This window comes from Adiantum capillus-veneris, chromosome 26, assembly GCF_014529385.1.
Source record: "Adiantum capillus-veneris isolate H3 chromosome 26, ASM1452938v2, whole genome shotgun sequence".
In the NCBI taxonomy this organism is placed as follows: Eukaryota; Viridiplantae; Streptophyta; class Polypodiopsida; order Polypodiales; family Pteridaceae; genus Adiantum; species Adiantum capillus-veneris.
This window is the reverse complement of record NC_140956.1, coordinates 60,001,909-60,073,997: the sequence shown is the minus strand read 5'-3', so window position 1 is coordinate 60,073,997 and position 72,089 is coordinate 60,001,909. Positions and strand designations below refer to the sequence as shown.

Below are 72,089 nucleotides of genomic sequence, written 5' to 3'. Positions count from 1 at the left end.
GTACAAAATCACGATCCATCCCCAAAAATGTGCAAAAAACTGTAACATAACTATTCAAAAGGGTAGCTCTATGGCATAGAAACACTCTTCCAAGGTTAAAACATAAAAAATAACCATTTTAACACTAAAATCCACGCATTTAGCTCACAGACAAGTTGTCACCAACCGCAATAAAACTGAGAATGATTACACTAAGATTCAAGAGCAAGAAACAAGGAACACGATGCACTAATCGAAATTGACTTTTGATTACGAGACAAAGTGAAAGAAAGATTGAAGGTTTTCCAACTTAAACATCACTCCTTCCAAGGAAAATTTTGAGGATGAAAATTCTCCTTAAGGGGGAAGGAATGTGACATACCCTATAGTTGGGTGGACATGCATGCACAAAAATTGAGTTAGGTGCCATGACTGCGAGAACTACCTCTAAGCATGGATAAGGGCCAAGTGTCAAATAACCAAGGGAATTTTCCATGCACGATGGGGATGCATCGTAAGCCATGAGAGGGAGCGGAGGACGCTTCGTGTGTGTGTGTGTGTGTGTGTGTGTGTGTGTGTGTGTGTGTGTGTGTGTGTGTGTGTGTGTGTGTGTGTTTTGTTTAATTATAAATGGTATAAATATATAGTAAGTGTGTTTTGAACTAATCTTTGATATTAGCATTGTATATATGGTAATGCAACATTACCAATATCACAATCGCTATAAGGTACATCTGCTATCAATCCATCTTTCATTGATGATAAAATTTTATCGCATTGTCTCGCTCCACTTTCTTTGTCCTTCTCGAGCACTAGAGTTGTTAAAAGCCTCAAACCATTTAATTTTTCTTTGTTGTAGTTGTCTAATTTCCCATGTTGTTGCTAAAGACACTAATACTTTTTTTGCTGCATGTGGTGAAGGAGTGAGTAGGGAAGAGAAGAAACCTCTCTCTCTCTCTCAAACACAACGCATAGTAAACATGAGATTAGATTAATTCAAAAGTGTGTCTTAGGGGTTACAATAATTGGCTTATATACAATTCCTCCTTAAAGGCTCGTTCTCACAAAGAATATTGCCCGCTTAAACCATTACAAAATGTCATGTCGTTTCTAAAAAATAAGTGATACAAAAAAGCTAGGAAAGGCTTCTTTTGTGTTCAGCTGTCAACAGCTACTTTGCCATGGGAAAGTTTGACATTCTTAAAACCTTGTCTAAGATATAATAGTCTTCTACCCACGTGATAGGTGTGACCTATGTTTAGGGAAATTAAAGTCTCTATTTGTGGTTCAGACTCCCAATTTTCATTTAGAAACGCACTTCAGACACAAAAGCTTGATCTTCAAAAACTCTAGCACGAGAAATATTTGTAACTCTAGACTTCAAGAACATGCTCATACAGATCATAAAAATGTCTAAAATAAGCTTCATCAATCAATTAGCAACAAACATCACTTCAAAAAAAATCAAAGTTTACTTCAAACTGAAGTAAAATCTATCATGTTAAGTTCTGCTCTATTTTGTTGTTCAATCAATTTTTGTTGTATTTTGTCTATTTCATTGTCTAGTCAAGCGCTATTGTAGTTCTGCTAGTTTTGTGGTGTGCCTATGTGTGCTCACTTATAGCTCAACCAGCGGTGGCAAGTTATTGTTGTGGCTACATCTCCACCCTCATGTCCGCCTATGGCTCTTGCCGCACTTGTTTTTCCCAATGCAACACCCCCCCCCCCCCAAATTGTTTGTCGCATTCCCGAATTTTGTGTAAGTTTAGATGCACAATTATTGTTATCTTCATAAGCGTGTTTTCTCTCCCTCTAGCCTATTGACGATAATAATTGCTTTCTTGAAAGTGATTATTATTGCCCCCCTTATACTTTGGTGCTTAAGAAGGTATACAAATAAAAAATAAAAAGAGAAAAGAAGAAGGAAAAGGAAGAAGAAGAGGTTGAACATAGTGCCCCTCCCACGCTAAGGGTCCTATTCCTTTGCTCTTCTCGGTGTGGAGCTAGTCACCTTGCCCATGGTCGAGACGACATCAAAGAATTTTCGCAATTGCTTGCGGCAAGGCAAATGTTGAAGGGAGGGGAAGATGTTTAGATGGAAAAAGGGGATGGATCGAACTCATCTAGTCTAGATGTAAAACCATGAGATTCGACCCAGGTTGTTAACAAGGCCCCATTGATTGAGAAAAGCCTCTCTAATAATGGAAAAGGAAAAAAGGTCGACCACGTGTCTGCGACCTAATGCTTTAAGTTTGAAGTGAAGATCGTCATACTTGGAGTACCTCCGGGCACAATTTTTACAAATGGTAGCAAAGAGGCGGCTGATACCTCAGCACTAAGACCATGCATATCTTTCCCAAGCATATTGAAGGGTCGGTTCTTTGAGAACTGGGCCAAGGTCATTGTTGCTGTGACATCAAGTGATGGGAGCAATGAAAAGTTGAGGAATGAAAAGTCTCAACTTGAACAAGCTGAAAGAGGTTAAAAAATAGATGGCGCTAGGCCCAAACGGTAACAAAAGGACTAGCTCTTAGGATAAAACCAACGGGATATCTGAAAAAGGGCTAACCTTTAGTGCATTAAAGAAATCTCTTCCACAGCAGGTGGAGGTTACAAAAGCTATCATTGTAGCAATTCCTCCAGCATTTATTAAGAAGCAGCTTGCCATGCAAGCTAAGCTTATGCTTCTTTTTTTTGCTTCAATGGGAGAGACCCTAATAGGTACAAACTAATTCAATGGATTCAGAGTCCACAACTTCTTGGGCGAGGCGGTGTAATTGAAAGTACTACTTACCTCGCCAATGGTTTTTGCTTGGTTATATTCAACAAGGGCACTAATGTCTCAAGGATCCTTGAAAAAGGTCCCCTCATCTTTAACAAAACAGCAGTCTATGTGGTATCATGGGAACCAACATTTGACTTGGCAGAGTCTCTTCAGGAGTAGCATCTGTTAGGAAATAGGACGTAGCTAAGTAGATATTTGGATAGTTTACTTAATGGAGAGAGATAATTTTCACACACAAGAGATTATAGAGTAGAGAGAGAGAGAGAGAGAGAGAGTACACACGATATACGTAGTTCACCCAATGTGGGCTACGTCCACAAGAAAGCAACCACTCAATGGCTTTAGTACTTCAAAACAAGAAGTAGATTACAAAGGGGTTATATCATTTTGGAGCTCCCGCCTTGCTTCACTCTCACCACCTCACATCAACTTCACAATGCAGCACAATGCTTCACAATCCATTTTTGTGTATAGAAGAGGCCTACTTTTATAGGCCAAAAGGGCTGCCCTCTCTCATGAGAGGCATCCATGTGTAGCCTCCCTTGTGTAGACAAGTCCAAATCTCCTCATAATGGGAGCCTTACAAATGTGCATTTTTAATACAAAAAATTACAAGGGGTAAATTAGGCTCCATACTTAACAATCTCCCACTTGGAGATTGACCTCCAAACCAAACCTGTGACTGCTTTCCATCCTGACTTCTTATCCTTGAATGCCAATTGAAGATGAGAAAAAGCTCAACTTCTTCTTGTTGACCACCTTCGTAAACAGGTCTGCAAGATTTTGACTTGTATGCACCTTTCCTCGCTTTAGTTGTCCCTCTTCCAAAAGAGTGCATATGAAGTGATATCTCACCTCAATGTGCTTTGTCCTTGAATCAAAGGCTAAGTTCTTTGCAAGATGGATAGCGCTTTAGCTATAACTCTACAAGACACAATTGTCTTGTTTGAATCCAAGCTCTTCTAAGAATCTGTGAAGCCACATACTTTCTTTGTTTGCCTATGTCATTGCTACATACTCTGCTTCCGTGGTAGAAAGTGAGACCACTTTTTGCAGCTTTGAAGCCCAACTTACTGTTGTGTCTCCAACCGTGAAGACATAGCCAGTAGTGCTCCTTTGAGTATCTTTGTCAACTGCCATATCTGCATCAGCATACCCTTGAAGAAAAATATCAGTTCCTCCAAAATACAAAGCATTTGTTGTTGTCCCTTTCAGATACCTAAGTATCCACTTCACAGCTTGTGAGTTCTCTTTACCTGGGTTGTCCATGAACCTACTTACAACTCCCACTGCATGTGCAATGTTTGGCCTTGTCCAGACCATAGCATACATAAGAGAACCTACCGCTGCAACATATGGAACTTTAGACATATAGACTATCTCCACTTGTGTCTTTGGACACATATCCTTGGTTAGTTTAAAGTGACCAGCCAAAGGTGTAGAAATTGTTTTTGCATTTTGCATTGCAAACCTTTCTAGTACCTTCTTGATGCAATCCTCTTGAGATAGCTTTATTGTCTTCTTCGTCTTGTACCGTGATATCTTCATACCAAGTATCCTCTTTGCAACACCTAATTTTTTTATTGAAAGAAATTTAGATAACTCCTCTTTTAGGTCTTTGATGTCCTGCATGTTAGCACCACTTGCAATCAACATGTCATCAACATACAACATTAAAATGATGAACTTGTATAGACATGGTGATATGAGTTGCATCTTGTGAATCCATGATCCAACATCCATCAATCCAACTTCAAGTACCACTGTCTTGATGCTTGCTTTAAACCATATAATCTTTTCCTTAATCTGCAAACCATTTTCTCCTTACCTTTTACTTCATACCCCTTTGGCTGAAGCATGTAAATTTCCTCCTCTAAGTCACCATCAGGGAATGCCGTATTTACATCCATTTGCTCAAGATATAAATCATGAGTAGCCACAAGGCTTAAGAAAAGCCTAACTGAGTTCATTTTTACAACAGGAGAAAATATCTCACTGAATTCGATACCTTTCTTTTGAGAAAACCCTTTTACCACAAGCCTAGACTTGTACCTTTTCTTCCCACCTTCTTCTTCCTTCAATTTATACACCCATTTGTTCTGTAGTGCCTGCTTATCTTAGGCAACTCAACCAACTCCCATGTTTGGTTGCGATGTAGAGAGTCAATCTCCACTTGCATGCTCTTCATCCATTCTTCTTTGGATTTGTGATGCATAGCTTCTTTGTATGATTCTAGCTCTCCAGAATCTGAGATCAAGAGATGGTTGAAGGAAGGAACAAAACTCTCTAGAGGTCTACTTGCTCTTGTGGATCTTCGGGGAATAGATTGAGGCTCCTCATTTGGTTGGCGTTGTTGCACGTTGTCACTATTTGCACTCCTTGAGTCTTCACCGTCCTCAAGCTCCATATACTCATCACCTATTTCTTTTGTTTGTTTTCTTTCCAAGTAATCTTTGTATATATTTTGTTCGTTGAAAATTACATCCCTACTTCTAAATATTTTACCATCTTTAGGATTCCATAGGCAATTTCCAAAGTCACCTTCTCCATAGCCATGAAGAAACACTTTTTGGACTTTGCATCCAGCTTTGATCTTAAGATTCTATCTATGTGCAAGAAAGCCTCACACCCAAACACTTTTAGAGATGCATAATTCATTGGTTTACCTGTCCATGCCTCTTTTGGAACTCCCCCATCCAATGACGTTGAGGGTGACCGGTTGATTAAGTACACAGATGTACTTACAGCTTCCACCCAAAGCTCAAGCGGTAGGCCTGCATGTAGCCGCATGCTTCGTGCTTGCTCCATGATTGTCCTGTTCATCCTTTCCAAAATCCCATTTTGTTGAGGTGTCCTTGGGGTTGTCTTTTGCCTTTGAATGCCATTGCTAGTAGAAAAGCTTTCAAAAGCTTGGCTACAATATTCGCCTCCATTGTCGGATTTGAGGCATTAACCTTGGTACCTCCTTTATTCTCCATAAAGGTTTTGCACCTTTGAAATATGGAAAACACACCGGATTTATTCTTCATGACATAAACCCATGTTTTTCTTGTTGCATCATCTATGAATGTTACATAGTACAATGAACCACCAAGGGATGGTGTACTGGCAGGACCCCAAACATCAAAATGAACCAATTCAAGTTTTTAATTTATTCTTTCATTTCCTGCTTTTAGGAATTTAACCCTCTTTTGTTTACCATAAACACAATCTCCACAGAACTCGAAGTCCACTTCTTTCAAACCTAGTAGAAGCTTCTTTGATTGAAGGATTTGCATTCCTTTGGCATTCATATGCCCAAGCCAATAGTGCCACACCGCACTGTTGACTTCTGTAGCTATTGCACAAGTTGAAGATTGCATTATGACAGTACACAAGTAAAGTGTACCGACCTTTTCTCCCTTGGCAACCACCAAAGATCCCTTTGATATCTTCCATCGTTTGTTTCCGAATGCAGTGTTGTGACCTTCATTGTCCAATTGTCTTGTAGAGATCAAATTTTTGCGAAGAGAAGGGACATGCCTGACATATTTAAGCTTCCATTCGTTTTCGTTATTAGTTTTGACACAAACTTTACCTTTGCCGACAATTTCACAAGCTTCAGCATCTTCAATTATACATACCCAAAATTACCTTTGGTGTAATCTTGGAAATGTTTCTTGTGTGGTGTCACATGGAATGAAGCCCCAAAATCTACTATCTAGGAATCAGACACATTGTCTAATGAGATAATTAGAGCATCTTGCTCTACTTTACCTGCCACATTGGCCTCCGATGTTGGCTTGGTGTCTTGAGACTCCGACTCCTTCTTCTTATTGGACCAGAAATCCTTCTTAATGTGACCCTTCTCACCGCAATTCCAACATTCAAGAACTGACTTTGTGTGTGACTTGCTCCGCCTTGAGCAATCACGAACCTTTTGGTTTTTGAACCTGTCTTTAGGCCTTTCTCTTGTTTCCACTAACACTGCAGCACTTGATGATTCACCTGTGCTTCTCCTTCAAATTTCTTCACTTAGGAGAACACCCACAACATCATCAAACTTAAGAGTATTTGTGCCAGAGATGGAATTACTTACAGTCATCACAAGGCTATCCCAACTATCCGATAGAGACAATAGTATAAGGAGAGCTCGCACTTTGTCATCGAAATTGATTTCACCAATTGAAGTTTACTTATATTGGTGTTTTGCAATTGAACCATTCTACCATCTTTAGATTGAGCAAGCACTTCGTGAGAAATACCTTATACATGCCGATGGTTTCTCATAGAGGCCGTCAAGTGACTTCATCAAGTCCTCCGTGGTCTTTATCTCCAAAACGTTGAAGGCCATTATTGACGCCAAGCTTAGCCGGATTTCCAATGCCTTGTGGTCAAGGACAGTCCATGCTTCATTTGCCATTGTTGTGGGCTTATTTACAAGACCGCCTAGTGACAAATAAAGGTCCTTCTGGGAGAGATAGTTTTCAATCTATATCTTCCAATGTTGGTAGTTTTTGCCATTGAAATTCTCGATTTTGAGCTTCCCTTCCTCTGCCATTGCTCCCACTCAATTCAAGGAATCATTTTCCTTGAGATACTTTAGCTACGAGCAAACCTTGCTCTAATATGAGTTGTTAGGTAGTTTACTCAATGCTAGGTAGATGGCTAGGTAGTTTACTTAATGGAGAGAGATAATTTTTACACACAAGAGATTATAGAGTAGAGAGAGAGAGAGAGAGAGTACACACGATGTACGTGGTTCACCCAATGTGGGCTACGTCCACGAAAAAGCAGCCACTCAATGATTTTAGTACTTCAAAACCAGAAGTAAATTACATAGGGATTATACCCTTTTGGAGCTCCCACCTTGCTTCACTCTCACCACCTCACACCAACTTCACAATGCAGCACAATGCTTCACAATCCATTTTTGTGTGTAGAAGAGGCCTCCTTTTATAGTCCATAAGGGCTTCCAGTCGTGTGTAGTCGCCCTTGTGTAGACAAGTCCAAATCTCCTCATAATGGGGGCCTTACAAATGTGCATATTTAATACAGAAAATTACAAGGGGTAACTTTTTGTATCCTGTCTGGGTCAACTTTTTTGTCTTGCCTAGTTGGCTCTAGGATAACATCAAGATGCTCCCCAATCAACTGGGAACTTCGTTGTTTGTTATGAACAAGAGGGGTCTAGGCAAGACCTCCCATCGGGTGTGTGTAGGGTAGAGTATGTCTATATCTCCACCTAAAAGCATGGTGATCAATGTGGGAACTAGACTCATAGCAATCCCTCTCAACTTTGGGAGCTATTTTGGAGCTTTCTGTGAGTGTAACAAATTTAAGCACTTTGCCAAGGATTATCCCATGAAAGCTAGAGTAAGTACCAATCTTAAAGGACAAGATCCTATTACAAGGGATGGCAATCAAGTCCTTCCTAGAGGTGCAAATTTGGAAGAGAGTGAGAATCAGATGAAGATTAATGAAGAGAAAAGAGTAGGGAGGAAAAAGAGGCTATGTCTTGTGACAAAGAAGACACGATCATGAGGTGAAGAATGTGGAAAAGCAAAACGTTACATTGCAAGTCCCTAAATGCCCAAGCAATGAGATTGATTTTATCTTTCCTTCTTGTATACCTAAACTTCTAGCATTAATAGCCACATTGGTCATGCAAGTCCTAGGGATGAAGAGAGTCAAGAGGGTGAAGGTTGTGGCAAGGGAAGCCATGCCACCAGGGGCTGCTAATGCCTTGAAAGGGAAAAGCACCCATCCTCCCCCTACTCCATGAAAAGGAGGGATTCTTGACATCCCTCTCCACAATTTATTTGAAATACTACAAGAAAAGAAGTTCATTGACCTTGAAGAGCCTCTGGATTCTCCTAAGACTAGTGAGGCGGGGACAAGATAGCCTTCAAATCTTGAGGAATTCGTCCCCCTCTCCCCATGAACCCCACACTTCAAATGCTGTCCTGGAATGTGAAGGGCATAAAAACAAAAGAGAAGCAAGGAAAACTCTGGCAACGTATGAAGAGGAGAATTGATGTTAATTGTTGATGTCTACAGGAACATAACCTTGATGAATCAGTTTCAAGAAAGCAATTGCTTAGTGAACTGTTGTTCTTTTATGACACCACTTTTGATGGTTTTAGTGGAGTGATGATAGGAGTCCACAAGGATTTAGAGCCAAAACTAGTGTATCAACACCCGTTCGGGAGAGCTTTAGTGGTGTCTATTAAGATTAATAACAAATTGCTCACTATTGTCAACATTTATGCTTCTAATGATTCCAAAGGCATGTCGTTGTTATGGAATGACCTCTCACAAATTCAAATAGAAGAGGAACTTTTCTTGATGGGAGACTTTAATATGGTGTGTTCCAGACAAGATAGGCATGGCACTTCAAACACTTTTGCTTGGGGTGAATATAAGAAATGGGCCACCCTAGAAGATAAATGAGCCTTGGTTGATGCCTAGAAGTTTTTCCCTTGGAAGGATGACACGCGGTTCAACTACCATAGTCTCCAATCCCTCCAATCTATCTCAAGATTGGATAGGCTATATTTCTCTCACAATAGAATTGGGTTCCTTCTTCATTGCTTATGCAAGTCCTTGTGAATGAAAGTCTCTCAGATCACTTTCCTCCTTGGTACCTTGGATTTTTCTTCAAAAGAATTACAACAGCCACAAAGTGCCAAGAAATTACTCATCACCTACCCAAATCTGTTAAAAGATGCTCACTTCAAGGCACTGGTGCTTGGGCCGTGAAAGAACTGAACCAAGACATCATCAAGGAAAGGTCAGATTCATGGAAAAGATTAGAGAAAAAACTCAAAAGAGAGTGGGACCAATCCTCAAAAAGGCTAACAACCATGCAAATTGATTTTGCAAATCTAGATATGAGGAGTTAAGCCTAAAGAAAATGCAAGGCAAGGGCTCTAACCTAGATCACATGGAATGGCTAAAAAGCAAGCAGTCCTTGCATGAAAGGGAACTCAAGGAGACTAACCTCCTTAGGAATGAGGCCAAGGTGAGGACCATTAAGACTGAGGAGGCCAACAAAGACACTCTACCCATAACGGATCAAGGTAAGAAAACGACATGCTACCATCTCTTCCTTAATTGACAACCAGGGAGTCTAGCTCAACAACCTAGATCATATGGGCAGAGTAACGATGGATCATCTCAACCAAATCATTGGAAAGGAAGATTCTCCCTCTCCCATAATTAGAGAAGCTAGAGCTAAAATGTTTACATCCACCCCGACACTAGTGGACTCAGATCAGGTGAACTACTTGGAGAGGCCCTTTACCCTGTATGAGTGTTGTTGAATGACACTCAAAAAGATGGGCAAAGAAAAATTGCCAAGATGGAATCACAACCGATATTTGTCAAGAGTTTTGGGAATTTATGGGCACATCCTTCTTGCACATGGTCAAGGGAGATTTTACTAAAGGCACGCTTGAATCAGGTGTGAAGAAAGGAATAATCAAGCTCATCCCCAAACAGTTAGTACACTCTCAACTCAAACACTAGAGACCAATCACAATGATGACAGTGGTATACAAGGTGTTGGCTAAGCTTATTGCTAAAAGAATGTCCCTTGTGTTAGTGGAGTTCATCTCTCCCAACCAACATGGATTTATCAAAGGTAGATCAATTTATGCTAACATCTTGGCGGTCATGATAGGTATGGAATATGCTAAATTCAAGAAACAGGAATGTATCCTACTGCAATTGGACCTTGATAAAGCCTATGATAGGATAACATGGTCATTTGTGCAAGAAATGCTGTAGACTTTGGGTTCGGTCCACGCACATGTCAAGCCGTAAGCACTATTAGGGAATGAAGCTCCTCAGAATTGCTATTCAACTCAAGAATAGTTGGTTGCTTTGATGTCAAGAGGTCCATTCTTGAAGGTTGCCCACTAGCGTCACTTTTGTTTGGTGCTTGCACCCATCCTTTAATTGCTATGTTGGAACATGCAGCATCAAGAGGAGAGATAAAAGGGATTCAAATCTAGAATGATAAGCATTAAGGTGTTCAATGATGACTCTTTACTCTGTTTTGAAGAGATTTGGGCATGTGTGGCAAGGGAATGGTAATGGAAGCCCGCATGAGGTCTAAAGTCGGCTTATGGTCCAACCTCAGCTTACACAATAGACTTCCCCCCTCTTGCAATGTGAGGTCTCAATTAGGGGGGTTTACTAAGAAATTTATTGAAAAATGTTGTAAGCCGCTGATGTGCTCATTTGGATGGAAGAGACCAAGTACCAGAAGGGTACGGCTAGACATTGGTCTCCTTGGGGCCCTATTGTGGAAGACTTGGGCCTTGATAACCATTGGATTGAAATAGCCGGGAGTCTTAATAAGAAGGGATTTGTCACCTTGGATTCTTTTTGGTATTATCAAAAAGGGGATTGTCAATCCTTGGAGTAGCTTAAGCTATGCTACAATCTCTCACTCCAAGAAGAGATCCTCGTTCAAAGACTTCTTGGAAAAATCTCACACCTAACCCTTCCTCCCTGCTCCACACCGCTGGATTAGAAATCTTAGAAGTGGCCTAGAGAAAGACTGTTTTGCACGCCCAAAACTAAATTGATTTATGAAAATCTTTGCTCTTCAAAGGCTTGGATTGAACACCTAAAATAAAATTTGGTCTAAAAAGTGAACTGCAAGCAAATGGTTTCAAGTAGTGGGAAACATATGGAAAGCTAAATGCAAAGAATGAGACAAAGTCTTTCTTTGGAAGGTTCTTTTTGGATTCATGCCAATTGGAGATAAGGAAAAAGCAAGAGGGCTAGCCGAAGGTACTTGTGTCAAATGAAAAGACTCGAATAAAACCCTCATGCATCTGTTATGGGGATGTCTCAAAATCAAAAACTTCACGGGCATTGTCTGCAGATGGGTGTTCATACATCTAGAAACTCCCTTCTTCAAACATGACCTTGCTATGGTCTCTAAATGCATTGACAATGTGGATCTATTGACTGACATATGCATATTAAGAGTGACAGTATTGAGGGTAGTATGGCAGTCCAAAAATGCGTTACTCTTTCAAAAGAAATGTGAGCCTCTGAACACAAATTCTATTATGGAGTCATGCTAGTGAAATCTCCTTTGCACAAGGAATAAAAAATGCAAGCCTTGCAAGTAAGAGTAGTCAAGGAGGTGTGTATCATGCGATGTATTTTTTTATGGAGTTCTTTGTGCAAAGGATATGATGGGGCTATTTGTAATTTTTGTGATTAATGCATTCAAGCTCAACTGAGCACTTCTAAAAAAAGATCAATTTAAGCTTAAAAGAAAGTAAATGAGCTCAAATTACGATGTTTGCATCTAAACATACAATACCACAACATTCGGTAATAGTTTTTGTTTCTCTTTTATGGTAGAAGATACAAACTTGTCTTAATGTGATGTTGACCAGCATAGCTTTGTCTTTGTAGTCTTTCAAGCATCAAAGGCACACCAAGAGCATTGAAAGTGGTTGCAAAGCTTAGGAGCCTCTAAGTGTGGCCAAATTTTTTGCATTCAATGTTGATTGCGGAAATGAACTAGACGTGGAGCAAATAAAGCACCTTGGGGGATCACTTACAAAAAATCAGTTATATTATGTGCATTCAAAGAGTATTAAAAAAATCTCTATATTTACACACTCTAAGTTATAAAACAATATCTATTAATTTTGGTTTGATCTAATAAAAAAACCGTTATGATGAACTCACGTGCTATATTAACATACCTATGGGTGACCCCTTGTCCCCCCGAGTAAATCACAATGTCTAAATCGACTTAATAGGTTTGTTTATTTCTAAAATCAAGATTTATTAGAAGGTATAAATGGAGATGCCTTCAATTTTACAACTTATTATGAGCAAAAACTCTCACTTAGAAATATAGTCCCCAACAATATTTTCCAAGCCTGATATGCTATTAAAACTTATTTACATCAAAGACGACTCTCAATTCAGACATTTGTGTGTTAAGAATTCAAAGAGGAAAAACATGGATGCACCAAGATAGGAGAATTGTCTTTATGTTCAATGGACATTGTGTCGGTGTGAGAAACATGCATTTGTCTGACCATTTTGGCAGCTGTACGAAAAGCAATGTGACTAAGACTAGTTACACACTACCGTGTGTGCCCTCTATTTCCAACATTAGCATCTCTGACACAAGAACATTTAGAAATTTTCTCATGTAAGAATGTTGGGAACAAGGCTATGGAGGCTGTTGGCGAGACGCCATGGCGTGCATCAGAGAGAGAAAGAGAGAGAGATTGATAGAACAAAAGACACGGTATATTGAATTGTGTGTAAAAATAACCAAATGACCTTACATATAAAGGAGGAGTTGCCATGCAACACTCAACTCTAACTAAGGCTAACCTACATGCTATAGGGGACAATGCCCACGGGTTGACAACTGATCACCACCGAACTTGGGCTTGCATACCCAACAACCCCCCCCCCCCCCCCCCCCCCCCCCCTCTTCCTCAAGCCCAAACCACTGACAATGGACTCGAGACAGACAGACCATGGTAGAGTCCAATCACCTGAAACCATGAGTAGAAGCCCCCCCCTTGACAATAACATAGGTGTAAGTGTGTGTACTTCCCTCAAACAACCATCAGTGTGAGACATACCAGAACCAACCAAACAACAAAGGGTGGTATTACCATTATATTTTTATGGCAGTGTCTATAACCCATACAATTATTGAGAAATAACTGACATAAAGGAAAGATAAAGACAGACTAAAGAAAAACAAACTACAGGACATCACTTTCTACGAAAAGCATTGGTGTTGCATCATCTTCATCACCTTCAACCATATTGATCTGCCGCTTATTCTTCTTAAAGCATTTGTCCGAAGGATGATTGGTCTTTCCACAATGGGTGCTTGGTTTGATGGTTTCTGCATCCACATATCGCACAAGGTCTAGTGCTGGTAGTAGGCCTGGTTGAATTGGCAGTTGAAGTGCAACCACGAGCTACATATGCAGTTGGTACAAAAGAGCTGATTCGTGGTACTCGTTTCTCTTCTTCCTGCAGTGAGTTAACAATACCATCCAAAGAAGGCAGAGGATCCTTCTCCTTTAAAATAGTGACAATTTGATGAAATTCTGTCGGGAGGCTATTCAGAAAAATGGCTATCAGATCTTCAACATAAACTAGCTGTGTTTTAATGCTCTTCAATCTATTAGCTAAAGCTGCAATGTTTTCATCTTCACGCATGCGAAGCCTGAGAATATAATTCCATTTTTAAACTCTTTTTTGAATACTTAGCTTTGGCACCAAACAACTTTTCTAACTCTATCCAGGCAGCACTTGAAGAATCAACATCATCCAAATAATGAATAAAGTCCTCTTCTAAGGAAGTTAGAATGATACCAAAAGCTTGTTCGTCTTTCCTCTGTTGCTTGGCAGAGAGGGCTCGAGTTACTGCAGTTGTAGTGCCTGTTTCGTCGGTTGCGAGAGTCTTGACCACGTTCAATAGGTTTTTCCGCATCAGATAACCTTTAACTTTGATTTGCCAAGTATGAAAACCGGAACCATTGAACTTGTCGAACTTTGATGCCATAATGGAATCTTACGGTTGCTCGTTTAGGACTGTCGCGATTTCGACCAAAAACCTTGAAAGCCTGTCACCGTTGACCGTTTTGAAAAAACTTTGTTTAAGTTCTCAATTGTCAACAAGGTCTCCAAAAAACTACGGTTTGATATGCAGGTAGCTTGCAGCTTGCCTACCACCGTTTGTACCTTGTTTATCTACTATGAGTACCGAGCATCGAGCATCGACAAGCACCTCGGGGTGTGAAGTCCCTTTTGCTTAAAGCCCCTTGTGTTAAATAAGATGGACACTTGAAATTAAGTGTGAAATCAAGCAAAGTAGAGCGCTGCCGATGGTGTGGATGACAGAGTTGCTTGCAGCAGGCTGTAATGAAGCGAGTTGGTTGACAAGCATATGACAAAAATTGATTCTCATGCTAGGGCGATTTTGTTGATGCCATCTTTGCGCATTTTGATGCAGGTCAACAGCGTTGCCTCCTCCCTCTGTAAGGGGCTACTCTCGCGAGCCGAGTTGAGCCAAGACTGAGAGCCTAATGCTCTGATACCATGTGTTGGGAACAGGGCTATGGAGGTTGTGGGCGAGAAGCCATGGCGTGCATCAGAGAGACAAAGAGAGAGAGAGATTGACATATCAAAAGACAATCTATATTGAATTGTGTGTAAAAATAACCAAATGACTTGCATATAAAGGAGGAGTTGCCATGCAACACTCAACTCTAACTGAGGCTAACCTGCATGCTATAGGGGACACTGCCCACGGGTTGACAACTGATAACCACCGAACTCGGGCTTGAATACCCAACAAAGAAAACAGAGTCTTTTTCAATGTTTTTTGTACAATGCATAACATCATGAGCTTTTTCTCGAGAGGCACCGCATACCTAGCTAGGTACGATTGGGGGCAGGGTACCACCGGCCCCCCAACCTGGGTCGGCCGTCCCCCCATGCCCCCAATCGTACCTAGCTCGGTATGCGATGCCTCCCTCACAGAAGGTCGTGATGTTGAGGTAAGTCACAATGTGGGAATTATTCTGAGAATTTATCCAAAACTTATTGTGTATGCACATGTGTCAATCTTCAAACAAGTGTTGAAGGCTGCGCAAGTAACGGATTTCCATACTCAGTATGAAGGATTTGGATTGACCTAGAAGGAACAACCTTGACCCAGTTACAACCATTAAATAGCTGAGATTTTCCCAACATAGAACAACTTCTACAAGAATTTGAAGAGGAATTCTCAAAGAGAGGGATTAAGCATAATACGGTCTCCTAAAACCTATGCATTTAGATAAAAGGAGAAAGAAAAGGTGAAAGAAGCCTCATTTTGATTCAAGCAGTACATTGAAAGATGTCCCACCTAAGAGATACCTCAGGATGAGAGACTGTCAGTCCTTTTCATAGAAGGATTGCGGAATAAGACTTTTAAAAAAGATCTACACTGGAGGGCATCTGTTACCTTTGAGCAAGTCTCTAGAGAGGCATTGTATCTAGTAGACAGTTGTAAAGCATATGGAGAGGTGACTGAGGATACTAACCAAGGGACAAGTAGCACCTCGTCGACCACTAGTGAATCCACATTGAAACTAGGTGGGCAGAACCCAACTATGTCGGACGTTGATCAAACGATCGAGGAAGTGATCAGAAGGATGAACCAAGGTAACAAGCCGAACCCGAACACACAACATCAGCCCACACGAAAATGTGACATTGTGGAGGAAACCATCCGACTCAATGGTGCAACATGCAGCCAAGGCCATGAGAAAATGTATCGCGTGTATTGAAGTGGTGTGCTATCAAAAAAAGAGGACAAACCATGAGACCCATGAACGTTTCTACAACAAAAACTATGTTAGGGAAAGACCATATGGGCCACCTGGAGCACAACATTTGCCACCACCTCCAAGATATTAAGTAGGACAAAACAACGCAGTCCAAGGGGAGGAAAACAACGTAGTACAAAGGGGGAAAACCTCAACCTATGTTGGGACAACGACCTCCTTTACCCCAAGAAAACAGAGCCATGGTGAGAATTTCACAACCCTTAGAGGCACCTGTGGATCAGAGAATGATGCCAGTAGTTTCATACTTAGAGATTCAGACAGCACTTATGAGAGAGGGTTAAACAGTAGTGCTTATGCTTCTGAAGGACAAATTCCATGGATAGATTTTGAGGGAATGGCAAAACCATCGTACATAACACAACCAACAAAAAACCATTACTTGGTCGATGAAAATATGCTCATATTCATGGAAAAGCTAAACTACAGACCTAGGGGATATCCTCCTAGAACAAGACAACCGATGGGAGCTCCACAAGATTTCCCATCACCAATAGGACCATGCTATATGTGGAGGTGATCATTGGGCAAGAAGTTGTCCACACAAACGAGAGCGCGTTAAAATCTTTGGGTACTGTGAGGGATGTACAAATGACCACCTAATTCCACACTGTCCAAAAAAACCTTGTAACAAAGGGAAAGCTACCATAAACAAAATCCGAGTTGTATCAATCTCAAGTGGATCAGAAATGGAACCAACGATTCCAATGAATGCTTTAATGAGAGTACAAGCCCAGGAAGCCACAAGAAATATGCTTATGAGAGACAAAAACACCCCACCCAATCAAACTGAAATAGAGAGTTTGTTGGTTAGGACCCCCAAACATCTTGTAAAGCGAAAAGGGACAATGTGAAAGCCAAAAGGATAAAGGAAAATTTGGCCTTAGAAACCAAATTGCAGTAAACCAAAGAACAATTGAGATTGGAAAGGGACCATAAGGAAAAAGCTATTGCAGCAAAACCATCAAAAATACCATCAGGAGGTTTGGTCTTAGTGGACAAAGTCTTTGAGACTTTAGATGCAATTTTGAAGGCTTATGAAGCTAAGCTAAAACCCAATCAAGCCCAAGAACACAGATGGTTAACGTTGCCGTGACGCCTCGTGTTCATTGGGAGAAAAACACAAAACGAAAAGGATTTTTTAGGTTTTTTTATGAAATGATTATCGTTTTTTAGTGCAGTGTTCTAGAGTACCGTAGATGGAATATAAGTATGTCAAAAGTAGTGAACTATATGGTTTGAGGACTTTATTGCTCAGGATGGTGTTATTTGGAGCTCAATGATCACCAATAAGGCAAGGCAATTGTATTTGATAATGCATTGGCTATATGTTCAAGAGTGAGAAAGCTTACAGGGAGATGCTTGGCAATGAAATAAATTTGGTCACCAATGCTCTGGTAGATATGTATGTCAAGGGTTCTACTTAGCAATGCTTGATCTTTATACAAGCCAAAGGTGGAGAGCTCACAAAAGCACAAAAACTTCTTGAGGAGCTTCATATTTAGGATGTTGTTTCTTGGAGCACATCAATTGTGGTATATGCTTATTAGATTGGAGGGAAGGTCTTTCTCAAATAAAGTTTTCTATGCTTGTTGAGTCTTAAAGTTTACTGCTTGTGAGATTGTACATCCATGGTTGATATGTACGACCACTACGGTGAACTTTGAAAGGCCGAATAGGTGCTTGGGTCATTTATTGTAGGGGACGATGGTTTTTTTTTTTGGGATAGCATGGATGCAAATGCTTGCTTATTATTATTAGAACACAGAAGTTATTTTGAGAATTAAAAGAAAACAATGAGCTCCCTAATAACTCGGGTGACTTAAAAAAGCATCAAGAAGTTGTCATCTAAAGACCAGCACGAGGACGATGGGAGTTGGCAGGTTTTTCAAACAAGCTTTTGGTCGTCGAGCAGGAGGAGGAGAATTGCATGCCTCTTTGCATCGTAGGAAAGTTGCAGACATAGCCCAACTAGATACTATCAATTTGACGAGTGGTGGTTGACGAGCACCCACAAAAGTGCTGGTTGCTTTGGTGGCGAGTAGGTAGTCAACAAGGCCGAGAAGCGGCATAATAGAGAAGGGGGTTTACAACGAGCAGAGGGGGCACACACGGTGTAGTGCTGCAGAGGTGAAAAGCACAGTGCAACACTAGCAACATGATAAGGAGGACGTCTACAGTCGGAAGGGCAACCTTGCCTTCAACAACTGTAGAGGAGTGCAGAGAGGGTTGTAGTGGAGGGGAAGTAAGCCGTGAAGGAGAAAAAAGGTGGCCTACTGTATAAGGTTGGAGGAGCATCCAATAATGCTTAAGAACAGTCTCGCTTGAACGCTTCCAAAACTCAAGGCCAATGAACTAAGAAGCCCCAATGGAAGTAGTGTGTGTTGGCGTTCATAGGATGCATGGTGCATGACAGTGGAGCAGCATCCAGGCGATAGAAGCCAAGTCTAGGGGAGTCGGTTGCAGTTGGAAGGGAAGGCCGAGGGGGTTGGGCACCCTAAGGCAACAGCTTCCAGACTTTCAGAGATTGATCGGAATGCACTACAGTAGAGATCCATCTCAAGCCATCTAAAAGGATTGTCTGCCGCTTCCAAAGCTGCTATCAAAGAGAGTTATCTTGAAGCTTATGACTGAGCAGGTGCACATGCTAGAGCGAGTTTTACCAGGAGAAACACAAAGGGCAAGGTGAGCACCGAGCTGCCATGTCATTCATTGATGCTTCCACAGCGATTTCGATGTCTTTGACTGAAGGATAGTAGTGAAAGTCAAAAGAAGTAAAGGAAAAGCAAAAGAAAAGTACTTTACGATAGGATTTTTAGAGGTTCTTTTGAGTTCAAGAAAGACTGAAGCAACGAAGGTGAAGCTTGTGCTCATGAAAGTGGTCGGGAAGAGCTAGGGAAGGGAATTGAGGCCATAAAGCTTTGGCGTTCGCACTTTCACTCTTGATCTCTGCAGACTTTAGAGCACATGTTGCCTATTGCTATCAAGTTTCTTTTGTATTCAGATTTTGAATTCAATAACTATATCAATTTAAGGTTTCCATAGTGTCTTGTATACCATATTCTCTTGTGTTGTGCATATCTCTCTAACCATTTTCCACAGCGAGCAGCCCGGTGCTGACTCGGCTCAACTTGCGAAAATAAAATCCCTCGACAATGTATCCTCATCCAGGGTAAGAGAAAGCAAGGTTGTAGATGTGCAAGGAGCTCATTCAGGCAGCCCAAGCTCTTATGGAAACACATGTCCCGGATGCTCCAAAAGTTGAGGTGTTAATCTGCAAAAGAATCCAGGAAATGGAGAATCAAAGCCTTGAATACAGAGACCAAAAAGAGTCGGTAGTTGAGGCACCATCAGATATGAGGGAAGTAGCCAATACAATAGATGGGTTGGGTTCACAAGCAGTTATGCCAATTTTGGAAGTAGAAGAATCATGGCCACATGATCTTTGGGAGGATATTGAAAACAAAAAAGATAAAATTGCAACCATTGAGTCTACCCCTATCCATCTAGACCAAGAATTCTACCTGACAATTATATAGTGATGCAAGGACAGAGATGTCAGAAGATAGCAAACCTCAATCTTTAAAAACTTTACCTTCGTTCATCGATAACCATGAAACAAAATCAAAAATTAAAAACTACCTTCGCAATGGAAATTTGATCCTAAGATGATGGACACTAAGACTCTTCATGACCTAATATCATCTCCTATCCCCATTACACGCTAACTATATCCGAGTTACTGCAAAAAAGACATCATCTGTGGAAAGAAGTGGGAAAAAAAAAGGAAAAAATAGGGTTGATGATTCCAACCAATCATTCCTTCAAAAACATCAAACAACCAAACGCCAGAATAGACTAAAGTAGAGCCTGTACCAGTAAATAAGGTGGGAGACTACTACGAGGGAGAAGAAGGAAACACTACCTTACCTGTGAAATACAAAGGAGTAAAGACTGTTGCAATATTAGACAGGGGGGCCGGAATTGCCATAGCAACCAAGGGAATATGAAAAAAAGGGGAAAGTCTTCTCTAAGGAAAACTCGAATGAAATTTCAATTAGCGGATGGATACATGGAAAGACCTATCGACATATTAGAACAAATCATTGTATCCTCTTGTGGCATTGCATATGAACACACCTTTGCTATAATGAGTTTAGACAAGAGGAACAATTTTGATATCATATTGGGAAGACCACTCATGCGTCAGCTCAAAATGGTACAGGACTTGGGCGACTATATCTACTTAAGACATAAGGATGTCACTATCTACGAAGATCAATGTCAAAGATCATAGTTATAGAGATGTCAAGAGAGCCCCTTAGGAAGAGTTAAACTCCACAACTGAATAAGAAGGGGAGATACATGCATGGATGCAAAGCAAAGTGCATATTTGGATGTGCGGAGCTTCGGAGTGTGGAAGTGAGTGCATTCTCGATCGACCAGTAAGGGATGAGACGTATGTACTAGAGCATTTTTTGGAAAAGATGTTTGAACCCTTTGGATGGCAGCAAATACTGGTCACCCTTGATGTGTGTGTGATGACACTAACCAGATTCTGTGATGAAGAAGGGTATGATATAATTCCATTCCAGATGACGAGTGTTATCTTGAATTTGGAATCAAAATCAGAAGAACCTGACATGGAGAGAGTTACAGATTGCAGATGCATAATGGATGAAATCTTCATAAGAGACCTTAGTGAACGATGAGGAAGTATTCCAAGACTCTAGAGATAGATCTTTAGAGGATGACGTGGAGGACGAGCGCTCTAGTACCTTCGATAAGGACATCACATTCAGGAATAGATAAGCTGTTTTTTATGATTTTCCCAAGCAAAAACCACAAAGACAATGAAGATACCAAGAAAGACGTGTGGAATAGATGAGATTAAAAAAAAAAAAAAAACCCATACCTCCCTTAAAAAACAAAACGCAGTATCTAAGGCTGGTTGACGCAACTGATTGCCTTAAACACAAGATCTTGAAAAGGTTCATAAAACCCATCTCAACAGAAAAAGGAAATCCAAAAAAGAAAAGAAAACCAAAGTCACAAGTCAAAAACATCTCTGAAAAATCAATAAAATTATAAAAAACAAAGCGAATTGAAACGAACTTTGAAGGAAGTTTCGACATTGGAGTAGAAAACTGAGGATGAATCCAACAATGATAAGTTTGACGCACCTTCCCACTACAAAAGATACACTATCCAAGATAGAAAAATTGTAGTTCAAGATCCAAACCAAGACCCAAAGGAACGTGGAACCTCATACGATGGGCCAAAAAGAGCGAAGTGTATAGACCTAGTGGAACCAGGAGAGGAACCTAAGCTGGCATACATTGCCATCGACCTCACGAGAGAAGAAGAGCATCTATTTATAGCAACACTTCAACAATATAAATATGTGTTTGCATGGTCGTACAGGGGATCTAAAGGGAATAGATCCAAAAATCTATCAACACATGATACTCCTTAAGAGTGATTCCAAACCTCACAGACAACATCCTTATACATACAACGAGACATTTGCCAATAAGATTAAGGAGGAGATAGACAAACTCAAGGACGCTAAATTTATATATGAGATTGAACACACCGATTCGGTGTCCCCGATATTGTGGTAGTACCCAAAAAGAATGGAAAATTATGGGTTTGTGTGAATCTCAAACTAGTAAATGTTGCTACCATCAGAGACAACTATCCCCTACTAATAATAGATCTTGTGATCGAGAGAGTTGCAGGAAAAGAAGCTTATAGTTTTTCAGATGGATTCTCATGCTACAACCAGTTGATCATAAAACCAGAGGATCAACATAAGACGGCTTTTGCAACAGAATGGGGCATATTTGCATATAGGGTGATGCCTTTTGGCATGACCAATGCACCTGCCACCTTTTTGAGACTAATGAGTCATGCACTCAAGGAGTATCTTAGATAATTTTTGGAAATATATATGGATTATCTATGCGTGCATTCTCAGTTGAGAAGTGGATGATCTATGCATACATTCTCAATTGAGGAGTGAGCACATAACACACTTGAGAAAGTCTTTGAGAAGTACAAATTTTACTGTATTTGCTTGAAACCTAAAAAATGTGTCTTCATGGTAAGGCAAGGTAAAATATTGGGACACATCGTGTCCAAAAATGGGATTTCCATTGATCAAGATAAGATACAAGTGATTGTTGCACTTTCAAGACCAACCAAAATAAAGGAGGTACAAGCATTTATGGACCATTGCGGGTATTATAGGCGTTTCATATACATGTATGTTGTTATAGCTAAGCGTTTGTATGCTCTTATTGCCAAGTTTGAGTGGACGAAAGAATGTGAGAAGGATTTTCACAAATTGAAGCAAGGATCATTTTTTGCTCCAAGTTTGCAAGCCACTGATGGGAACAAGATCTTCCATGTCCATGTGGATGCATCAACCTATGCCATAGGATGCATATTAGCTCAACCTAGAGATAAAAAAATGGATTTTCCCATTTGTTACTCTAGTAGGAAGCTAAACAGTGCAGAGAAGAATTACCACTACAAAAAGAGAAGGCCTAGGGATGATCTATGCCATCAAAAGGTTTAGACACTACCTTCTCAAGAACAAGTTTGGTTTTTTTATCGACCACCAAGCACTATTATACGTGGTAAACAAATCTTGCAATACGGGAAGGATTGCTCGATGGTTTATCATATTGCTTGAGTTTGATTTCATTGTGGTCGTCAAGAAAGGTACAACACACAAAAGAGAAACATCTTTTGGGATTGTTCCATGGAGAAGCACCCAAGGGTATTGATGATGACCTTCCGAATTCTTATCTGTTCAATGTTGAAATGGTTCCAAGGTGGAGTGAAGAGGTCATTCCTTTACTCTCCATAGAATCATTACAGGTAGAAGAGGAGATCCATATCCCGAGCAAACAAAACCAAGCGAGTCATTTTTTTGAGCGAATCTAGTCAAAAACTTGATACACAATGCATAATACCTAATCTATCTAAGCTAATAAAATGAAATTTCCATGGTATAAGTCACCCCCTTTTGAACTAAACCAATTGTGCTGCCATTAGAAAAGTACAACCCATTTGGCACCAATACTACTTTGCTTTACTAGTTTGCTCCTAGTAAATCACACATGATTTCTTCTTCTTAGGCATCTTTTTCTTGGCAGTAGTATATTACTGCTAGAGAAGTCCAAATGCACTCTAGAATTTGACAAAAATCAATACATACATCTTTCCCATTGTCTACATTCAACATACCCTTACTTGGGGTATGCACTAGTCTGGCTCTCTAGTGAGACTCATTCAATGTCTTTCTTCTTCAAAATAAGGAAATTCCAAAACCACTCCCCAAAACAAATCACTACCACAAGCTACATACTTTATCCAAGCATGTCCATCAAAACTCTACTCCATTCAATACATAGTTGACTAGTTTTTTTTTTAGGAGGAAACACGTACGCAATGTAGCCATCTTATATAGTTGGCTTTTCCAAAACGTCTACAACCTTTTTTTTTTAAAAAGGGCAACATATAGGTTAATCTGCAATGGAAGAGCATCAATGATTTTAGGAACACTTTTGGTGCTCGCAAGGTTTGGTTGTATACTTCCATCTTCAAAAATGATCGATGATATCTTGGAACCAACCAAAGATGTAGCTTGATTCTCAGTGGCCTCAGCCTTGTAGTACTATGACACCTCATGATCTAGCAAATAAAACAACTTATTTGCTTCATTGCAGCCACATTCAAGCTTTAGTTGCTCCTTAAGCAATGCTAATGGCTACAATGCAAAATTTAAATCTTCCATTTTAGAATAATTATCTTTGAGAGGTTACACTCTGATTGTCTGATATTGACCGTCAAACATAAGCAACAACCTTTTTCGCATGTGCAAGGCCAATGATGGTAATATGTCAAGCCATTCATTCACATGACCTTCTTGCAAAGAAAATAATATAGCAGTAAAATTTTGGGTGACCTTCTTGCAGCGAAAAAAAAATATGTGTACAAGGTTGATCTTTTTGCTAGAAGATTAGAATCTTTCTTGTGAAATTCAAAATAATAGTTAAGTTTGTGCCTAGTAACCCTATTGCACACCAATTTGAGGTAACCCTAGCATGGACCTTTTTTGGGGACAACATTTTGAGCTAATGTGAATCGTCAACTTTAGGGACAATTTTGTTGACGCTTTGCCTCTAGACTCCTTGACCGGCTATAGAAGGTCTGAGTCTAACTTGGCCAGTCCTTGTGAGTTGCATCTGATGCGGCTATAGTTTCGGCCCTCTTTGTGGCCCTTGTTTATTTTGTTTTCTAAAAGTAAGAGCCTCTGCCAAGAACTTAATAAAGCTCTAGTATTGCACCTACACTGCACTGTTCGAGAGGAATCATTTTCCCAAACATACAAAATTTTGTTCCTTGAATTTGCCAAGAGAAGATTTTATAACAATGGGTTATTTTTTTGCTTTTTTACACTATTTTTCTCTATTTTGAGGTGAAATTTTTTATTTTCCCCTTGCCATTTTTGAAATTCAAAACCCGCACAATAGTTTGGTTCAACTATTTTTTGGGGCTTCATTAAGAGGAATCACTTTTCATTCTACTTCAATTCTAAAGAAAACTTAGTCTTCAAGAGTTAAATGCAAAGGCCGAAGGCGGTAGTATCTGTTTCCAGATCAGCAGGGGGGACATATTTGAGTGTGTGAACCCTCTTTTTCTCTCCCTTTCTTGGCTCCCATGCAGCCAGAGAAAGGAGTCAATATGGACATCATGCGTCCGAGGTTGTGTGTGCAATACAAGGGGGGCAGGAGTATCACCAGACCCAACTGGAGCGGGGCATGGGCGGGGGGATGTGAAGTGCAGGGATTTGCTCCAGGGATCATGAACGCATGTGAGCGTCGTTTACTACAAAAGCAAATAAAATATAGATGAGGGTAGAATGGCTCTGTGTGTGTGTGTGGTAAAAGGGGAGGAAAGTAGTTGAACAAGTCATTCTAAGTACCCGACAATTTCTGGCCACTGAAATTGCTCCTGATACGTCGTGCTGAAAATGGTCTAGAAAACAGATTTAACCAGCACCTAGGGACTTTGTCGTGACACATATTTGAAATAGTGGTGTCAGTGTCAGTCCCAGAGACTCTAACTCGCTACATGTGGAATAGGTATGAACTAAGGATGTCTGGAAAAAGAACATCCTACAAGTACAAGATGTACTTGTGTGTGGAGGTAACTGCAAAACACTCCGTGAGAAGAGTGAGAGGGACCCTCATTCATTGCTCCACAGTGGCTAAACCGAACTCCTTGAGTTCCTAGACCATGTTGTATCCCATGTGACAACATGTGCCAAATCGAATCGTGGATTCATAACAACATAATGTACTTTGGACACTACGGCCCACAATACTAATTGTTTTGACATGCCCTTGGCATGTCCCTGGGGATTGAACTGAAAGTTTAGTTACCCGTATTTAAATGCACAGGATTATATCTCCTCCCTATGAAAAAAACCAAGCAACATTGCACTAGAAACCCTGGGTGTTGCCTTCGCAATCCAAATCCATTGGGTAGAATCTACGTAGTCAAACGCCTTGGTAAGACCCTTTGTAGAACCGCTCAACTAGCAGGTAATGGTAACCAACCTAGTTAACCGTGTACAGAATGATGAGAATCAACTTAAAAAGTTAAATTTTCCCACTATCACGTGGTAGATTGCGGAATTCTTTCCTTGAAAGTATAACGGGCATAGATCAAACTGTGATCCTCAATGCGTATGGGGTGATTTAATTAGTAAGCATCCGCTAGGTCTTACCCCAAAACTGTGATGCCATAGACACTCGTAGTGCTATAGAGAGAGCAAGAATTCCACACAAGTGAGATGCCTAACTTGTATCAATAGCTATGTTGTCTCAACTGTTTGCTGCCTCTAGACTCCATGGTATAGATCAATTGATGTAAGTGCAAGAGTATCAAAAACTCAACTTGAGCGTCGGACTAGAAACATATAGTGCAAAAATGACACCCTAATCCTCCAAAATGACAAGACTCTTGCTCGTCCATTAACGTTGATGTGTTTGATGTGTACTCCATTGGGAAAATATGTTCGATCCTAAGAACAATCACCCAAGGAATGGCAATAGTTGGGTCCTACCCAAAATCTGACAATGGCTCGTAGTCAGCCTGTTTGTGGCTCCTAGCTCTTACAACAATTAGTGTTCAATTGATAACCCAATGAAAACTAATGTGAATGGCATCTTGGTCAATTTCTACTGAGAGTTAGAGCACCTTGGCCCATGTTGACTCCCAAACATAACATGTATCAAAAACTTCTTAGAAGATTTTTATTATTCCCTTAAAGAGAGAGAGAAAGAGAACAAGAGCATGTTGGGTTGAGGAACTTTCCTTAAGGTTTTAGAGTGTGGACCCAAGCGATGTGCTCTTACGCATCTTATGTCTAAATTGCAGCTTATCGTGGAAGCATTCCACAGTTTGCCGGTATGACGCTCTCGTCGAGAGAGGTAACAGAAAAACAAAAACTCATTCCGACCCTCCTACCCTGCAGGGGTCGTGATTGTATGAGGACAACCTAGCCTTGGCACTTTTCCCGTAAAATAAGTCCTAGATTTAGGTTCCTTGTAGTGTTGTTATGTGTTGATAACAACCCACAATCATAGTAAACAATCCATTACTTAGTATGTCCTTGACAAAGTTGCGGGTGTGATAGCAGAAGCGTAATTCATGAGGCGGTAGAATTGAATCCTGCCTTGCATCCTGTATGGTAAGCCCTTGCCGAGAGTGATGGCCTCAACCATGAGAACCAAAACCATGAGTGCCTTGCACAGTTGAGACTGGTAGGGATTCTGTGAGCTGATATTCCCTATTGTGCCAATTCCCCAAAGCCTTGCTGCATATGAAATGGCCACAGCACTTTGCTTTGCACAATGCGAGTAATTGCAAAGTAAAGTTTAAACAGGAAAAAACAAGAAAAACTTAAATTTTGCTAACCTGGTCATTGTTGTAACCAGTTGGCCCGGTATTCCGTGGAAGAAAACTTGCTTAAAAATGGTGCATAGCCATATCTGTTGCACGAGTGGTGTCTGTCGTATGTACAGATACGTCCCTTATATCATATACGCCCGTCTTTTTCTCATGAAATAACCTGCTGGCATATTGTCAAGTCCGTCCCAAGTTTGTATGCTCATAGCACAAGCCAAACATGGAAGTCTTTGCATGATACTTTTCAGTAGACCCACTTTGGATGCTACCATGCTTCAGAGCTACAGATACTCTTGCTCATAGACAAATGTCATAGTAAAAGAAAGTCAACCGTGTCGAAAGTCACAAATAATTGACATGGTTGAATTGTACAATGTATTGAAAAGCAAAAAACAAAAATTCCTTGCAAAGTATGTACCTCATGCTTGCTAGGCTTGATTACGGAGACGAAGCCCAGCTCCAGTGATGTCGAGAAAACAAGCCCTAACAATTTGCGTGACAGCATCTTGAAACGGTCGTTAATGGTTGGTCTTGTCGAGCACCTGTTGCCTCCTTCATCCAAATTAGCAACAGACCGTGCCGATATCCATGAGATTCCCTAGCACCACCATGCCCTAACCTTTGGTAGGCATGGACAGAAGCCTTATTGTGAAACGAGATCATTTCTTACTCAAGACTTGCTTGATTTTGGCCGTCAAAACAATCGTTGGTCTTTGGACCACCAAAATTTGCTAAACACCACCCTCAACATGATCCAACCGTGCGGGGTTTTCATGCCTTGGATAAGCCATGCGTGCAAGCAAATTTGATAACAACTCATTTTGCACAAGCCTTGCTCGTGTCTTGATGCAACATGTTCTTGAGGAAAACAAAGTGGTATTGAAAGCATTTATTTACCTCCTATTGTTTACCTGCTAAATGTCCTCGAGCTATTTATCGGATCGGCTAATGTGCCTGAGTTTTCGAGCATCCTTCATACCGAACACCAATATGATGATAATGTCGATCTTTTGTGAATAGCAATTAAAGCCTTGAAAGATCATTCTCTTGCAGAGGACCATGACCGCATCAAGACTACTTTGAAGCGGTGATTGAAGCGTCCCTTGTACAGATGAAGCTGTATTATCAATGTTTTAGCCCACTTTGGGACTCTGAAAGCAAAAAGTAAGCCTCGTGGGTAATCTTCTTAGTGTCAACAATATGCATGCTTTGGCTTTGCAAATCACTTAGTTTGCAAAGATTTGAAAATCTTCGGCTGCCCATGCACTATTCCCGACCACCACCATGTTGTCAAAATTGTGTGGTTTTAGAAATTGCAAACAATTTTGCATGTCGTGTAGTTTTCATGCCTTGTCACCTCATGAGCCGGAGCTGAGGGTCTTAGTATGGAGCTTACTTGCATAGTCGCCCCTGCAAGCCGGAGTCGACTATGGAATTCGGCTCTTAGCCGAGGAGGTTACCCAAAATTGGGTGCCCCTTTCTTGTTGAGTCCTGACCTGCATGGCACGAGTATGGCATCTGATAAGATATGCATGCCTTGTGTTTGCCATGCATGCGAGAAAAGAGACCCTGCTCCCTATGGGAACCATACCCTGCTGAATTTGGTGAATGAAAAAATAAATAAAAATAAAAGCAAATTTTTAACCTACTTCAGTGATGGTAGAGCGGCTGCCTGCGCGCAGACCAAACCAGAGATGGAGCGCGAGCAGATGCTCCTTGCAAGTCGTTGTTGTGACGTGTTTTGCTCCCCATGCCGGTGCGCTCCCAGCGATCGCCTTCTGGCCTGATTTGGCGCAGGACGCTGCCAGCCCTTCCGTGAATTAGCGGCCCCTCCCACGCTGGCGTAGAAATGCTCTCTTCTCCTTGCAAGCAAGCGTTCCCGCAGCCTTTTCCTTTCGGCTCTGCAGGGGACAGTACCCACAGCCATGTCCCGTCCTTGCAAGAGGCCATGTTGAACCCGCCTTGCAAGAGGCCATGCCCGTGCTGCTCCAAGCCTGACAAGGGAGAGAGAGGTTGCCTTGTTCTGAGAGAGAGAGAGAGAGAGAGAGAGAGAGAGAGAGAGAGAGAGAGAGAGAGAGAGAGAGAGAGAGAGAGAGAGAGAGAGAGAGAGAGAGAGAGAGAGAGAGAGAGAGAGAGAGAGAGAGAGAGTAGACAAGAGACAAAAGAACTCATAATCGATCTCCTTCCCCCCTCCTCCATGGCTCCTCCTCCCTGATCTCTGATACCAGTGTAAGACAAGGGGAACTAGAACCTAGGAGTCCACCACCCAACCACCCACTATATAGGATTGACCACTGGCCCTTTGCCCTAGTTGGACTCCCTTTCCGCACTGTCTAGCCCGGCCTTGCCCTTGTCTAGTCCGGCCTTGCCGGTGTACTGACACTTTTCCTCCTACTTTTTTGCTATAGGATGATAAGTATCTTCAATCACTACAGCCTCAGCCACAGCCTGATCTCATACTTCCTCCTCCTTCATGCTTGCATTTGCAACTGTAGATGGCCCAGAAACCCGCCTCCAAGTGGAGTTGGGCAAAACTCCAACATCCATGGCATGACATACACAAAAAATGAAGCCCCCATACCATCCGAGTCCTTATCTAGCTGAACATATTAGCACCATGTTATATCTCAACAATCATATTGCGTATGCTCAAAACTTTGTCGTGGCCTCTTTTACTTTCATAGTTATCATTGGCATGTTTCTTACCCTCACCTAAAAACACGAATTCCTAATTTGGTGTAGCTATTGCATTCGAATCCACACAATGCGACACATTTCTAAGTTGCTTAGAATCTCAAAGCACTCCCTACTCAAGCTTTTCCCCCATCATATAAGGTAGCTCCTTCTTCTGCCTAGCTTGCCCCAACAACATTTCATCGACATTTTCCATACACAAAAGTTACTATGGTTGCACCCCCTTAATCATGTTTTTCCATGTTTGTTGCTTTAAGTTCCTCATACAATATGCGCACATATTATGCAATTATTAGGCACTAGAAAAACGATGACCCGCTACAAAACAATCGTGCTGAATATTTGATGGGAAGCCTGAGTGTGTGGTGTGTGTGGGTGTAGGTGCGAGCTTGAAGCATGTTACAAACATGTATAGGACTATGGCGCTGATGGTTTGATCTCCATTTTCATTACACTAAACTGGCGCTCCGAGTGTCTTTAGTTGCTCTATGCAACTCAACTTTCCTTAGTCTTCGAACATGTGCAATGCCCACCTATCGGCTCGCCAAGTGACATGTTTCAGGATTGGATAATTCAAACCCTATCCCCCCCTTCGAACCCTGAGAAGCAAGCTATGTTAAACTAAACGTTAGTTTTAAAGGATAGCTCAATGACATAGTCCACACTTGATGTAGTTTACACAAATAAAAGTGTTCACATTTGATAATACATTTCACATTTAGCTCACATTGAATTCAAGATTTACATGTAGTCCACATTTGTACATATTTGGCATATTTGTACTAAAAGTGGCATATTTGTACTAAAAGTAATAAGAAAGATACAACACTACCCATGCAAAGTTGCCTTGGCATGGGGACTTAAGGACTACACATACTTGGCTTTTATTGAGAGCCATCAACTCAAGTAGTCATAACCTTAAGAGATAGATGCGGTGGCCATCAACTCAAGTAGTCATAACATTAAGAGATAGATGCGGTGCTCGCTTCTTCTTCTTTTTAACCAAACCAATACTTTTAGACAAGTTAGAGACACCCACAAGATGGCTAAGGAGATCTATCTTTTGCCCAAGTGTGTTTTCAAAGGATGATGTCTTGCTTTTGGATTTCATTAGTCAAAACCTCCTGTGAAGGCCCTTCATGCTTACTCTTTTCCTCCTACTTTTTTGCTATAGGATGACAAGTATCTTCAATCACTACATCCTTAGCCACAGCTTGATCTCATACTTCCTCCTCAATCATGCTTGCATTTGCAAACATAGATGGCTTAGAAACCTGCCTCCAAGTGGAGTTGGGCAAAACTCCGACATCCATGGCATAACATACACAAAAAATGAAGCCCCCATACCATCCGAGTCCTTAATTGGTTGAACATATTAACACCATGTTATATCTCAGCAATCATATTGCGTATGCTCAAAGCTTTGTCGTGGCCTCTTTTACTTTCATACTTATCGTCGGCATGTTTCTTACCCCAACTAAAAACACGAATTCCTCATTTGGCATAGCTGTTGCATTTGAATCCACACAATGCGACACATCTGTAAGTTACTTAGAATCTAGAAGCACTCCCTACTCAAGCTTTGCTCCCATCATATAAAGTAACTCCTTCTTCGGCCTAGCTTGCCCCAACAACATTCCATCAACAATCTCCATACCCAAAAGTTATTATGGGTGCACCCCCTTAATCATGTTTCCCATGTTTGTTGCTTTAAGTTCCTCTTAAAATATGCGCGCATATTATGCAGCTGTTAGGCGCTAGAAAAAGGACAACTCGCTACAAAACAATCATGCCAAATATTAGATGGGAAGCCTGTGTGTGTGTGTGTGTGGGTGTAGGTGCAAGCTTGAAGCATGTTAAACCACATGTGTAGGACTGTGGTGCTGACGGTTTGATCTTTATTTGCATTACACTAAATTGGCACTCTGAATGTCTTTAGTTGCTCTATGCAACTCAACTTTCCTTACTGTCTTCGAACGTGTGCAATGCCCACCTATCGGCTCGCCAAGTGACATGCTTCAGGATTGGATAATTTGAACCCTATCCCCCCCTTCGAACCCTGAGAAGCAAGCTACGTCAAACTAAATGTTAGTTCTAAAGGATAGCTCAATGACATAGTCCACACTTGATGTAGTTTACACAAATAAAAGTGTTCCCATCTGATAATACATTTCACATTTAGCTCACATTGAATTCAAGATTTACGTGTAGTCCACATTTGCCATAGGATAGTTCTCAACAAATGGGGACACCCTAATTCATTGTGACCATTGATACCTCGTGGAAGGAGGGGTGGTACTTAGGTTTGGTTCAAACAGAGGAGCGACACACATTAACGTGACTTGTGGCTGTGGGCGACTCGCCAACCGCCTTGTTGCATTTCCTTTCACAACCTTCACCCCCGTTCAGCGCCAGCTAGGATAATTTTCAGTGACAGATAGGATTCGAGCTCAATCGCATCTATCATACTTAGGCACGTCACCTTAAACCAAGATGTCACGAATTGTGAACATAGCAAGACAAAATTGGAGCATTGTCCATTTCCTACGCCTCGTCTGAACCCGCCCTTACTAACGAGGAGGGCCACGTTCTCTGAGGCCAAGCCAGAAAAGCAGCTGCTCACGTGCTATTTCACTTGGTAAAACGTATTGGAAGGATGCTGGACGAGGCTTTGGGCTGGAACGTGACACTACCACTTAACAAGGTGCTGTTGGTAAAGGATGCTGTTTCTGCTCCTGCCTCGTTCCTTCTTCTCTATCTTCTTCGTAAGATCCTCGCTTCTCCCGAGTCCTTCGTCATCTTCGTTGGCCTCAAGGAGCCTTTCTCTCACTACACTAAAATTGCAAGGAAACAGGTGTCTTTCTCGTCTGCTTAAAGTTTTGAGCTGTCCTTTCTTTGCTTGGAGGGAATGTAAGTGTGTCCATACACACACACACACACACACACACACACACGCATATTGTGTGTGTGTGTATAATATATATATATATATATATATATATATATATATATATATATATATATATATGCGTGTGTGTGTGTGTGTAGAGAGAGAGAGAGAGAGAGAGAGAGAGAGAGAGAGAGAGAGAGAGAGAGAGAGAGAGAGAGAGAGACCTGGCCACATCCGAATTCTATTCAGTGAGGAGATCCAAGGCCCAATATTTGCACATTCCACTTGCAACCGGTGTAGATGGTGCCAAGGGGAAGAGACACAACGTAGACTCCTACTTTTTGGTAGAGGAGATTTCATCCCGGTGGTTATGGACATGGGAGGGGAGACAAATTTCTCAGCTATATAGTGACCCAGGGGAGTGCTAGTGGCCTTTTGTAGAGCATAGTCTGGATCTAGTGTCTTTTTTTTGCGTATACAGTTAGGATTGGATGCATTGCTCTAGTCAAACAGTAGAGAGAGTGGCCTATTTGTATGAGGAGATGGTTACATGCGGGCCTTCTTCATGCATTTCCAAGACATTACTGGTCACTGGTCAGCACTCTTGGGATTTGCATATAGCTAGACGGATCTCTTATTTCCTATGCTTGCTAGTGCAACACTTGGATGCATTTAAGGTAGACGCACCTTTTCCGGTGGTACGAGCCATGCAGGTGTCCATCCAGTAGTCTGTCATGAGGCAAGACCTTGGTTCCTAGGGTTTCGTGGGGTTAGAGTCTCTAGTATGTACAGCTGGTCCAATTTTTTTCCAGTAGGTGACCAATTTTAGTCTCTTTCTAATTTATCAATTATTTTATGAGTGAAGGCATATTTTTATGGGCAACTCCTTTTTTATGGTAGTGGGGTTTTTGGCATGGGTCGGGCAACTGTAGAGGTCCATATGTAGGGGCCCCTTGTCAAAATAGGTACCCGAGGATGCAATGGATACACGGACTGGCCTCCTATCCGGTGATACCTCAACTCCAATCTGGCTAGACTCTAAAAAGATCCTCTGACACTGGAGAACACCTGCAATGCCACATACATATACAAGGCACTGAGGTAGAAAGAGAATCGAGGGTCGATAGGTAGGGGCCGCTTGTCAAAATAGGTACCCGAGGATGTAATGGATACATGGACTGACCTCCTATCCGGTGGATACCGCAACTCCAATCTGGCTAGACTCTGAAAAGATCCTCTAACACTAGAGAACACCTGCAATGCCACATACATATACAAGGCATTGAGGTAGAAAGAGACAGAATGTCTAAGAATAAGAGATAGAGAAAGAGAGAGAGATCTAAGAAAGGCTATCCATGCTGATAACAAACTGGATATGCAAGTGGCCAAGGGTGGTCCGGAATAGATCTGACATGCCCTTGATGGATAGACCCTTGGTACACATAATTGCTACTGCGACCGCCTTCTGCTCTTGCACACGAGACCACTGACTTGGCCTTTACATGGGTATCAACTCTAACATGCTTTGTAAGCATAAGTGTGGTGCAACTCCTCCTGATAAGAGTGTCAATGTCACGTGCACATGGCTCTGTGTGCCACTTGGACATGCTTCATCGACTTCCATATCCAATTTTCCCCTTCTTCCTAGATAGGAGTGTCTAGAATCCCAGGAGGATTAGTACTGGCAATTTTGTGAGCCTGTTCGCAAGACCTGCATGTTCGGACGAATCCATTAGATTAGGTTTTCCAGTTCTGGGAACCTCTTGCATAAATGGTTTGTACATTTGTTTTGACATATGTTATTACACTATGGTGCATATAGTTCTAGGCTAGAGAATTCCAACGAGCCATTCCTTGCGTCAATCGGATCCCCGGGTGGGCAGATGTGCGACAATTTTACCTAGAAACCGACCCCCTAACCAAATTTATTAATAAAATCATTTTTATGATTTATTTGTTGGGTTTGGTGGATAGTTTACCCTACATAAGCCTAGAGAAGTTCATAACTCAAATTTCAACTCTATAAAGGGAGCCCTCAACCTAGCCTTTTTACACAGATTCCCAATGCCAGGTGGAGGAGCAGATCAGCCCTAGCGTTTTGTAAGTTGCAGCGGAAGTGAATGTTGAACTTTGCTCAAGATGAGTGCTTCAAACTGTGCTCAAGGGTTCCTTTTACTTACGGAAGGGAGAGCCTTCCGTTCCTTTAGTGAGAGAGTGCAATGGACACAAACAAAGTGGTGAACACTGTGAATGAAGGTGCTGAGATTGAGAGATGGAGATAGAAGAATACGACACCAGAATGTTGTCAAACCCTCCTCCCTCTATGGCGAGAGCGGTCTACTATTGATTGCACAAATCTCTACAATGCTTTGGACTTGCCGACGATGTCGACAACGATGAGGACGATGACGACACGGGCTGAAATCTGCAAACCTTTATTAGCTGAATTTTGACTCTATGTCGATGACGACGGCGATGATGACGATGCAACGACGACGCGCTAAAAATGCAGACGCTGAACTCTGTGTTTTCCGGGCTGAATTTGCAAACTATGCGGGATTTGACCGTGCGGCGAGGATCTGCTGCGGGAAGGTGATCTCTGCGAGGTTTGGGACTTCTTCTGCGATATCTGACTGCTGGAAACTGAAAACGCTGATGCTTCTTGGTGTTCCGTCGCAATAAATCTGCAAAACGCCGAGGCTGATATGCAAACAAAAAACGCTAGGGCTGAAAACTGTTCTGGTGCGGGGAATCTGCTAACGCTAGGGCTGTTCTGTGGTCTTGTTGTCACCAGGCTGCTGCAATGCAAAAACGTTGGGCTGATCTTGGTCTTGGTGCAAAAACACTAGGCTTTGCAGCTGGTGCAAAAACGCTAGGTCTGCTTGGGGGGGGGGGGGGTCTTGCCGAGAAGTTGCCTGTTGAACCGAAGTTCCTGCTGCCTCTTCTGCCCAAAAGTGATAGCGCTAGGTTTTTCTTATATAGTTCACTTGCTAATTGGGTAATCCAAAGATAATATCCATGGATATACTCTCCAATGGTGAATTTGGGATAGGCAATGGCTGGAGTAATCCAGGTTGCTTCCCTCTATCATACTTGGTCTTTTGGCATACTACACATTTTGAAACATACTCTTGTATGTCCACTTTCATGGTAGGCCAATAGAAGTACGTCTCTACTCCTCAGAGAGTAGGTTGAATACCTCTATGCCCCGCATATGGAGGAGCATGGGATTCATACATAACTTTCTCGGGTAACACATAGCCTATTGCCGTGGAGAAGATAACCATCCTGAAAGGTGAATGGTTCCTCTTTCTTCCCCAAAGCAAGGGCTGTTGCACTGTAAAAATGCTACTGATGGGTTCTAACCGTAATTTGATGATCATGCTGTGTGCAACTAGAGGATATGCATCTAATCTAAGTGTCTGGACATGCACGGTCTGCGAACAGACTCACAAAAGTGCCATAACACTTCCTAAGCTAACTGACTGAATTGAACTGAACTGAACTGAACTGAACCCATTTCATGAAGTAGCTTGTACACGTACACGTAGGGTTAGATGTGCACGTGATATCCCCTCCTTTTCAAAGTGAGGTACTGGTACCGAAATTTATGGCGTCGAGGGAGATCACCAACAACTTCTCGAATCTTGGAAAGGACTCTTCGCCGGCCCACTCTGATGCGTGGGTCATGCGATACTTGAACTTGATAAAGGTCTGCAACACTTGCTTCTTTGGGCCGCGCCGAAGACGACAAAGTCTTCTGAGGCTCCTTCAATGCTTCAACTTCGTCTAGAGTCATGCGTCTACCTTCTTCAAGAATCTCCGAGGCTGAAAATTCCTTAAACCACGTCCAACACAAAAACATGAACATACCCATTCCATGTAAAGTGACTGGAAAAATACTTTTCCTTCGAAAAATCTGTGCATGCAATGCAGATGAACAAAGTGACGGAGTGCCAAACCATTTATCAAACACACACAAACTATGGGGTTGAATCTTGACTTTTGATGTAAATCAATCAACTGTGGCAAAACACAATGGAAATGCCGATGGTTGATGCTCAATCCTTCTTGTGCTCTTTCTGATACTGTGTCATGCCAAGGAAGAGACATGGAATGTGAATTCCTTGAATGCAAACATTTCTTCTTTTCATGAATCATCCGCATACATCCGTGCTCATTCATGAGTGAATCGTGTTCAATGTACAATATGTCATGCCTAGAAAAAGGGATCACATAAGGACGGTGACTAAATACAGGAAAGCATCACGAATGAAACACTCGAACAATGCGTGCTGAATAATCATCCGTACACATAATACCTCCTGTGGGGGTTCTCTAGACCTAGGCTCAAGAGCCAAGATCGGTTCTTCGTGATCTATCGAATCTGCAATGAGGTTAGCTTTACTAGACAAAGTATCAACTAAACCATCATCCTTGTAAACAATCACATCTTGATCATGCAAATCATTATCATGCAATTCATCATGCTTATCATCATCATGCAATTCATCATGCTTGTCATTATTATCCAAATCATCATGCAAATCATGTGTGTCTTGCTTTGGAGAAGAAAAGACTGAGAGAGTCTCCTTCGCTTGATTCTCTTCAATCGGCGCCTGCACACTAGAAAAGAGTTGGAACAACTCTTGCATGTGTTGGGCACTCTATGCTTCACGCTTTCCGTGCTTGCGATCCAATTCTGCTATTCTTTCGTCGGCCGCTAAGCATGCTTGCTCGCGCTCACGCTTTATGGCTGCCATTCTTTCTTCATATTTGCGCTCTATGGTTGCTATTCTTTCTTCGCTTTCTAACTTCCTGTCCGTCATCATCTTGTCGAAAGCCTCCATAGGAGTTAGTGCAATCCTTGGCGTAGATGGGAAAGGGAGAGGGCCAAAAAAACCGCCTGGTGGGGAAAATTCTTCTTCGCCACCCTCATGCTCATCACCTCCATGCGAAATATCCATTCCGCTTCGGGTGATGACCATCCACTGAAGTCTTGGGTTCTTAAGTTTACGAGGAACTTGGGTTCTTGCGGGTCTTGGGTCTTGAGGTTCTTGAGGGACTTGAGGTTCTTCTTTAGCTTGCAATCTATGTTAGAGAAGGATCTTTTACCCGAGCTCTTCTCTTTTCCACGGGCGCACCCCTTGGCGGCCTTGCGCTCACACCAAGGTTGCTTTTTCCCACCTCGCATCGATTGGCCGGCCGCTAAGTGCACGGTCCGCTCTCAATGAGTGAATTTAGAAACAAGGGGAGGTTGGACAAGCCCTTCTTTCTTGGGTTTCTTGTCACTCTTCAAAAACACGATTAGGAATCGACACGCCCAAGAGGACTTGGGTTACGTGCGATCGCAACAAGCAAAAAAAAAAGAAGTGATTCTTGTGGTTCTTTCCGTGAGTGATACAGAACACTGCCAAAGCTCTGATACCAATGTAAGTTGCCGCTGAAGTGAATGTTGAACTTTGCTCAAGATGAGTGTTCCAAGCTGTGCTCAAGGGTTCCTTTTACTTATGGAAGGGAGAGCCTTCCGTTCTTTTAGTGAGAGAGTGCAATGGACACAAACAAAGTGGTGAACACTGTGAATGAAGGTGCTGAGATTGAGAGATAGAGATAGAAGAATACGAAACCAGAATGTTGTCAAACCCTCCCCCCTCTATGGCGAGAGCGGTCTGCTATTGATTGCACAAATCTTTACAATGCTTTGGACTTGCCGACGATGTCGACGACGAGACGGGCTGAAATCTGAAAACGCTAAGGGTTGAAATCTGCAAATCTTTATCTGCTGAATTCTGACTCTATGTCGATGACGACGGCGATGGCGACGATGCGCTGAAAAGTAGATGCTGAAATCTGCGTTTTTCGGGCTGAATCTGCAAACTATGCGGGATCTGGCTGTACGGCGAGGATCTGATGCGGGAAGGTGAGATCAGCGAGGTTTGGGACTTCTTCTGCGATGTCTGACTGCTGGAAACTGAAAACGCTGATGCTTCTTGGTGTTCCGTCGCGATAAATCTGCAAAACGATGAGGCTGATCCGCAAACTAAAAACGATAGGGCTGAAAATTGTTTTGTTGCGGGGAATCTGCTAACACTAGGGCTGTTCTGTGGTCTTGCTATCGCCAGGCTGCTGCAATGCAAAACACTGGGCTGATCTTGGTCTTGGTGCAAAAACGCTAGGCTTTGCAGCTCGTGCAAAAACGTTAGGTCTGTTGGGGGGTTCCTGTTGAGAAGTTGCCTGTTGAACCGAAGTTCCTGCTGCCTCTTCTGCCCAAAAGTGCTAGCGCTAGGTTTTTCTTATATAGTTCACTTGCTAATTTGCCCTACTCAGTTCCCAACAAGTCACTTAAAAATAATAAGTGAAAAATGTCAAAAATAGGGAAAATAGGTCTATACAGTATAAAAATGCTACTGATGGGTTCTGATTATAATTTGATGATCATGCTGTGTGCAACCAGAGGATATGCATCTAATCTAAGTGTCTGGACATGCACGGTCTACGAATAGACTCACAAAAGTGCTAGAACACTTCCTAAGCTAACTGATTGAACTGAATTGAACCCATGTCATGAAGTAGCTTGTCCACGTACACATAGGGTTAGATGTGCACGTGACAGATTTGCTCATAGATCAGTCAACGTTTTCTGTAGATCGCCATTGGCCCTAGCGCTACCTTCTCCCACCCCTAACGTTTTCAGTTTTCAGCCCTTCCCTTGTCGGATTGGCCTGGATCTCCGATCGCTAGCCATCCTCATTGTGGCCCGGTACCTCGACAACCCATTGAGCCATCCCTTGGCAATTCCCTCGCCGGCATTGAGTGCTCCATTGTCACGTGCGCATTGCAGTTGAGCCATGTGGGCAAGCTACTGCTACAGTCTAGCGTCAATCTTAGTTTAGCTTGGGACCTAGTATGACACTTTGTGACCCTCTAGTAGGACGTGCATGTTCAGGTTGGTCATAGTTGCATACCCTCTCTTGCACAGTTTAGTCAGCTAGCATATAGGCATGTAGGCATGTGAACAATTCCTTAAGGCACTTAATATCAAATAATAAGTGACTTTTTAAGCTTTATTTTCCAAGATCATGAGGGCTCATTTATGGCTGCTCGACCCAGTTTTGCTTGGCTATATAAGAGACCTGGGGGTTTACTTCTCAGGAGGAAAAGGACCCCTCAGTACCTGCAGTACCCGCAACACAAATATCCTCAGCAACCCAGCGTTTTCACCATACCTCAGCCAGTGTTTTCAGCATACTTCAGTCAGCGTTTCCAGCATCCTTGAGCCAGCGTTTTCAGCCCTTCCACAATCAGTGTTTTCAGCCATGAATCGCCAGCATCAGCCCAGGCAAGCAGAATTCAGCCAAAGTTGCAGATCTCAGGTAGAACCTCTAGCATTTTCCATTTTCAGCCTTAGCCTCGCCGTACCAAGCATCTCGAGCAAGCGATACCAAGCATCTCTAGTAAGTACCCAATCAGCATCTTAGCATTCATGACCATTGTAACAACATTTGTGCAAGTAAATAAAACAAGTACTTGCTCTGGCAACATTGCAAGGGGGCCCTTGAGGGTGGTTGGGACCCGACATGCAGTGTCGTCTCTCTTTTCTGTTTGTCTGCCTCTCTCTCCTTCATTGTGTTCAGTTCAATTTCTCTTTTCAAGTGAAGTAAAGTAACCTTGTGTTTGTGCGAGTACTAGATCTGAGCTAAATCCTTAAAACACTTCCGTTGCACTTGACATTGGTATCAAATCTCTGTGCATGCTTTGGCTTCGCGAACTCAAGGGAAGAACCAAGAACCCGAGCAGAACCAAGAACCCAAAGAACCTCATAGTTTTTTTTTTCTCAAAGAAGCTTTGTGTCCTTGCCCCGAACTTATTAGCCACTCCCACCCTTAGTCCATCGCGCATCGGGCGCACTCTCGTCTTATTCTTTCTGTTTGGACAAGCAGCGAAGTTGAGGTCACATATTGTCAAGTTAGCATCTTTGCTCTTCGTAGGTTTGTAGTAGTATTCATTTTTCGATTTCGTATTTAGCTTACTTGAGGATTTTGTTTTATCTAGTTTTGCTTCGTAGCAATTAAAGTGATTTAGTTTGCTTGTTTCTGTTTTTGTTTTTTTGTTTTTCTTTTCTTTTCTCGTGTCCCTTGCTTTTATAGTTTTATGAGTGCTTTATTCCCTCTTATAATTCGTGAGTTCAGACTATTCTGAACTTATGAAGGTATATATATGCCTTTGAACACAGATCCACATCGGATAAACAAAAGTCCAGATCATGAGTACCAAGATTTGCTTGCCTTGTATGTGGATATGGAAGGAGTCGGAGAAAGGACCCATAACCCTCTTCTGCATTCACATTCGCATGTAGCGTGCATCTACTTCCGTCGACATGGAACCATTGGAAATACCTCCCAGCACCCTTACCTTTCATCTTCACTCGCAATGTTTCCATGACAAGGCTATTCGAGTGGTAGTACTTGCTCGCAAGGTAGAGTCAGCATCAAGGCTGGTATTCGGCGACAGTAGTAAGGCTACCTAGTAACTTATATGGCACTAGTTTACATCGCAGTAGTACCTACATCTGCAGTATCCACAAGTTTGTAGGAGTTTTCTCGACTTATGCATCCACAAGCATCAGAAGCATTCGGGAGTACAGAAAGTATCCAGAGGTAGAAGTTGGGCAGTTGTGCCTCACCTTTAATAAGGGGGGATGCCACGTGCGCATTGCAATAGAGCCACGTGGACAAGCTTTTGCTACAGTCTAGCCTCAGTCTTAGTTTAACTTAGGACCCAGCCCAGCACTTTGTGAGCCTCTAGCTAGACATGTATGTTCAGGCAGGTCATAGTTGCATACCCTCTCTTGCACAGTATAGTCAATTCGGCATATAGGCATGCATGCATGTGAACAGTCCCTTAAGGCAGTAAGTGACATTTTAAGCTCTATTTTCCAAGATCACAGGGGCTCATTTATGGCTGCTCGACCCAGCTTTGCTTGGCTATACAAGAGACCTGGGGGTTCACTTCTCAGGAGGGAAAGGACTCCTCAGTATCCGTAGTACCCGCAACACAAGTATCCTCACCAACCCAGCGTTTTCAGCATACTTCAGCCAGCGTTTTCAGCATACTTCAGTCAGCGTTTCCAACATACTTCAGCCAGTGTTTTCAGCCATACCACAGTGAACGTTTTCAGCCATGAATGCCCAGCATCAGCCGAGCCTTTTGAGCACCATCATTGCAAGCAGAATTCAGCCTTATCGCTGGCAAAGTTGTAGGTCTCCGTTAGAACCTCTAGCGTTTTCCGTTTTCAGCCTTAGCCTTGCCGTACCAAGCATCTCTAGCAAGTACCCATAAGCATTCTAGTAGTACTAAGCATCTCTAGCTAGTACCCATCAACATCTCAACATTTAGGACCATTGTAATAGCATTTGTGCAAGTAAATAAAGCAAGTACTTGCTTTGGCAACAGAGCAAGGGGGCCCTTGAGGGTGGTAGGGACCTGACATGCAGTGTCGTCTCTCTTTTTTGTCTCTCTACCTCTCTCTCCTTCATTGTGCTTAGTTTAGTTTCTCTTTCAAGTGAAGTAAAGTAACCTTGTGTTTGTGTGGAGTACTAGACATAGTAACAGGGAATGGCCGTTTTCAGGTCTCCGTTCCCCGTTCCCATTCCAAGTTCCCGTTCCGAATCCCCGTTCCGTGTTTCAAACGTGAGTACCCGTAACAAGGAATGGCATTTTGTTCCGCGTTCCCGTTCCGTTTTCCCATCTCTCTCTCGTTCTCTCACTCTCTCTCGTGCTCACTCTCCTTGGTCTTGTTGGGTACGTAAAGGCCCTCTACTCTCTTTTTTATACACTAACTCACACCACTAACTCATAGGGTGGGAACACACCCTTGTACCTTTAAAACCATACATAATAATACACTTTGATTTTTTAAGTGTATCAACATTTGATACACGTAATCTCTGCTCTCTCTCTCTCTCTCTCTCTCTCTCTCACATGCTGCTGAAAACAGCCAGCGGTACCTGCTCTTTCTGCTTGCGCCACCAAAAAACTGGTATTAGAGCCTCCGGTTCGCGCACATGTACGCACCTGCAGCTGCAAGCAAGGCCAAAAGTTGCACAGCACCTGGTCTTTGCATCAAATCAGCCCAAGCCCTTTCACGCAAGTCGAGACAGAAATCAATTCATGCGTATTCTTCGACAACAGAAGATTGCGTCAAGAATTGCAGATTTTGTGCATAAACGCTTCACAGAAATTGGGGCTTTTCATGTGCAGGTGAAATTGCACTCGACTAAGTCAATTTCGTTGACATTTGTGCAAAATTGAACCAAGAAAATTTGGGGATTTTGCAAAACTTACTGAAATTTTTGCAGAAATTGCCCATAATTTGCTGAAGGGATCATATATTAATGCAATTGGGGCAACTTCGTCAGAGAAATTTTGGGGCTTTTGCTGAAATTGTGCATTTCGGAAAAATTGACGCGATAAATGTTAGGGATTTTTCTGAAATTTTTGACGTTTGCCAAAATTGATGCGTGTAATACACTTTGGGGGTACTACTGATGCAAAATTTTGTAAGGTAAATTTGGTTTTACCTCGTGCGCGTGAGATTGTGGAGAAATTGCAGAAATTGATTGTGGATTAGTGTATCAGAAACCGATACGCACTTTTATGTATACAGTACATGCGTCGGGTAACTCTCATCGAGTTATTATATTGCTGAATATTCATGTTGCAACTATTCTAGAGATCATTTGCAGATCTGGATTGTGCAAATGCATTTTTGGCGATATTGTTGAAGTAGGAGTCACTTGATGGCAATGTATGCAAGCTTTGAAGTTGAATTTTCAGTTTCTCTGCTGAAAATTATCACTTTTACTATTGTACATTTATTTGGACAGAGTGGTAGTGATCCTTGCTCTCTTAACTTGTTGGGAAATTTGATTGTCTAAGGCTGAATATTCAGCTAGTTATTTGCTGTCGTAAATTACAACATTTGTGCTTCAGTGCATTGCTAAAGTATGGCCGCTAATGCTTCCAGTAGCAGTGACACTAAATCTCTTCTTGAAATCAAGAGGTTTGATGGCACTGGCTTTGATATATGGAAAGACAGAATGGAAGACATTTTGTTTCTCAAGGATTGCGATGATGGGCTCTTGGAAACTAAGCCTGTAACCATACCAAATGAGGATTGGGCTAGACTCAATAAGAGAGCCATTGCGTACATTAAAATATCTGTGTCTGATGATGTACTTACAGACATTAAGCGTCTTGATATGGCTTTATGCTATATGGAATAAGCTAAAGGACACTTATGAAAATACAACTCCTGTGAATCAAGTGCATCTTATGTGTAAACTTGTGAACAGGAGTTAGATGAGTCTAAACGAGCATTTGAGCATTTGAGTGCTTTCACAGGTATCTTGAGTCAGTTGCAGGATTCAAGTCTGTGAGACTCTTCTATTAATGCAATCAGAGAGCACACTAATGTGTCCCAAGTTTCTCACGATCATGCCGATGCATCTCTCATGCATTGTTATGGTTATGTGAATGGTCAACGCATTGTGGTCTTCTTTGATTCTAGTAGTATGCATGATGTGATTAGCGACTCTCTCGTGAAGAGCGCACATCTAGAAGCTCGACCCAGATCCCATTCCGGCCTCTGGGTTTGCTCTTGGCATGCACTCTTCGTTTACGCATGAATGTCTTGATGTGACCGTGTCCATTCAAAATGTCCGTTTTCGTCGAAAGTTTTTGATTTTTCCTCTTTGAGGATACGATGTGATTTTTGGCATTAAGTGGTTTAAAGGTCATAATCCACAAGTTTGTTGGAAAGAAAACACACTCAAGTCTCGTAGTTGAAGGAACACCTCTCGTGGTTCTTCAATGTGACACTAAAATTCCATCTATGTCACTAATCTCACTCTCATGTTTTGGACGAGGATAAAACACGTAGTCTCATTCTAGAGAAGCATGATTTGTTGCATGACAAAGAACAAGAAAAGACACACGAAACGGAATACGAAAAAGAACATAAAAAAAACAAGAAAAGGAGACTCTCTCAGTCATTCCTTTTCCAAAGCACGACACACATGATTTGCATGATAAAGATGTGATTGTTCACAAGGATGATGGTTTAGATAATGGTTTCCCAGTGAAGCTAACCTCATTGCGGATATGATCAATCACAGAAGACCGATCTTGACTCTCGAGCCGAGGTCCATAGACCCCACTCAAGAAATATCGTGTGTTCTCATGATTAGTCAACACGCATTGCTCGAGTGTTTTCATTCGTGAGGTTCTTGTATTTTCATCACCGTCTTTACGGGTTCCCTTTTCACAGGTATGCTGTATTGTACGATGCACATGATTCACTCATGGATGAGCACGGATGTATGCGGATCACTGTCGACAAGAACAAAAGTTTGCATTCAAGGAATTCACATTGTTTTCCGATTGTCCATTTTGTCAATCGCTTTCCATGTCTCTTCCTTGGCATGACATAGTCTCAGAAAGAGCACCAGAAAGATTGTTCATCAAGCATCGACATTTCCGTTGTGATTTGCCACAGTTGATAGGTTTAGGTTGAAAAGTCAAGATTCGATCTCACTTTTTGCGTGTGTTTGGTGAACGGTTTGGCATTCCGTCACTTTGTTCATCTGCATTGCATACACTCTCATTTCATAAGAGAATAGTCTTTTTCTAGTTACTCTACATGGAATGGGTATGATTATGATCTTATGTTGGAAGTGGTTTCAGGAATTTTCCTCCTCGGAGATTCTTGAAGGTGGACCCACGACCATAGCCAAAGTTGGAGCATTGAACCTGCCACAAATCATTGTGTTGCTTTCGGCGCGGCCCAAAGAAGCAAGCATTGCAGACCTTTATGAAGTTCAAATATCGCACGACCCACGCATCAGAGTGGGCCGACGAAGAGTTCTTCGCAGGATTCCAGGAATTGTTGGCGCACTCCCTCAACGCCATATAGTTCGGTACCAGTACCTCACTTTGAAAAGGAGGGGATGTCACGTCCCATCTAACCCTATGTGCATATGGACAAGCTACTTCAGGTCCAGGGTTCAGATCAGCTTAGGAAGTGTTCTGGCACCTTTGTGAGCCTGTGCACAGGCCGTGCATGTCCAGGCACTTAGAGTAGTTGCATATCCTCTGGTCGCACAAAGCATGATCATCAGCATGATGGTCAGTACCCATCATGAGCATTTTACAGTGCATAGAACCCATTTTCCCTATTTGATCCATTTTTCACTTATTATTAATAAGTGACTTTGTTGGGAAACTGGGTAAAGTTGCAGTGCACCTTCTCAGCAAGACCGGCAGGAGACTCAGCGTTTTCAGCCACAAAGACTACCTGGCGTTTTTGGACATCCCAGATCAGCCAGCATTTTCAGATCCCAGCAGATAGCGCCAAAAGATTGCAGATCAGATAGTGTTTTCTATAGCAGGTCAGGACCAGCGTTTTTGCTACAGATCCGTGGCGTTTCCTAGATTGCAGACCTTGCTAGCGTTTGGGCGTCGGATCAGCCCTATCATCAGTGTTTTCAGTTTTCAGCACTTAGACACGGCAAGATCCAGCCCCCAGCCTCGCAGACCTCACCTACCCGCAGCAGATCCTTGCCGCAGCGTCAGATCAGCCAGCATTTTCAGTTTCAGCCCGCTGTCCGCAGATTTCAGCATTTGCATTTTCAGCGCATCGTTGTCGCGTCGTCACTATCGGCGTCCTCACCGACAGTGTCAGAATGCAGTAGTTAGCAGATTTCAGCCCTAGCGTTTTTCAGATTTCAGCCCGTCCTCGTCGTCGTCATCATCGTCGTCGACATCGTCAGCAAGTCCATTGCATCTAGACCATTGTACCAGATTGTGCAATCAATAGCATGGACCTCTCTCGTCATAGAGAGGGGGGCCCTTGGAGGAGGGTTTGAGAACCGTCTGGTGTCGTATTCTCTCTCTCTCTCTCAGTCTCAGTCTCAGCACCTTCGTTCACAGTGTCATTCACTTTGTTTGTGATCATTGCACTCTCTCACTAAAGGAACGGAAGGCTCTCCCTTCCGTAAGTAAAACGAACCCTTGAGCACAATTCGAAACACTCATCTTGAGCAAAGTTCAACGTTCACTTCCGGTGAGCCTTACAGGTAGCAGGTTGATGATTCAATTGCACTTTTGTACCAGATTGTGGATTGAGGATGACAGAGGGGGATCTCTTTCCTTCTTGAAGTAGAGGATGTTCCATGATTTTTCATTTTCTATCTAAGATGGAAGTTCCAGTTCCGGCTTTTGTTGACTCTTGTTCTTCCAATATGCAGTAGTTCAGGTGCATGCTCCAGTGCATGTGTTGGAGTTGGCTTTGACAGGCAGAGGGGGATACTTTTCTCTCCAGAACCACTTCTTGTGTGATCATCCGACTCTCTTGGATGAGGTTTAGAGGTGGAGCATGTTGTGCAGGACCCTTCAGCCAACAATGACAACAGTTCGAGGAGGTTTTATTGGAGTGTGGACCCTTCCTTTCTTCATGTTCTCTCCTTTCCCCGGTGGTAGTGTGGCCCTACAGATTTGGTCACTTCTTTGCCCTCTTCTGAGCTTGTCAGTACCAGTTGTGGGACAGCTTCCGATCTCTTGTGAGCTTGTTTAGGGACAGGTTTGCAACCTTCAGTGGGCGGTTCTTTTCTTGATGATCGACAACAGATTTGTCGAGATCCTTTCGATGATAGGTTTGCACGTAGTGTCGACAGTTGGTGGGGATATCTAGTTCCTACTCTTGCAGTCAGCAACATTTGGATGCTTCTTCCATACATCCTGTTGGAGAGCTCCAACCTTGGGGGCAACCCTTATTTAGGTGTGCAGATTTGGCCACATGTCACGGAACGAGCACCACGTGCCAACGGAAAAGAACAGATTGAACAACTTTAAGCACTTCAAATAACAACTGAATTGAAAGAGATGCATGACACGAGACGGGGAGTGGGGGAGTTCCACCCCGAGAGAGCGTTGGCCCCAAACATTGGCACCCCTCTCGGTATTTCTTTATGCTACTTGAACTCGGTACAATGCCAGTACTCATTTTACGCTTTGCACCTTCACAGAAGCTCTGAAATATACGGAAAAGCTTTTAAGAGACATTCAATACCAATAATTCAAAAACCGAATTTCTAGTTTTGCGTAGTGTTTTGCAAAAATTAACCACGACCCCAGTTTCGAAGATTGGCAAACGCAAAGAGGAAGTCAAGCCATCTTCCGAGGTCTCAAGGGCTTACCCCACGGCAAGGTAGGGGTCCTAATGGCTTGGCATGCACGACCATGCAAGGGCCTAGGCAACACAATGATTTCGAAAGCCATGAGTGCTTGAGCATATGCTAGGTGCACACAAAGGCTGCAAGGCCGAATCTACCCAAAGGTTTACAAGGCAGAGGGTATATACCGTTCTCACGCAAAGCCAAGGAGGAGAACTTGGGTCATTAGACTTTGTAGAAGTCAGGGCTTTGGGGGTTGCAAGTTTAATAGTTTTACAATATTTTTTATATTGTTTCTCAGTTTTTTCAGAAACACCACAAAGAGAGCAAGGCTGAGGTACTCAAATACTTTGTCGCAATGTTTTTGAGAATTGCAAGACACTATAAAGCAGTTTCCAAACCATTCATGATGAGATTTGCAACGGCAAGAGTCCGGGTGGAAGGCAAACTAACTTCAAGTATGTGCATGTAGATGCCATGTTAGTTGAGTTAGGATCTATGAAAAGGCACCAAGGGCCAAGGAGTTGGCATTATTTGATACAAGTTCACGTTTTACGTACGACAATATCAAATTGTACTTTAACGTATCAACACTAGTTATAGCTAGTGCAAGGCACTTAAGGGTATTGGATAAAATCATTAAGGCTGCCATTGTAGCCAAGGGATTTTTATGTTTTGTGAGTTGCATTGTCACGGGACACATCCAACCCTATGTGTCCGTGGACAAGCTACACCATAGCAGGGTTCCCGTCAGTTGAGTCAGTCTAGATTAGAAGTGATCTGGCACTTTTTGTGAGTCTATTTGTTGACCGTGCATGCCCAGTCACTTAGCATAGATGCATATCCTTTGGTTGCACACAACATGATCATCAGTATTCCCATCAGATTCCATCAGGGAAATTTTCCAGTGCATTTAGCCTATTTTCCCTATTTTTGACATTTTTCACTTATTATTTTTAAGTGACTTTCCAACAAAAGTAGGTAGGACATTTTTGCTAAGTTTGTATATAAGCAAACCCAAGTTAGCACTAAATGGCAGAAGAGGTAGCAGGAGCTCCCCGCTCAATAGGCATCTTCTTATCAAGAACCCCGCAGTACCCCTAGCCTTGGCGATTTCAGCCATAGCGTTTTTGGACATCTTCAATACCTCCCCTAACTTGGCATTTTCAGCATTGCTTGACCACCCCGATCACCTACAGCCTAGCGTTTCCAAAATCTCCCTCAAGCTGCAGTTCCTAGCGTTTTGGATCGCCATCAAAGGCTGCAGATTTCAGCGTTTTTGCTCAGCGTTTTCAGCTTAAAAAACGCAGCCATTCAGCGTTTTTACAGCAGGTACAACAGCGTTTGTTTTCAGCCCTAAAGCACTGCAGACGGCAGCGTTTTTGGTCAAGAAGTTTCAGCCCTAAAAACGCAGCCACACCTGCGTTTTCAGCCGCACAAAACAGCCCCCAAGTTCCCGCAGATTTCAGCCCTAGAGTTGTCGTCGTCATCCCCGTCGTCATCACCGACATAGTCCCAAGTTGCATCAATCCATTGCATCGTCATTGTACCACTTTGTGCAATCAATAGTAGACCACTCTCGCCGACGAGAGTGGGGCCTTCGGAGGAGGGTTTTACGTCTCTGGTCTCGTATCTCTCTTCTCTCTCTATCTCTCAGTCTCATACACTTGCACGCACAGTGTCCATTCACTTTGTTTGTGATCATAGCACTTTCCATTAAGAACGGAAGGCTCTTCCTTCCATAAGAACTAAAAGGAACCTTGAGCACAGTTCGGAGCACTCATTTTGAGCAAAGTGCAAACAATCATTCCGCTACACTTAACATTGGTATCAGAGCTTTGGTAGAGTTCTGTATCACTCAAGGAAAGAACCACAAGAACCACAATTTTTTTTTTGCTTGTTGAGGTCGCACGAACCCAAGTTCGCTTGGGCGTGTTGATTCCTAATCGTGTTGGTTGAAGAGTGACAGGAATCCCAGGAAAGAAGGGCTTGTCCAGCCTCCCCTTGTGTCTCTTTTCACTCATTGAGAGCGGACCATGCACTTAGCGGCCGGCCAATTGACGTGAGGTGGGAAAAAGCAACCTTGGTGTGAGCGCAAGGCCGCTAAGGGGTGCGCCCGCGGAAAAGAGTAGAACTCGGGTGCAGAGAAGATCCTTCTCAAACACGGTTTGCAAGCGAAAGAAAATCTCAAGAACCTCAAGAACCCAAGAACCTCAAGAACCTCAAGACCCTCAAGAACCCAAGTTCCTCGTGGACTTAAGGACCAAAGATCATAGTGCATGGTCGTCACCCGAAGCGGAATGGATACTTCGCATACAAGTGATGAGCATGAGAGAGGTGACAAAGAATTTTCCCCACCAGGAGACTTGTTCGACCCTCCCCCTTCGCCATCTACGCCACCAAGTGTACCAAACCCTATGGAGGCAATGGTTGAGCAGATGATGGCCATGATGGACAAACAAGAAGCAAACTGCCTTGCTAAGGACCGCGAGCAAGAAGCAAATCGCCTTGCTTTAGAACGTGAGCGCGACGCACGCAAAGAAAGAAAACAACAAAGAAAGGCGGAAGAGGCAGCGCGAAGCGCGGCCTTGGAGATCGAGCGAGAGGCTCAAAGAGAACTACGAACTCAAGAATTGGTTCAACAAGTACTTGCCTCGAAATCCGAACCACCCAAAGATCGTGGGAGTTCATCAAGTGGCGCAAGCCACGATGCAGATTCCAACCATCCAGTCACAGAGAAGTTGACCTTCAGTAAGTATGATGGTAAGATGGATGCTACGGTTATTCATTCTTGGTTGCATCAATTTAATGCTTATTTTGCGACAACTAAGTGAAGTGGTAGAGGGGCTAGCGATGGATGTAGCAGACCACACGAGCAGAGAGAGAGTGTGCGAGCGCTGTTGCAGAGAGAGGGAGAGAGAGCGTACGATTTCAATTGTGTTTCTTGGGCACACAACTAAAAGCCTTATGTTTTATTATTATGTAAGGGTACAAACTTATGACCATTTAAATGGCCTTTGGGTGTGAACACACCCAAGTATAAAAGAATGAATAAATGAGTAAGAGAGGCTATAAGAGGGCCTTTAGACCCAACAACCTCCCACTTAAAGGCCCGATGTGGTACCTTTAAGTAACTCCCACTAAGTGTAAGCAATGCCAATGTTGTGTCTTAGCAAGACACTTAGTGAGAACATCTGCAGGGTTATCCTGTGTCTTGACCTTTGTCAGTGTGACAAGGCCATCATCCAATACCTGTCGTATAAAATGGTACCGCACATCAATGTGTTTGGTACGAGCATGGAACATAGCATTCTTCGCCAGGCATACAGCACTCTGAATATCACAACCAAGCACTGGAGCATATGCAGGAAGACCAAAGTCTCTGACAAACCTGCCAAGCCAAATAGCTTCCTTAGAAGCCTCTGTGGCTGAAATATATTCAGCCTCTGTAGTGCTCAGTGCCACAATCTTCTGTAACCTTGAACACCATGAAATAGCACCTCCAGCAAGTGTGAATACATACCCACTGGTAGACTTTCTAGTGTCAAGATCACCTGCCATGTCCGCATCACAGAATCCCCGCAATGATAGTGTACCGTTGCCATAACATATACATGTGTCCAGTGTACCTTTTAAGTACCTGAATATGCTCTTCACTGCCTTCCAATGTGGTTTGCCAGGATTAGACATGAACCTGCTAACAACTCACTGCATAAGCAATGTCTGGTCATGTAGCAACCATGGCATACATCAATGAACCACAAGCTGAAGCATAAGGAATGCCTTTCATAGCATGAGCAACTATATCATCTTTTGGGCAATCAAGCTTGCTAAGCTTTGTGTGCGTAGGTAAGGGCACACCAAGAGGCTTAGCCTCAGCCATATTAAATCTCTCAAGTACTTTCTTGATGTACTCGTCTTGAGAGAGGAATAAAAGACGCTTCTTTCTATCCCTCCTAATACATACCCAAAATATGTTCAGCTGCACCCAAATCTTTCATCAAGGAAGCTGAATTCAGCTCCTTTTTCAAAGCATTCAAAGTCTCCTTATGCTTGCTAGCAATCAACATGTCATCCACATATAGGACTAGCACAATAAGACTACCATCAGGAGCCTTTTTAGTGTAAAGACAGTGATCTGCTTGACTGCGTTTGAAACCATGATTGAGCATAAAAGTATCAAACTTTTTGTACCACTGTCTAGGAGCTTGTTTCAGCCCATACAAGCTGCGTTTTAGTTTGCATACCAAATGCTCTTTCCCTGGAATGACAAAGCCCTCAGGGTGCAGCATATACAGCTCCTCATCCAAGTCACCATGTAAGAAAGCATTGATCACATCCATTTGACAACTCCAAATCCAAGATAGCACATAGAGCAAACAACACACGGAGAGTAGACATCTTCACTACAGGTGAGAAGATTTCCTGGAAGTCAATGCCTTCCTTCTATGCATAACCCTTGGCAACTAAACGCGCTTTGTATTTGGGTTTGTCATCAACACATTTGATCTTATAAACCCACTTGTTAGGAATAGCTTTCCTACCTTTGGGCAAATGCACAAGCTCCCATGTATTATTTGCATACAGTGATTGCATCTCAGATTTCATAGCAAGCTCCCACTTACTTTTGTCGTCACAAGACTGGGCCTCTTTGTATGTAAGAGGCTCTCCCTCATCAGTCAACAAAACACAATCCAAAGATGGCTGAAACCTCTCTGGTTGACGTCTCTGATGTGTAGATCTCCTCACCCAATGATCTACATTTGCCGGTAAAGGGTCTACATCCTCAGGAATGATTCTGTTATCATTTAGCGGCTGATTTTCAGCATTTATACCCTGCTGTAAATCATTTTCAGCCTGCTGGTCATTGTGTTCTACCCCATTTTGTGCATCTATTTGTTGTCCATTCTCTTCTGGCTGTTGCACAAATGGTTGCGGCTCATTTTCAGCATCAATAGGCACCATATTTTCAGCCAAGGAAGGCTTTACGGCTGGCTGGTCATTATAAAATTTGACCCTCTTTTTATCATGGTCTACATATGTAGCATTTTGGAGCAATTTAACCTCATTAAATACTACATTTCGGCTGCGTACAACCTTCTTGTAATCAGGTAGCCATACTGTGTAACCCATCTCATCCTCATCTCCATAACCCATGAAGATGCCTTTGATGGAGTTCATGTCTAGCTTAGTCCTCTGATCTACAGGCACATGTACAAATGCCTCGCAGCCAAAAACACGCAAATGGTCATATGAAGCAGGTTTGCCAAACCAAACCTCTTCGGGGATGCCATTGTCCAAAGCACGATTTGGAGAACGGTTGCATACATGAGCTGCAGTTTTCGAAGCCTCTCCCCAAAATTCTTGCGGAAGATTAGTTGTGGACAACATGCAACGTATCCTCTCACAAATTGTGCGGTTGTATCTCAGCCACGCCATTAGATGATGGATTATAAGGGGCTGTTAACTCCCTTTTAATACCATGCATTTCACAAAAATCATTAAATTCACGTGATACATACTCTCCCCCATTATCTATTCTTATGGCCTTTAACTTGAGACCCTTTTGTGTGGTCACAAAAGCATAAAATCTTTTAAAAGCGTCAAAAACATCACTCTTGTTTTTAAGTACATACACCCAAGTCTTTCTACTGAAATCATCAATGAAAGATACAAAATAACGTGCACCACCATATGAGCTTACAGGCATAGTGCAAACATCTGAATGTACTAAATCAAGAGCATGCAACTTTTTAGAGACACCATACGAATAAGAGAACTTTACTTGTTTACCATAGATACAATCTTTACAAAATTCAAGGCAAGGACCTTTTACATCAAATCTCCCAAGAAAGGAGAGAACCTGTAGTCCTTTCTCACTCATATGGCCAAGTCTCTTATGCCAAAGTTCCATTGGAGAATGAACTTCAGCCATAGCAACAAACTTGCCAGGTAAGGCCTTGCAATGCAAATAGTATAAAGTTCCCCTTTTGCTGCCCTTCACAATCAACATAGAACCCTTTTGTATTTTCCAAGAGCCACCACCAAAAGTAGTGAAGTAGCCCTTTACATCCAGCTGCCCAACTGATAGTAGACTCTTCTTAATGCCAGGCACATACCTAACATCATGTAAAACAAGTTCTTGGCCATTTTCCAAAGCCAAGTGAATGGTGCCAACACCCTCAATGTCACATGCATAGTTGTTACCCAAGTAAACTTTACCCAGGTTACCTGCAGTGTATGTGGCAAAAGACTCCAAAGAAGGAGTTACATGAAATGAGGCACCACTGTCTACTATCCAAGACTGGGACAGCCCATCATGTGTTGAAAGCAAAGCGTCAATAAGATCTGGCATCGTAATATACATATCACTTGCCATAGCTACAACATCATCAAAGACACTCGAAGCTACGACAAGTGCTTCGTCCACATCAACAATTTCCTCTATGACCACACTAGAGGCCACATTGGCCTTGCCAACATCCTTGGAAGAAGAGGAGGTGTCATCATCACCTTTAGCATCTTTTGCATCCTTCTTCTTACCCTGCTGCTGCTTCTTCCTCTCAAGCTCTTGCTTGTAAAATCTGCAATCAGGCTTTTTATGCCCTTTGCGACCACATTGATAGCAAGTTATATCTTGAGATTTTCCATTGCTCTTACTTCTACTCTTGCCCCCGTTAGCTACATTGTTCCTTTTCTCTGACCTGCCCCTTACATGATAAGTTGTGCCACTGCCTTCACCACTGGCTTTCCTCCTAATCTCCTCATTGAGAATGGAGCCTCTTACACCATCATAGGTTAAAGCAACATTGTTTGACAATGATACAACAAGCGCTTCCCAACTGTCAGGCAAAGTCATCAAAAGAAAGATAGCTTTCAACTTGTCATCAAATGGTTGCAGCCCTGAATCCTGAAGTTGACTCAAAACACGTGTAAATGCATTCAAATGCTCAGATGCAAGCTTTGCCTCATCCAATTCCAGGTTTACAAGTTTCCGCATGAGATGAACTTGATTCACAGGGGTTTTATTCTTATACGAACTAGTCAACTTCTGCCAAATAGCATGTGCAGTGTCAAAACGCTTAATATCAGTAAGCACATCATCTGACACAGCCATTTTGATATAAGCAATAGTCTTTTTGTTCAGCTTTGCCCAATCTGCATCTGACAAGTTTTTAGGTTTTGCTGCGAGGAATGCATCTTCACAATCTTTAAGGAATAGAATGCCTTGCATTCTTTCCTTCCACAAATCAAAGCGAGTGTCATCAAATCTTTTGATTTCCATCAAAGACTTTGACTCACTGCTACTTGTAGATGCATTGGAAGCCATTTCGATGCAAAATAGACCAAAAATTCACTGCTGTAATTTTATAACAGCAGGTTGTAAGTTGCAATTTTAGCCTCTTACAGGCTCAGAGAACACTATAGAAGTGCAAGGAAACGTAACACTAGGTTACAAACACTTTATCCAAAGTGTACAGCAGTAAAAGAGATAAATTTCAGTAGTAAATACTGAAATTTCAGCACACACATGAAGCATACATCCTGTGCATGAATGCTCCCACTTCAGCAGTAAAACCAAAGTGCATTTGCAACAACCTCAAACCTGCAACTGAGGTAAAAGCTGCTGCAAAATGTATTTTCAGCAATACATAGACTCAATGGGAAGCATCCACAAGTAAATACATGTGTTTATTGTCACATAAACCTCTTGTATATGTGAGAGAGGTCTCAAACTCTGCTCAATTGTACCACAAATTGCAATACATGACACAAAATGTCCAGAATTGCATCACATTTGCAAAAGCCCCAAAAGTTACTGCACAATTTGCTGAAATTTCTGAAAAATCAGCAAAAAGACCCTCAATTTCTCAACTCGAATCCCCGAGAATTTCTCCTGTAATTACAACTGTAGGCGTAGACTTGAATAATCTTGCACTAATGTGCAAAACCCCCAAGTTTAAAGTGACAATTTGCTGAAATTTACTGAAATTTCAGCAAATAGGGCAAAATCCCCAATTCTCCGGGTGGATTGGTGTTGCCCAAAGTGTCCCAAATGTACCTGTAACACTTGTGCTTGCTGTAATTAACAGAAAAAACCTGTTTTTGAAGAGAAACAGCCCGAAATGACCTGTTTTCAGTATATAAGCACTTGTGGGCTGAGGTATTGTCTTCCCTGAGTCCGGGGAGGAGAGAGAAAACACCTGCGCTTGTTGTTTTTAGAGAGAGAAAACTGTGCAGGAGAGAGAAAATGAAGATTTCTTGCGAGGGAATGCGTGCGGAAGTAGGGAACTTGGCTTTGATACCAATTTGAAGTGGTAGAGGGGCTAGCGATGGATGTAGCAGACCACACAAGCAGAGAGAGAGAGAGTGCGAGCGCTGTTGCAGAGAGAGGGAGAGAGAGCGTACGATTTCAATTGTGTTTCTTGGGCACACAACTAAAAGCCCTATGTTTTATTATTATGTAAGGGTACAAACTTATGACCATTTAAATGGCCTTTGGCTGTGAACACACACCTAAAAGAATGAATAAATGAGTAAGAGAGGCTATAAGAGGGCCTTTAGACCCAACACTAAGAAGACAAGAAATAGCAAGGTTTTGACGACAGCTATGCACCTTGCCGGTGATGCCATCAATTGGTACCACGCATTGCAAGAGGCACAGCTAGCCGCGCACCTAGAGGAAGCCGACGAATTCACGCCCCTTTCCTTCAATTGGGCTGATTTCCAAGACAAGCTCAAGGCGCGGTTTATGCCACCTCAGTACCTTGCATGATTGAAGGACGATTGACGCGCTCTCAAGCAAAATGGTATGCCGGTTATGTCTTTTTCTAATCGTGTTTTGCAGCTAGGCACTCAATTACGCAAGTCGGATGATGAACGCAAAAAGGCTTTCTTTTTTGGATTGGGCGAGTTTATCAAGTACGATGTCGAGGTGCTCGATCCAATCGATCTCAACAAGGCGGTAGCGATTGCTCTCGCATAGGAGATGAAGCACAACAAGGGAAAGCCTAAGGAGAACAAGACTTCCACAAGTACCTCGCAGACTTCTCAGAACCCTCAGAACGGTAAGAATGGTAACTCTTCTAACCAGTCTTCCAACAGTCTCTCAGAAAAGAATTCTTCCAATGAATCTAAGGGTAAGGCTAACACAATTGCTAAACCTAAGCCTACTCTAGATGAAAAGTTAGCACAAGGAATTGTAGGAGGATACATCACGTCGGAAGAGCAAAGTACTTATTCTAAGGAAGGTCGTTGTTTTCCTTGTCACATTAAGGGTCACATAAAAAGAACATGTCCTAAGCTTGAATCGAATGAATCTAAAGACTCCACAGAACCCACTTCCTCTGTCAATGCAATTAATGATAACACGAGTGTGTCCCAAGTTTCTCACGACCCTCCCATTGATGATTCTCTCATTAAATGTTATGGTCGTACGTCGGGACAGCGTTTTGTCATATTGTTTGACCCAGGTAGTATGCATGATGTGATCAGTCCCTCTCTTGTTGAGAGAGCCCGCCTCGAAGTTAGTCCGAGATCTCCTTTCGAGGTCTCTGGCTTTGTTCCCGGTATGGACGTTCTCATCACGGAGGAGTGCCTTGATGTGTTGTTTGCAATCCAACAAGCTGCCGTCACTAGAAGATTTGTTGTTTCTCCTCTCTCAGGATGTGATGATTTTGGGTATTCGATGGTTTCGTGATAATAACGCTCTCATTGATTTTGCGGCTAACGCTCTCACTCTCAATGCCAAAAGTGTTTCTCCCATTGTCATTCATGGAGAGGACATTGTTCATTCTCCATCTCTCATTGCTAATATGCAGGACAAGATTGAAAGGATTCATGAGAAGGAGACTCTCTCAGTCTCTTCTTCTCCAAAGCATGACACAGGATTTGCATGATTGTGAAAAGCATGATGATTTGATTGATAAAGACAAGCATGATGATTTGCATGATCAAGATGTGCTGGTGTGATTGTTCAAACTTCACAAGGATGATGTGTTAGTTGATTCTTTTTCTAGCGAAGCTAACCTCGTTGTAGATTCGATCAATCACGAAGAACCGATCTTGGTCTTTCGAGTCGAGGTCCAAAGAACCCCCACAGGACGATTCGATCATTCAGGAAGAACCGATCTTGGCTCTCGAGCCTAGGTCCAAAGAACCCTCACAGGAAGTATCATGTGTTCGCATGATTGATTCGCACGCATTGTTCGAATGTTTCATTCGTGATCGTTTCCTGTATTTTAGTCAGCGTCGTTATGTGATCCCTTTTCCTAGGCATGACATATTGTATGTTGAGCACGTTTCTCTCATGAATGAGCACGAATGTATGCGGATTTTTCATGAAAAGTATGCATTCAAGGAAGTCACATTCCATGTCTCTTCCTTGGCACGACACATTCGTAGAAAGAGCATATGAAAGTGTGAGCACCAAGCATGGGCATTTCCGTTGTGAATTGCCACAGTTGATTGCTCTAGATCAGAAGAGAAAGATTCAATCTCATTGTTTGCATGTGTTGGATGAACGGTTTGACACTCCGCCTCTTTGTTCATCTACATTGCATGCACAGCCTTTGAGGAAGACGAGATTTTTTTCACTCACTTTACATGGAATAGGGTATGTTCATGGTTTTGTGTTGGAAATGGTTTCAGGAATTTTCAACCATGGAGATTCTTGAAGAAGAAAGAAGCATGACTCTCGACAAAGTTGAAGCATTGAAGGAGCCACAGAAGACTTTGTGTCGCTTTCGGCGCGGCCCAAAGAAGCCAACATTGCAGACCTTTATGAAGTTCAAGTACCGCACAACCCACACATCAAAGTGGGCCGGCGAAGAGTCCCTTCTAGGATTCCGGATGCTGTTGGCGATCTCCCTCGACGCCATACAGTTCGGTACTAGTACCTCGCTTTGAAAAGGAGGGGATGTCACATGACACATCCAACCCTATGTGTCCGTGGACAAGCTACACCATAGCAGGGTTCCCGTCCGTTGAGTCAATTTAGATTAGAAGTGATTTGGCACTTTTTGTGAGTCTATTCGTAGACCGTGCATGCCCAGTCACTTAGCATAGATGCACATCCTCTGGTTGCACACAACATGATCATCGGTATTCCCATCAGATTCCATCAGGGGAATTTTCCAGTGCATTTACCCTATTTTCCCTATTTTTGACATTTTTCACTTATTATTTTCAAGTGACTTTCCAACAAAAGTAGGTAGGGCAATTTTGCTAAGTTTGTATATAAGCAAACCCAAGTTAGCACTAAATGGCAGAAGAGGCAGCAGGAGCTCCCTGCTCAACAGGCATCTTCTCAGCAAGAACCCCGCAGTACCCCTAGCCTTGGCGATTTCAGCCATAGCGTTTTTGGACATCTTCAGCACCTCCCCTCACTTGGCATTTTCAGCATTGCTTGATCGCCCTGATCACCTACAGCCTAGTGTTTCCAAGATCTCCCTCAAGCTGCAGTTCCTAGCGTTTTGGATCACCATCAAAGGCTGCAGATTTCAGCGTTTTTGCTCAGTGTTTTCAGCATTAAAAACGCAGCCATTCAGCGTTTTTACAGCAGGTACAACAGCGTTTGTTTTCAGCCCTACAGCACTGCGTTTTCAGCCGCACAAAACAGCCCCTAAGTTCCTGCAGATTTCAGCCCTAGAGTTGTCGTCGTCATCCCCGTCGTCGTCACCGACATAGTCCCAAGTTCCATCAGTCCATTGCATCGTCATTGTACCACTTTGTGCAATCAATAGTAGACCATTTTTGCCGACGAGAATGGGGCCTTCAGAGGAGGGTTTTACAACATCTTTGGTGTCGTATCTCTCTTCTCTCTCTATCTCTCAGTCTCATACACTTGCACGCACAGTGTCCATTCATTTTGTTTGTGATCATAGCACTTTCCATTAAGAATGGAAGGCTCTCCCTTCCATAAGAACTAAAAGGAACCTTGAGCACAGTTCGGAGCACTCATCTTGAGCAAAGCGCAAACAATCATTCCGCTGCACCTAACATGCATACAAGATGTGCCGGTTGGTGGACTTAACTCCACTCAAGAAATTTTTTTACGCTTCCTCTATGACGCAGGACACTCTGTCAAGCACATCATTGACCAGTTAGCGGTTGATTATTTGTTTGGTAATCGACATTGTCGATTCTAATTCAAATATGCCAAGGTATGCGGGTTATTAAAAGTTTACGGCTAAAGTAGGCTAAGTAGGTCAAAAGACTGAGAGTGGAGCTCAACTTTTCTAGTTCTTCTTCAATGTTCTATGACATCTACGGGATGTGTTTGTATGATACAAACTACTAGTTTATGTTTACTCAGTCAACCATTCTAGTGCAACTTTTATCGTTACCTCTAAGAGGTGGTATGGTATGATTTATGAGCATAATCTTTTGGTAAACATTCAAACCCAGATTCGTTTTTACTCCATACCGACCCTATTAGTGTGAAGTTTTACTTATATAGACTATGGCAATCTTAGTATGTCCATCGGCTAAGAGCAAATACTATGTGTGCTTCTAGGTTTGATTATTTAGCAATTTTGTTGCAAAATTTTGCAAGTATGTCGAGATTGTATATCTACAAGAAGGTATGCTATGTCATGAGTGTAACGCTTTGGTCAACATACACACCAAGCTTCATGTTCACTACAGCAAGACACTATGTGTGTGCTACAGATGTGTTTCCAGTTCATTTTTTAGTATGAATGGTCACCTTCTGCTATTCAAACTAGAGGCAATGTGCAAGAGTATGAGTGTAATGCCTTGGGAGATGTGAAAACCTAGATCCATCTTCACTCTATCAACACACTATGCTTGTGAAGGTTGAAGGTAGCCATGATCAATCTAGGATCATGTTTGGATACTCAAGCTAGAAGTAATACACAGGGCGTCAATCATTTGTTGCATGCCACAGGCAAGTTCAAATGCGAATCAATTGCTTGACTGATTTGCATTAGTAAGAAACATTCTAGTTTTTGGAAGGAATTTGAGATGAGCGAGCAGTAAGTTTTGCATAATTATAGTCTCTCTTTGATAAGGCCTATTATTAGTTGAGAAGAGAGAGCAATAAACTTTACTTAGTCAGAGCATCTCACTTGAAATAGGCTCTACTATTAGTTGAGAAAGAGCAATAAGTTTTTCTTAGTTGAGCATCTCGCTTGAGATAGGCTTTGCTATTAGTTAACCAGTGATAGCAATAGGTTTTGCTTAGTTCGAGCGTTTTGTTTGAGGTAGGCTCTACTAATAGCATGTGATCGAAGTAGAGAGATCTAGATAGAGGCTCCTTTTGGCCAGAGGAATAGTCTCCTTAGAATATATTTGATAACAATCAATCAGTTCAGTTTTTGCTACAAACAGATAGTTCCACCTATTAATACGAGATTTGGTAATTATCAAGTGCAACAGTTGACCTGATGCAGGTTTAGATTAGGAAAACATTGTTGTTCTTAAGGAGAGTTGTTTTCGAGGACGAAAACTCTCCTTCAAGGGGAGAGTAATGTCAGGATAACAGTAGGACCAAGGGGGCGCATGGGCCTGGCACCGCCAGCTAGGCATGCAAGTTTGGGCTAAGGGCCTATAAGAGGAGTATGGTTGGGTGGAGAGAGGCCTGCATTAGTTCCCTGTTTTGTCATTCATTTGAGGTAGGCTCTACTAATAGTATGTGATCGAAGAAGAGAGATCTAGATAGAGGCTCCTTATCATTCAGTTCAGTTTTTACTGCAAACAGATAGTTCCACCTATCAATACGAGATTTGGTAATTATCGAGTGGATCAATTGACCTGATTTAGGTTTAGATTAGGAAAACATTGTTCTCAAGGAGAGTTGTTTCATTGATGTTTTTGAGGGCAAACTCTCCTTCAAGGGGAGAGTAATGTCAGGACAACAGTAGGACCAAGGGGGCCCAGGGGCATGGCACCCCTGGCTAGGCATGCAAGGCAAGGGGTCTCCTAAAGATGGACTAAGGGCCTATAAGAGGAGTATGGTTGGGTGGAGAGAGGCCTGCATTAGTTCCCTGTTTTGTCATTCATTTGAGGTAGGCTCTACTAATAGTATGTGATCGAAGTAGAGAGATCTAGATAGAGGCTCCTTATCATTCAGTTCAGTTTTTACTGCGAACAAATAGTTCTACCTATCAATACGAGATTTGGTAATTATCGAGTGGATCAATTGACCTGATTCAGGTTTAGATTAGGAAAACATTGTTCTCAAGGAGAGTTGTTTCATTGATGTTTTTGAGGACAAACTCTCCTTCAAGGGGAGAGTAATGTCAAGACAAAAGTAGGACCAAGGGGGCCCAGGGGCATGGCACCGCTGGCTAGGCATGCAAGTCAAGGGGTCTCCTAAAGATGGACTAAGGACCTATAAGAGGAGTATGGTTGGGTGGAGAGAGGCCTGCATTAGTTCCCTGTTTGTTTTGTCATTCGTTATCTTATCTTTTGTGTTGGGGTATAGTGTGCTTGAGTTGGTGCTCTCGTCCCTCTACTGGGTTTTCTATTGACGGATTTCTTCTGGTGCATGGAGCTTCCTTTACAATCTTCCTTGAATTTCCCTCCCCAGCTTTGGATTGTAGGAGCCACGTTTAGCAAGGTGACTATCCTCCACATGGTCGAGACCTCCCTAGCAGCTCTAGTTTAGCGCTCTTGATGGCTCTCCCTTATGGTTTCCTTCAATAGAACTCTTTGTGATGCCAATTTCTTCTTATCTATCATCTTTGTCATCAAGTGCTCCCTCTATTCTATCATTCCTAAGCTGTATGGTTTCAGATTGTACCAGCTGGCAACCTTGGCCAGCTACTAGTGGCGGTCTTGGTCTTTGGTGTGCAGCTGTAGAGAGTGCTTTTGGTGGGGAGTGCCTATCTTGCAAAGGCACTCCCTTTAACTAACTGGGACAATTTTTACTCTTTAGGAGAGTTTTTTTTCCTCTGGCCTTCCAATTTTCATTTTTGCCCATGTGGCTAGTTTTATATGGTTTTGTTAGATGTTGCCTTTAGGCATGCTTTGTACTCAGTTGTACTTGCCCTCAGAATTGGCACCATTTAGCTGTTCTGAGTGGTTTCTCAAGTAATAGAGCTCAACCACTCTTTCTTGCAAAGAGAGAGAGAGAGATAAAGAGAGAGAGAGAGAGAGGCTGTTCACTAGGGTTTTGGCCTTGCTACTCTCTTGGAGGCTCCCTCGTTTAATTTACACGGATGCAAGTATGCATAGATGTGAGCACATGGTATACAAGGTGCTTGTTTGTGCATGCCATTGCATACTTGTAACCTGGATTTAAAAAATGGAGTCTCCACGAGAGTAGCAAGCAGTGCCCCCCCCCCAACCCCCCTCAAACACCACAAGACACATGTGCGTACTTGTGGCCCCACATACATCGTACACATGCGTGCACAAAAACAAATTATGTTTTTCATTTGTTTACTTTCTTGAATGAAATAGGGATGCAATTTGTTGGCACATCAAGATGGTGGCTCTTTTGTGTACATAGACTTGTTGTCAAAAACAATCCTTCAGCTTTCAGATTGGACAACAAATGACACAGCTACAAGTGTGGAAAACAAACTTTTCCTACTTTTTCAATGTTTCGTTAGACTATTGAAGCAAGCTTCAGGGAGGAAGGTCTGGATAGTAATTGATGATGTGTCACTGCTTGAAGTGGTGACACAAGGCAATAGCGCTCATGTGCGAGATTTCCTCCATTATTGCCAGACGCTCGCGTCCAGGCAGCAGGTATGCCTTCCTTTCTTTGTTGCTTTTGGTTGCTTCCTTCCTGTCAAGCCATGTCTGTGCCAACTTTTCCTTGTTTGTAGGTATGTTCATTGCTGCTCCTTACCCATCGGGATGTTTATGAAGATATAAATGAGACTTCGATGGCTTACCAGCTTGAGTACATGTCGGACACAGTTATCAACGTGGAACCACTTGCAACGGGACAAGCTACAGATGTCCATGGGCAGGTACAATAAAGGGATGCTCATGGTTATGGTTATGGTCAGTTATGATGTATGTTGATGTTTTTTTGGCATGTGATAGGTGATTGTAGAGCATAAGGTTCCATGCAACTTGGATGCTAGTGCTCACATAAACATTCGCCAAGACTCAAGAGGCTGCGGTCTTCACTATAAGCTTTCAGAAAACGCTGTACAGTTCTTTGTGCCTGGAAAGCACTGACAAAGGAAATAGTCTTTTTTGTTTCTCTCTCATGTCCCTTTTGCAATGGAGAGTGGGATCAGTTTTTGGTTGATGATAGATTGGATGAAGTCAGCATGAGCTGGAGGGCAAAGGATGGTTACTTCTGCCTTAATATGATTTTGGGGATAGTGGTTGCTTGGATGCTAGCTGATTTTAACAATTGTTAGTGCAAAGTTGAAGGTGGAGGATATGAAAACATCATGTGGGAAGGCATAAACGCTTTAATGTGGTGTCACGACTTGTTAATTTAGTATGAACACCAACAGACAAGCGGGGGCATGCTATCCCTTTCTTATGTATAGACGGAGTACCCATTTAGTTAAGAGTAGATTTGGAGTCTTCTTTACCCATGAGCTGTTTGAGAGAGGAGTGGTTTGTGGTTCATTTTCTTTTGAGTACCATGGAAAACACTACTGAAGAGCTTAATATAGCGAAACGCATTTAGTGTTTATCCTAGTCTCTCTTCCCTTCCCCAATCTCTCTTGTTTTCCTCTTGTAAGATTAGCTCGCTTTGATGATTTATTTTCTCATACACTAGCTTTATGCGAGCATAAATGGGGACACGGCTAATCTTCACAAGAAACTAATATCACGCTTCAAATATGTGTGTGAGAGTTTTGAGTTTTGAGTTTTGTAGGCACATATGTATGATTCGGTTGCAAACATTGTGTGCTTACCAGGTGGTTGCCAAAAACTTTGGATCATAATAATTTGGGATTACTAGTAGATATTGTCATGTTTGCAATGTCTAGTCCACATGAATCTTCTGAAGACTTGAAGGGCTTCATTGCCTTTTTGTTTCTAATTTTTGTGCTAAGTCCAAGGGTTTAGTCACGATTGACAACTCACACATCAGCAAGAGGCATTTCAAAAGAAGCTTAGGTTCTTAGTTCTTTCTTATTTGTTAAAATAACCATTCCCCCTATGCAATTTGTATTTCTTGTAGAACTTTGCCAAACTTCTCTTTCTATATAGATGAACTATGCGCTTCTTGGTTTGTTTTTCGACTCCGCTCTTGGCCCATGCATTGGCCAACTTGAAGCATCCATGTAAACTTCCATTGTTCCTCTTTAAATGGAAACCTATCTCTTCCTTTCCTCCTCTTTTGTCTCTTAGATTTGATCGTGTTGCTCTTGTTTGTTCGCTTTGCTTTGAACATATTTATTTTGTGTGGTAGATTTACCCTCAACATTAGATTCTATGTTTTGCAATGCACCCCATTGCGAAATCAAGGAGTCTCACAACCCATTACCTCTCTCTCTCTCTCTCTCTCTCTCTCTCTCTCTCTCTCTCTCGTTGCTTGTATGTTGCCTTCCCATACCCCCAAAAATTCTCAAACCGTAATTCTTATTACTTTAGACATTGGCATATTTTGTGTGCTACCCTCTAAACATAGGTCACTTATGATGGTAGCTTAACACTAGTTTGGTAACTTAACATGACATAAAAATGTCCTTTTAAGGTTTTGGAAAAAAATTAAGTACTCCTATTTTATGTATGTGTTTGTAGAAGTCCGAAGTTCAGCTCAAAGCTAACACCACACTTTACGTAGGAAAAATTAGAAACACTCGCAACTCTTAATTGTATGGTCGTGAGGAGCTAGTGCTCAATCTGACCAAAAACTATATAATTGTTAGGTGAGCTCCATTTTACATGAGGTACAAAAATCTCTAAAGAGTAACCCAAATTTTTTTGTAAACATCAATGTGTTCTTGACCAAAATCTATTGTTATTGTAAGCCCAAATTTTTTCTTTTGAACATAGAATTAAGTATAAAAAAGACAATTTTTTGCATTTTGCTAACCTATCATCAATGCATAGCCTATCATTATCTTTACAAATGCTTCCAATTTACACTCTTTAGTTTTTTACTTTTATATTTTTTAGGAAATAAGACATAACTAAGTAGATATTAGATTAGTTTAATTAATGGAGAGAGATAATTTTCACACATGAGAGATTAGAGAGAGAGAGAGAGAGAGAGAGAGAGAGCAAACGATATACACGCCACTCAATGGCTTTAGTACTTCAAACTAAAAGTAGGTTACAAAAGGATTATGCCCTTAATGGAGCTCTCGTCTTGCTTCACTTTCACTACCTCACACACACCTTGTTGCATCAACTTCACAATGCACCACAATGCATTTTGTGTGTAGAAGAGACCTCCTTTTATAAGCCAAAAGGCTACCCTCTCTCATAAGAGGCAGTCGTATGTAGCCGCATGTAGCCGCCCTTGTGTAGACAAGTTCGCCCAGAAATCGATCACTGGCCATTGAATTCGGCCTCCGGCCACCGGCCACCTGCCATTGACTATCGGCCGTCGGCCAACCGGCCAACCAACTGATCGTTTTTTTTATCACTTTTCGACCGGCGTCCAACCATAATATTCTGAAAAAGGAATATTTCAAGGGTATGTATTTTTGGATTTTTGGCGAGTGATTTGTCTTATGAACAATGGCTTCTCCTCATAATGGAGGCCTTACAAATGTGCGTTTTTTGGACTAAAAGTTACAAAATTAAATCAGGCTCCATGCTTAACAATCTCCCACTTGAAGATTGATCTCCATACCAAACCTGTGACTACTTTCCATCCTGGCTTTTTATCCTTGAATGCTGATTGAAGATGAACAAAAGCTCAACTTCTCCTTGTTGACCATCTTTCTAAACCAATCTGCAAGATTCTCACTGGTGTGCACCTTTTCTAGATTTAGTTGTCCCTCTTCCAAAAGAGTACATAATAAATGATATCTCACATCGATGTACTTTGTCCTTGAGTAAAAGGCTGAATTCTTCGCAAGATGAATGACGCTTTGACTATCACTGTATAAAACACAATTGTCTTGCTTGTATCCAAGCTCCTCCAAGAATCTGTGAAGCCACATAATTTCTTTGCTTGTCTCCGTCATTGCTACATACTAAGCTTCCATGGTAGAAAGTAAAACCAATTTCTACAGCTTTGAAGCCCAACTTACTGTTGTGCCTCCCACTGTGAAGACATAGCCAGTGGTGCTCCTTCGAGTATCTTTGTCACCTGCCATATCTGCATCAACATACCCTTGCAAGAAAATATTAGTGCCTCCAAAATACAAAGCATTTGTTGTTGTTCCCTTTAGATACCTAAGTATTCACTTCACAGCTTGCCAATGCTCTTTACCTAGATTATCTATGAATCTACTCACAACTCCCACTGTATGTGAAATATCTGGCCTTGTCCAAACCATAGCATACATTAAAGAACCTACCGCTGCAACATATGGAACTTTAGACATATAGGCTATCTCCTTTTGTGTCTTTGGACATACATATCCTTTGTTAGTTTAAAGTGACTAGCAAAAGGTGTAGAAACCAATTTTGCATCTTGCATTGCAAACCTTTCTAGTACCTTTTTGATGTAATCGTCTTGAGATAGCTTTATTGTCTTCTTTGTCTTGTCCCTCTATATATTCATCCCAAGTATCCGCTTTGCAGCACCTAAATCTTTCATTGAAAAAGATTTAGATAGCTCTTGTTTTAGGTCTTTGATATCCTGTATGTTAGCACTTTCAATTATCATGTCATCAACATATAACATTAGGATGATGAATTTCCCATTTCTCAAATTCTTCGTTTAGACTTAATGATCTAAGTTGCATCTTCTAAATCCGTGATCCAGTATCCATCGATCAAACTTCAAGTACCACTATCTTGATGCTTGCTTTAGACCATACAAGCTCTTCTTTAATCTACAAACCATTTTCGCATTACCCTTTACTTCATATCCCTTTGGTTGAAGCATGTAAATTTCCTCCTCTAAGTCACCGTGAGGGAATGCTGTATTTACATTCATTTGCTCAAGATTTAAGTCATGAGTAGCCACAATGCTTATGACAAGCCTAATTGAGTTCATTTTTACAATAGGAGAAAATATTTCATTGAAGTCAATACCTTTCTTTTGAGAAAATCCTTTTACCACAATCCTGGACTTGTACCTTTTCTTCCCACCTTCTTCTTCCTTCAGCTTGTACACGCATTTGTTCTGCAGTGCCCACTTACCTTTAGGCAACTCAACCAACTCCCATGTGTGGTTGCGATGTAATGAGTCCGTCTCCATTTGCATACTCTTCATCTATTCTTCTTTAAATTCGTGTTGCATAGATTCTTCGTATGATTCCGACTCTCTAGAATCGGAGACCAAGAGATGGTTGAAGGAAGGAATGAACTTTTCTGGAGGTCTACTAGCTCTCGTAGATCTTTAGGACATAGGTTGAGGCTCCTCATTTGGTTGACGTTGTTGCACGTTGTCACCGCTTGCACTCCTTGAGTCTTCACCATCCTCAAGCTCCATGTACTCATCACATGTATCTTTTATTTGTTTTATTTTCAAGTAATCTTTGTATATATTTTGTTCATTGAAAATTACATCCCTACTCCTAAAGATTAAACCATCTTCGAGATTCCATAGGCGATACCCAAAGTTTGCTTCTCCATAGCCAATGAAGAAACACTTTTTGGATTTTGCATCTAGCTTTGACCTTAAGCATCTATCTATGTGTATAAAAGCCTCGCATCCAAACACTTTGAGGAATGCAAAATTCACTAGTTTACCTGTCCATGCCTCTTCTGGAACTCCCCCATCCAATGCCATTGACGGTGACCGGTTCATTAAGTACACAAACGTACTTACTGCTTTTGCCCAAAGCTCAAGTGGTAGGCATGCATGTAGCCGCATGCTTTATGCTCGCTCCACGATCGTTCTGTTCATTCTTTCCGAAATGCCATTTTGTTGAGGTGTCTTTGGGGTTGTTCTTTGCTTCCGAATGCCATTGCTAGCACAAAAGTTTCCAAATGCTCGGCTGCGATATTCGTCTCCATTGTTGGATCTGAGGCATTTAAGCTTGGTACCTTCTTCATTCTCAACAAAGGCTTTTCACCTTTGTAATATGAAAAATACATCGGATTTATTACTCATTACAAAAACCCATGTTTTCCTAGTTGATCGTCTATGAATGTTACATAGAACAATGGGCCACCAAGGGATGGTATACTTGCAAGACCCCAAACATCAGAATGAATCGATTCAATTTTTTTATCTTGATTTTTGAAATTTTATCCTCTTTTGTTTACTGTAAACACAATCTTCACAGAACTCTAAGTCCACTTCTTTCAAACCTGGTAGAGGCTTCTTCGCCCTTGAGAAGACAAGTCCGCCTAGAAATCGGCCAATGGCCATCGGCCATTGACTTTCGTCCCGCAGGAGGCCACCGGTCATTGACTATTGACGTCAATCCACTAGCCCTTTTTCGATCATTTTTCTGCCGTCGTCCGGCCATAATATTTTGGCAAAAAAGAAATATTTGGGGGCCATGAATTTTTGGTTTTTCGACGAGTGATTTTTCTTATGCACAATGGCTTGTCCTTATAATGGAAGCCTACAAATGTGCGTTTTTGAAACTAAAAGTTACAAGATGTAAATGAGGCTCCATACTTAACAATATTAAGCAGAGGGAGCAGAGAAATATGTTTCCATAAGATTATTTGGAACACACCTATGAAGTACAAAAATTGCATGGATGAGAAATTTGGCTTCCACAATGTGGCATTCCGTATGGTATATTAACTTATCGAGTTGGTGCCAAATTAGAATTGCACGCTTATATTTGGACCTAAACTTGAAAAGTACCATGTTTGTTGAGTGAAATTTAGGAAGTTGAAGACAACATACTATTAACTCAAAATGAGTCCGATTCTGTAAAATGAAAAATCACTCCCGCCTAATTGTTGTTTGCTATTTAGGGTATTAGGTGTCCCAAAACTGAAGAAAGAAGAGTTACATAGTTAGAACTCTATAAACAAACTTAAAATCACCTTTGATTACAGATACTTCCAAAATATTCATCCAAGTGTGAATTTTATTAGAATATCACCACAAAGAGTTTTCCAGAGATGGGCCATATCTTCCAATACATAGGCTTTTCAAGTTTTCAAAAGAATAACAACACCTTTAGAACTACCTATGCTAACTATGTAACACTTTAGAGGTCACTAAGTTGTATTTTAGGGTGATTTAATGCTGACTTTTTGAAAATTTGGCAAAAACAACACACTTTTTTTTTTTTTTTTTTGGACTTGAGTTAGGTTTTAAAATGTCATTCAAACCCAACTCTAAATAAAGGTGGAATTAGTAGCCCAAAAAAATTTCAAGTTTTTTTTAGGTCATAAGATAGCCCATAAGGTAGCCTTGTGGATATATAGCACTTAAGAACCTCCTCATTAGGAGAAATATGAACCTTGCATGGGCCTTGTAAGGAATCATAATTTTTAGGGATTAAGGCTAATGGTGTGTAGGGTTAAGGGGACAAGGGCATTCAAGTAGCTAGTTTTGAGTAAGCTTTTCTAGCCTTTTTTTTAGACACATGTAGGATGTGGACCTAAGAGGTCACCTTCTCTCTCTAGCTTTTTGAAAGTGAAGGGAGTAAAGAGGTGTGGCCACATCATAAAAAACGTGGATCACTAAGAGCCAAAATTTGACTTTTTTTAAAAAAAGTTATTTTTACTTATTTTTGACTTAAAACTCCCCCCCAACATATATCCATATCAAAAAAGTATTTTTTGACATTTTTTTAAACTTACAAGCACTAAAAGTCCAATTTTTCAAAAAAAAAACTCCCCCAAAAAAAAAAAACCTTTCTTCTCTCTTCCTCCTCCCTCCTTTCTCCCTCTCCTCTCCTTCCCTGCCCCTTCTCTCCTCCTCCTCCCCTCTCTCCCTCTCTCCCACTGTCCCCTTCTCTCCTCCCATGTTCCTCCCTCTCCCTCCCTGCCCCCTTCTCTCCTCCTTCTCCACTCTCTCTCTCTCTCTCTCTCTCTCTCTCTCTCTCTCTCTCTCTCTCCCCCACTACCCCCTTGTCTTCTCCCATGTTCCTCTCTCTCCCTCCCCCCTCTCTCTTTTCATCCTTTGCTTCCTCATGCAACAACTACCATGGTGCTCAAGGACATCACAAATCGTATGCATACATATTTGCTTGTTCGCAACGTTTGCATCGAAGGCCGCACGTGAGGGTGAGCAGAGGTCATCCCAGGAACATCGTAGCATCGGTGAGATGAATGTTGACGATTCTTCAATATCTTGTCAATACCATCACATATTTGAATAAAACACCCCTTTATGCAAGGTAACAATATACTTCTTACTTTTGATTGTGTTCTTCTTATCATAAACTTTGAAGTCTAAGGTGTTGCCTCTACTTGTTTTGTAGTGCTTGGCACAAAGGTTGCTTTTATGCACAAATAGTGAAAGGCTGCAGGTTAGAGAGGCCAAGTGTCACCACTTTTCCTCTAAAACAGTCTTCTTTGTTACATCTTGCAGGTAGGTGCTTCAAATCCATGCTTATTAGGGGTGGTAGTCTCATCCTAATGTATATTTTTATATTGTTTATTCCCAGCTAGATAGAAATACTTGCAAATTTGTACAACATATACTTAAGAAGTGTCTTCATTATATAGCTTGCAAATGTTGAATTCATACATGTTTTTGTTACAAGGTAACCTCTTGCTATGCTAGTTGAGTGGCGTTGTTTGCAAGAACGGCTCAAGGAACTGGCATAACATGAAGCTTTTACGGTGGCACAAAGCCCTCCTCAGCGGCAATGTGGCTCCCACTACACCAAAAATCATTATGCTGACATGAAGAGATTCCTAGTAGGACAATGCAAAAACTTTTCATCAGCAGCAACACTCTTTCCTAACATGAGGGCACTCCTACCAAAGATATTTTTATGTGATAGGTCACCCCAGGAGCATACCATGTCATGGAATGGATGTAAGAACTATGACCACACTACTCCTTGTAAAGTGTTCACAGATGTATGTTTATCAAAGTTAATGAGAAGAAATTTGGACTTTTTTGTTTGTTGATGTGTAAGAGCACTCTAGGTCTACCATATTTTAGATTGTTTGATAAGTTAAATAAAATTTGT

At 42.0% G+C, this 72,089-nt stretch overlaps 1 protein-coding gene across 3 annotated transcripts; it reads left to right on the top strand.

The window, feature by feature from the left end:
- Nucleotides 1–32,407: 32,407 nt before the first annotated feature.
- ELP6 (elongator protein 6) lies at nt 32,408–64,586 on the top strand. 3 transcript variants are annotated; one of them, XM_086501012.1, is made up of 4 exons: nt 32,408–32,689; nt 63,460–63,675; nt 63,756–63,902; nt 63,979–64,586. In XM_086501012.1, the coding sequence occupies exons 1-4, from the start codon at nt 32,492–32,494 to the stop codon at nt 64,114–64,116; spliced, it is 699 nt and encodes a 232-aa protein (XP_086357138.1). In that variant the 5' UTR covers nt 32,408–32,491; the 3' UTR covers nt 64,117–64,586. The 3 variants fall into 3 exon arrangements, with proteins under 3 accessions (XP_086357138.1, XP_086357137.1, XP_086357139.1); XM_086501011.1 differs by having other exon boundaries at nt 32,415–32,689; nt 63,385–63,675; XM_086501013.1 differs by having other exon boundaries at nt 32,424–32,600; nt 63,385–63,675.
- The last annotated feature ends 7,503 nt before the right edge of the window (nt 64,587–72,089 follow it).

Excerpts from the sequence above, each read along its gene's own strand:
- ELP6 (XM_086501011.1), top strand. The coding sequence starts at position 32,492 with ATGCTGGACGAGGCTTTGGGCTGGAACGTGACACTACCACTTAACAAG. Across the intron at positions 32,690-63,384 it reads CTAAAATTGCAAGGAAACAG|GGATGCAATTTGTTGGCACA; the intron begins GTGTCTTTCTCG and ends TGAATGAAATAG. Across the intron at positions 63,903-63,978 it reads CTACAGATGTCCATGGGCAG|GTGATTGTAGAGCATAAGGT; the intron begins GTACAATAAAGG and ends GGCATGTGATAG.